The 60,948-nt window shown below is 37.3% G+C and overlaps 5 protein-coding genes across 8 annotated transcripts; 2 read left to right on the top strand and 3 right to left on the bottom strand.

The window, feature by feature from the left end:
- Nucleotides 1-574: 574 nt before the first annotated feature.
- On the bottom strand, nucleotides 575-5,249 carry LOC136261362 (uncharacterized). Its single transcript, XM_066055353.1, has 2 exons — nucleotides 5,147-5,249; nucleotides 575-2,242 (listed from the first exon to the last, which is right to left on the bottom strand). Coding segments are annotated over exons 1-2 (1,524 nt in total). The 5' UTR covers nucleotides 5,148-5,249; the 3' UTR covers nucleotides 575-719.
- A 520-nt stretch (nucleotides 5,250-5,769) lies between these two features.
- On the bottom strand, nucleotides 5,770-12,409 carry LOC136262163 (uncharacterized). 3 transcript variants are annotated; one of them, XM_066056322.1, is made up of 3 exons: nucleotides 12,291-12,396; nucleotides 8,117-8,151; nucleotides 5,770-7,393 (listed from the first exon to the last, which is right to left on the bottom strand). In XM_066056322.1, the coding sequence occupies exon 3, from the start codon at nucleotides 7,275-7,277 to the stop codon at nucleotides 5,871-5,873; it is 1,407 nt and encodes a 468-aa protein (XP_065912394.1). In that variant the 5' UTR covers nucleotides 7,278-7,393; nucleotides 8,117-8,151; nucleotides 12,291-12,396; the 3' UTR covers nucleotides 5,770-5,870. The 3 variants fall into 3 exon arrangements, with proteins under 3 accessions (XP_065912394.1, XP_065912393.1, XP_065912396.1); XM_066056321.1 differs by lacking the exon at nucleotides 8,117-8,151 and having other exon boundaries at nucleotides 12,291-12,409; XM_066056324.1 differs by lacking the exon at nucleotides 12,291-12,396 and having other exon boundaries at nucleotides 8,117-11,632.
- Nucleotides 12,410-12,510: 101 nt separating this feature from the next.
- Nucleotides 12,511-33,801, top strand: LOC136262158 (serine/threonine-protein phosphatase 2B catalytic subunit 2-like). Its single transcript, XM_066056319.1, has 12 exons — nucleotides 12,511-12,785; nucleotides 17,783-18,111; nucleotides 19,983-20,094; nucleotides 23,501-23,646; nucleotides 24,189-24,331; nucleotides 24,547-24,624; nucleotides 24,813-24,907; nucleotides 31,092-31,217; nucleotides 32,664-32,726; nucleotides 32,976-33,066; nucleotides 33,274-33,371; nucleotides 33,422-33,801. Exons 1-12 carry the CDS (start codon nucleotides 12,725-12,727, stop codon nucleotides 33,580-33,582), a joined length of 1,503 nt encoding a protein of 500 aa, XP_065912391.1. The 5' UTR covers nucleotides 12,511-12,724; the 3' UTR covers nucleotides 33,583-33,801.
- Nucleotides 20,101-23,483, top strand: LOC136262159 (uncharacterized). Its single transcript, XM_066056320.1, has one exon. The coding sequence runs from the start codon at nucleotides 20,291-20,293 to the stop codon at nucleotides 21,092-21,094; it is 804 nt and encodes a 267-aa protein (XP_065912392.1). The 5' UTR covers nucleotides 20,101-20,290; the 3' UTR covers nucleotides 21,095-23,483.
- A 14,123-nt stretch (nucleotides 33,802-47,924) lies between the features above and the next one.
- Nucleotides 47,925-52,467, bottom strand: LOC136260956 (carbohydrate sulfotransferase 11-like). Of its 2 annotated transcripts, XM_066054879.1 has the most exons (4): nucleotides 52,252-52,467; nucleotides 51,040-51,181; nucleotides 49,095-49,588; nucleotides 47,925-48,849 (listed from the first exon to the last, which is right to left on the bottom strand). In XM_066054879.1, the coding sequence occupies exons 1-4, from the start codon at nucleotides 52,258-52,260 to the stop codon at nucleotides 47,992-47,994; spliced, it is 1,503 nt and encodes a 500-aa protein (XP_065910951.1). In that variant the 5' UTR covers nucleotides 52,261-52,467; the 3' UTR covers nucleotides 47,925-47,991. The 2 variants fall into 2 exon arrangements, with proteins under 2 accessions (XP_065910951.1, XP_065910953.1); XM_066054881.1 differs by lacking the exons at nucleotides 51,040-51,181; nucleotides 52,252-52,467 and adding an exon at nucleotides 50,174-50,272.
- Nucleotides 52,468-60,948: the final 8,481 nt, after the last annotated feature.

Below are 60,948 nucleotides of genomic sequence, written 5' to 3'. Positions count from 1 at the left end.
GTGGGGACACCCGGGGGTGGGGCATGAAATTGACAAGTGCATTAGTATTACAGGTAAAGAAGGCTCAAGGAGCCTGATCTGTACAAAAAGAATTTAACAAATTTGCAACTACATAGCAAAAACTTATGAGGCCCATATGTAACTGAGATAATTTGTTTTTGTTTATTATGTACTGTTTTATCTTATGTCATTAATTTGTACCTTTTAAAAAAAAAACTTATATACAATAATATAGTTAGCTAACTAATTAATAATCATACAATAAACTGTTATAATTGTTTATTGATAAACGCTACACTGCGCTATATATCGCCAGGAGAACTGTTGTTTTCCTTAGCAAATTGCTGCAGTGCCAGTTGCAATCGTGCTCTATCGACTTCATCAAAGCAGGCTTTCAGTTGAGTGTCGAAAACCGAGTTGGCGATCACGAAAAGTAGAATTAGCTGGTGAAGGAAATGTTTGTAGTAAGAAAGAAAGACAATTTGGACAAGGTCTGTACATCAGTGTGTTAATATTATAAAATAATGGCATAATGGTAATACCCTCCCGCCCGCACCATAATAATTAGAAAGGCTGGATGAGAAACTAATAATCACCAAATATAGGGGCCTAACTATGACTATGCACTGTAATGCACACTGTGATCAATGACATTTATACAATACATAAAAAAAAGTGAGTATAAAAATATTACCAGTGTGTGACATAGCCACTGGATATTATACAAAACAGTCCACATCAAGATCACTAAACTCATTCAAAATATTACCACTTTCAGTACAGACGTGATAAAGATGATTCCTGGAGTGAGAGTAAAGGAAATGGGTAATGATTTGGTTCTTGAAACTTCCATTCCCCATCACAATCAACCGATCACCCATTGCTAACATATACATCTCTGCTAGTGAAGCAAATGCAGGATTCTCACTGCTCCCAACCACCTTCGGGTCAAAACTATACTGTACCAACTGTCTCTGTTTTAGCATCTTCTTAACTTTCTTTGCATGTGGTGCACAAACTTTATCATAACAAGCGTCACTGCCATATTCACTAATATCGGTAATCATCAAGGTCTGGTTGAAATATTTCTCTTTTAACGATTCCAGTAAACCATCCAGCAGTCTAAAACAGCAATCGGTATGCCCACTGATTTTTTCATTGATGCGGGATAACTTTTCAATTCTTATATGCAAGGAAATATACGGAAAAAATATCTTGATTTTTCGAAGAAACTTTGTGGCAGTGGATTTGATGGTATCATTGAATGGTAATGGCATATGGCTGATTGATTGTGGAGGAAGTGATTGTACTGGTTTATGATGTAGGATTCTATTTCTAACAGGGTTACCAATGGTCCGTGGTGCATTCATCTCACAACTATGATAAGCACAGCTCCTCCATTGTGTAAATATAATAGTTTGTGACTTTGGACCAATGAGTTGCTTGATTTCATCAGTGGTAACATCAGCATCTAATGAAATACAAATATAATTTTTAATTACAAATTCTTTGGCACCAAAAAATCTTGCAGATATTCTCAGCATTAGTTCGATGCCATGAAATAACGGTTGATTCCATGTTGACACTAAGTGGTTACAATTAAATGCAGTTTTATTAACTTCCAATATCCTTTTCAAATCTTTATATATCAATCCAAACTCTCTGGGAGCTAAAGTCTTGTGGATGACGTCTATCAATACAATATCTCTAGGAGCATGAAGGATAAAATCTTTGAAATGCACAAGATATGCTTTACTTAGTGAATAAAACGTTTCATTTAGTTTTTTAATATCATAAACAGTGTTAAGAGGATAAAATAGTCCAGGAATTTCCCTACCTGGAAGCAAATCAGGAATGCTGTAAAGTCGGGAATGTACCAAATAAGGAATTACAACTTTAGCTCCTAAATTTTGTGCTACATATCCGAATGATAAAAAGTTGCGTGTAGCACAAGTTAGCTGCTCAAAATAATTCAATGCCAAAAGAAAACTTTCTTTGGAGTCATTAACTTTGGCAGAAATGTTAGATTGCGGATAGTTGGATATATTGTTAATGTGAAAGTTTAACTGTGACTTCTTATTGTGAATAGTGAAGTGAGAGTTGAGAAATAGGATGTTCAACAAGGACAACAGTAAAAGTGCAGCTACTATTGCAACTACTTTCTTGAAGTGTCGTCGAATGTTGTTGTTTAATACCTTAATAAGAAGGCATTCATTTTGTGGCTTCAACTTGACTTTTATCACTATAGAAAAAAAAGAAACACCACAAACAAATGTTGGTCTTAAGTCCACAGCACCATGCAATATTTTTAAGCACAGCCATAGATTATAGGCTACTTCTACAGCATTGGAAACAGGGTTGAAACCAAGTCTTTGTCCAGGTTAATTGGGTCTGACCCAGATTATATTAAGGTCTGACCTGGACCATGCATGCATGGGGTCATGTGTGTGATTATAGCATCTTGCTTGACAAATCCTCAGAAACATGTTATTGCTGGTGAGTATATTCTGAAAAAGAAAGGAGGCAGAGCAAGAGAGTAATTTCAAATGTAGCTACATGACTGTTCTATTAGAGTATTTTGATTGTTCGGTGCTCGGATAACACACACCCTCAAAACATATTACAGATCAAGACACATGGTAGTGTTTCATGCGCCAAAGAAATTGAGCAACATTGCCTAATGGATTTGTCAAATAAAAGTCCTCATAGTTTGTCATTGTGTTTCTGGGATTGAGACACTCTAACAGAACAGTCACCAAGGGTTAAAAACGCAGGAAAGAAAAGCTATCCATGGTTCAAACCAAGAATCTATACCTAACACCCAAACCCTTAATCACTGAGCCACAACTGTCATGACTGTTCAGGTCACTATCTTATGAACAAAAGGTTGGGGGTAAATCCAAGTTTAGAGATCTACCGATGGAAATTCAACTTATACTATATTGAGATTGACGTAAAACTCTCAACAAAAAAACAAATTTTGCGCAATTTATTTTAGCGGCGCTTATAAAGCGTGTCCAACTTCCTCTGGTACACAACAAGCTGACTTTGTGTCCACAGCCCTAGGCTATCATGTGTGAAACTACCACCTTATCACGTGACATGATTGTGTTGTTGGACAATGTGCAAATCTTGGTTATAAATAAGAAGTTGGTGAATAAGCTTCATTCAGTAGGCTTCATTACTTCGTTGTGGCTAAGCGTTACTCAGTGGATTACTAACAAGATTAGTAACTTCGTTACTTATAGTAATAACATTACATAATATTAGATTCATTACAGTAACTATATTACTTAGGTAATGCGTTCCATTTGTAAGTAAAGTAACTTGAGTTATATTACCTGTTTTTATAATGTATTTCGTTATGTTACTTAGTTACCACCAAAGTAATAATATTACATAACGTGTTACCCCCAACACTGGTGACAAGCATGCATGAATCAGTTTGGTTTCATTTTGGTATTCAACTTTAATGCATTTTTATTTAGCTAAAATGTGTTTTTTTTTTATCCTGTCAAATCGCCAAATTTATTTGTTCACTAAAATTGTACTTGTATGGCATCTCTAAGTTCATTAGCACTTGCCGATAATTGGTACAGGCCAATTAGTTACAAATATAATATTATTATAGTATATTGGTAATATGTAACTATAACTAAATAGTTCAGTTGCAAGTAATATGTAACTAATTACTTTTAAAAAGTAACTGTCCCAACACTGCTTGTCACGCAAAGTTTCACCACAATAAGTTGAACAACAGTATCACATCTAACTTGAATAGCGCTAAACTCATGACCAGTCACCCTTGTGAAGCTTAAACAAATGGCATCATCATAGATTCTCTACCCACCTATACATGTCCAACTATATGCCAAAGGGGTCTCACGATAATTTGTACAAGCTGGTTATTGTTTATTTAAAATGTAGCTGGCTCGCTTTGTAATTCACTTATATGATGTTCTTTTGTGAAACTACAATTTGGTACCTGAAAAATTACTCTATAAAATGTTCATACTCTGAAATCTTGTAGTCTACGTAGCCAGACCACCTTCTTCTTTTGTATTGGGTGTCCTATTACACATTCAAATTCATGAAAACTTCTGTAATCACTTGCAGAAACTACTCAAGTAGTGGATGTGCTCACAGTTCATAGTAGACATTGCTTCCTCAGTCATACAAATTTTTCTAGTCACTTTATCTATTTAAGATTAGATACTGGGCAGTCAGCCCAGCTGGTTTGCCCAGGGGGTGAAAATCCCCAAAAGGTACAATCACATACATACATACTATTAAACTAATCATATTGAAATTAGCCATTGGGATTGCGGACCTAATAAAATTTACTGATTTTAGCAGAATTCCGCACATTAAGTGGCAAATTGTTCCAATCTTTAATTGTTCTAGGATAGAAACTGTACTTATAAGTGTTAAGGGTGGCTTGTGGCTAGTCTCGCGTGGCCAGACCGCTTTTTTCCGTATATTGGGTGGGGAAAAAAGGGTCTGGTGCAACTCCAATAGCTGTTTACTTCTGAGCCGTCCCCACATTCCGGGGACGCTAATTGAATAACATTGGTCACAAAGGAGGTGCCATGACGTCAGTAAAACTATGAAGTATTCCTACACTCCTGCTCCGGTTGTGAGTCTTGTTACACGATGAGGATTAACTGTCAAGACGCTATAAAAGAGACATCGGAGCAAATTAAGATTCGTTTAAAGGATAAACAGATCTCTAGTTAACTTACTGACGTCATGGCACCTCCTTTGTGACCAATGTTATTCAATTAGCATCCCTGGAATGTGGGGACGGCTCAGAAGTAAACAGCTATTGGAGTTGCACCAGACCCTTTTCCCCCCACCCAATATACGGAAAAAAGCGGTCTGGCCACGCGAGACTAGCTTGTGGCAGGATAAAGTGATTATTCCTAAGTAGCTAATTAAGAATGAATGCTGAGCATGTCACCTACAAATTCACCAGCAATGATGGAATAGATGTAGCGTAACTATCAGCCAAACCTTTAATTATAGAGCTAGCTACGTATATATACTGCACTACCCGACGCGACTGAAGACCAAGCTCTTCTCCAAACATATAACATCTGTATAACCTAATGGATTCAGTACAACATTACTAATACACTTTTCTTACTTGTTTACCACATCTACTCCAGCTCAAGAAAGTACTGATTCGAGACAAACCATTGGCACCGAAACAAAGCAACCGCGCAGCAATACCACAATCGATTTTTTTTGTTACAGGGTTTGCGGGGGTGGTAACTTTGGGTTGCGTAATCACTTTAACCTTTAGCAGAGATGTCATGTAATTGCAATGCTGAAAGTGCCATGCTATTAATTTCGGGATAGCTATATACATTAGTCTAAAAAGACCATTTATGATCTGTGCATTAAAGGCTGGCCTGACACTGTACAGCATGTACTTAACTTCTATGACAGCCGGTTTGAAGTCCTTACAGATACCAACACAATTTCACTTCTGAAAATGGGCAACCGATGTTATGATGCTGCCATGCAGTGTTGGGGCAATTACTTTTGTTGCATTTTTGGGCATTTTTATCCATAATGAATAATGACCACCCGCCCTCATCAGTTAGAAAATGCTTGAAACGGGAAACTAGCAATCAACCTTACCCATAAAATAAAGTAACTATAATAATATTACATACTATATTAATTTGTGTCCACAGCCTTAAGCTGTCATGTGTGCAACTACTACCCTATCATGTGACATGATTAGACAATATGGCTAGCGGCTATCTATATAAATTTTATTGTAGTTAACTCAGTATTTATATTACAGAACTATTTAGATACGGCTACATACATGTATGTGAAAAGGAGATAATAACGATGATCTATGAACAGTCTTTTCCCAAGTGACTAAACTCATTTAAAATATTCCCTTGATCCGTACAAATATGGTATACTTTGTTTGAAGGATTGGAAATTGAGAATTGTGTAATAACCTGATATTTGAAACTGCCTGCTCCCATGACAACCAGACGATCACCCATCGCTAACATGTGCATTTCTACAAGTGAAGCAAATGCTGAACTTTTGCTGCTGTTGGTGAGTTCCGGGTTAAAACTGTATGGCTCAAGTTCCATAGTAGTCAAGCGTTGTCGAAACTTTCTGACATATTTTATGCAGTACAAATCACTGCATGAATCACTGCCATATTCACCCATATCAGTTATCATCATAATACGGTCAACATACTGCTTTCTTAACACTTCTATTAAACTTTGTAACAACTGTAAACAGCATTCAGTTTGCTTGTTAAAAACACGATTAACCCGTTGCAATTTTTCAATTCTTATGTGCAGAGAAATAAAAGGATCATCAATTTGAATTATCTGGAGGTACTGTAGTGCAGTTTGTTTAATTGCACTCTTATATAGAGAGTTTATAATCTGATTAGGTGGTGCAGGCTTAAAGTTGTTTGAATGATATAAAATTCTGTTCCTAGTAGGCTGGTTGATGGTATGAGGTGACCGCTCATTGCAGCTTCGGTAGGCACATCCTCGGTACTGTGTGAAAACTATTGTTCTTGGCTCTGGGCCGATGAGGTACTTTATCTCTGTGGTAGTAACATCTACTGTAGTTGAAATACAAATATATTCGCTAATCTTGAATTCTTGAACATCAAATAGTCTAGCATATTTTCTCAGCATGAGATGTGTTCTCTGAATAAACCAATGATCCCATGGTATATGGCTAGTGCAATCATATGCCTTGGTTTTAGTTTGATTCATCATATTATAAATTGCTCTTAAATGTTTGTTGTCTAAGGTCAAATCTCTTCCTACAGCATGCCCTCGTACTTGGTCTACTATAGTAATTTCTCTTGGAGCATAACGAATAAAATTTTCAAAATTAACTAGACAACTACCACTGTTGAAATTTAATGTCTCGTTTAGTTTGTCTACATCAAAGACAGTCTCCAAAGGTAAAAATTCACCTGGAATTTCAGCCTTACCAATCAAATCTGGAATACCATAAAGTCTGGAATGTAAAAGATATGGACTCACCAACTTTGCACCCAAATTTTGCGCCACATAGCCAAACACCAGCAAATTGCGTATCGCACAAGTTAGCTGTTCATAATAGTTTAACACTACTAAAAAGTTTCCTGAAGCTCTGTAATCAGTGTTTGCTTTTGATGCTTGAAATCTTTCAGTTGAAAGTGGAAATAAATCAGAAATATCATCATCTTCAAATGTTATTTTAGGTGGAGTACCAACAATTGAAAAGCTCACCATAAATACTAACACTATTAGTAGAATTAATGCAGTCCGTCTTCTGTGCCATAAGAACTGATTGTAGATTAAGCATCCTAATAGAGAGCTGTACCCATATTTCAACTTCACTTTTATCACTGAAAATAAATCGTGTTAATTGTAATTATCTATGAATGTATTGCAATGCAGATAGCAAAACACCCTAACACAACACACAACATTATTGGTTGACTGAGCCGTCATATCAGATGAAACTGGTCAAAGATCAAACATCAACTAAGTTGACCTTCTAGAAGACTGGGAAATGACTTGTAATATTGGAATTGTAAATTCTTAAGTAGCTAGGGTTCATAAGAAACAAAAAGTAATGACACGTGCTGCATTTCATTCCTACAAGCTACAATTCAGTCATATAGCTTGTCATGGAATTAAATGCACATAGAGTAGGCAACCTCCTTTAATATTACTACTTTTTTATTTCCAAATATTTCCTTGTCCTAGTTTCTTTTTTATGACTAATGAATGAATGCTTACTGCATCAAAAATATACATTTGAGATATTGATATTTCATATGATCTTGACCAATCACTTCTGTTAGAACAATGACATCAACATTTCAACGGACTGGAACCTTTAATTTACACTTATAATATTAATTTACTTACACACATTTCTTAAGGATACCACTTAAATCCAAATTTGTGCCCTTGGCTACATCAGTGATAGTATATTGCTGAAGGCATTATTATATTACAAAAATTTTTGAGGATGATAATTAACACAAAATTAAATACCACACAAATTTGGAGTTACAAGGTATACGTAGCTACTTTAAGGAAAATAGTATTAAACACCTTACCTGTAACGCGTAGGTTATAACATGCACAGGTGTACCTTTAAAACAATACCACACTGTAAGACACTGTAACACAACACTATAGTGCACATGCAGCTTTGACCTAGTGCTGAGCAATATGACAGATCAAACTGTGGTATCTGTTTTTGATACCGTCCAATACTTTCACTACTGCAAATATCATGGATTGTAAAACACAAGTCTTATAAGCCTGTATGAAGAAGTGTACTTGTAGTACATATGAATGGATGTGTATATACTGTAATCGGCTTTCAACCATTATTGAAAATAGAACTACAGATAATCAACTAATGCATGCCAATAACTTAGTCATACCGCAATATCAAGTTGATATTATGAAATATCAAAAACGCTCAGCACTACTTTGACCCAATGCAAGTTGCCTGAACTATTGCCATGCTACTAGTAAGCTAAAAATACAAGGTATAAACACATACACATTATTTTATGTAGGTTTATAGTACATAAAGAATTTCAGCTACAGGGCATAATACTTACTACGCTGTGGTGCAGGGGTGAAATAAATATAAAAATTTTGGAAACAGTATTCTTCAAATCAACGAACAAACTCCAATGAATTATTCTTTAAGAGATTTCTGTTTATACTAGTTATTACAATATAAACGCTATAGTCCATCACATGTATTTTTCTTTTAAAATGACAGTGAATGAAAGCTCAAAAAATGAAAGCTTTCAGCTTTTAAAAGTAAAACTTAATCTGATTAACATTTAACAAATATGAATATTTCTTGACAAACAAATAACGATATTCATACTATTTATTTCAGTCTTAACTTAATATAGTAGTTTACATGCATGCGTGTGCACACATACACATGCATTCTTTTACATTTTTCTGATATTTAATTTGTAAAAATATTTTAATTTCCTCATGAAATGTAAATGTCTAGCTAACTTGCCAACTCTTCAGTATAGCAACTCATAATATTTACTCCAAATAGTTACCTTCTGTATACTTTGGTAGTATGCTGGTGGGCACTTGCACTGATCTATGACATAGCTTATAATACCATACACAAAGTAAAAGCCTCCATCAGCCTTGCAAAATGCAGCTACTGCCTCTATAGCACTGAGCTGGGATACCTGTGTATTACTCCGTAGCAATTCTGGAATTCTGCAAATTTTCTTTTTGACTTTTTTATTAAGGCTTTTACAGCACATAGGACACCTGGTCCTACAGTCTGTATAAAGTTGTTACATAAAGTGTTTTTGAAAAGGTGGATTTTCTCCTTGAACCTATTAAGTTGACACAATTTATTTGCTGCTGTACAAGTATTTGATCAAGCAATTGGATCACCTATAGGGATCTGGGGGTGAGGAACACAATGGCAATTTTCATATGTTTAATGCTAATTACAAAATTATTTTGCAATACATTTAACATGAGAAACAATCCAGCACATGCTGTTTATACTAGGGTGAACATTTTGGTCCATGTAGTTTTCATTATTAGTATAGATTCATAGTCTACTAGTAGCAGTGTACCATTGATCACTTCTCACCCAGACCCCTATTGATTTTAGAGTATACAAGCACATCAGAAGCTTATATAAGTACCCATGAGAGGAAATCTGCAACCAAGGTCAAAGTCTTGACCCGCCAAAATTTCGCTGTGACCTATTGACTAAGAGCCTTTTTCAACCTTTGACCTGTCACTTAATGACCAGCACTTTTTGATTGTTGGTTGGAGATTTTTGTCCTTGACGATTGACTTGGAACGAATTTGGTGTCCTTGACCCTTGAAATAGAGTATGACTGTGGAGTGAGTGCCTGTGTGTCACCCCCTTGGTAAGAGTCTGCTGGGTGATGAAACCTACAAATCCAGGTTTAACCTGCAATTGGAGTGCAAATCTCTCTAGGAGTGTCGCGAGACTATCTACTGCTACCACATGACTACTCCAAGGTCTAACAACAAGTTCAATGAGCCAACATAATATTGGTGCAAAGCCAGAAATAAGGAGTGCAGTTTGCAAAACTTATTCCAACTGTACATTAAGCCGGGCTTTCCTTTTACTAAAACGATTTCAACACTCGTGTACTTTTAGGCCACTCCAAAAAAATTCTGTATTTCCTGCCCACCGCCTGCATCTGGTTACTATCAGATCTAAATATTCCATTATTCCGTATTCTTCAAAAGCTACCTTAACAGTGTCGTGAACTCACATGTCAGCAGTGCTATTAAGTTGGCACATATTCACGTTTGTTAATTTTGTAAACTTAAAATGATGCAAGCTTTATGCGGTTGTGCCAGGCAAACAGTGGCTTGAAAAGCTGCAATGGAATGGACCACCCGCCCGCATGCAAATAATACGGGAAACAGAAATTTATTTGCAGTGGCTTTACAGAAGCTACCAGGGACCGCTGTCACAGTGATATATGTTTCCCCGGGTAACGTGTTTCCCGCACACATATCCCTAGGGATCCGTGTTTCCCCGCACACATATCACTAGGGATCCGTGTTTCCCACCAAAAGCCGTCAGTGATATGTGTTTCCCGTAGCGATTTTTAAAATATTTCACCGCACACACATATCCCTAGGGATTCGTGTTTCCCCGCACATATATCACCAGGGATCCGTGTTTCCCACTAAGATATAGCCATCGTGCAGTAACTCCAAGGTCCTATATGGCTAGTTGCAAACAGTACGCGATCCATCCATTCAGTAGATATATTTCTATCTAGTTAATAGACACCTATGCATATTGCATGTATACAGCTATAGTTAGCTAACTAGCTATATAGCTACTATATAAGCTAATACAATAATTATACTAGCTAGCTATACTAATAATCAGAACTATAGTCATTTAAAATAAACTTTGTTGCTCTTCTCTGGACCTGCTCAATAAGTGTGACGTCCTTGATATGGTTAGGTTTCCAAATCGCTGAACAGTATATAACTTGCAATCTCACTAAGGAAATATACAAAGTTCTCTTGGCTGTCACTGTTTGATGCTTGCTAAAGCTGCGATGGAGCAGTCCTAGCATTCTGTATAGGTCTTAGGGATTATGTGTTTGTAGTGTTGATCCCAAGATAGGTCTGATGATATTATAATCTAATCCAAGACAGCCAAGCTGTAAAAAAAGAGTGCGGCCCTCAAAAAGGCTATGGAGAAAAAGATGTGAAATCCAAGGTGGCGGCCAAGAAATGGCTGTGATGGTAGGTTAATGGTAAAAATTTTAATAATGACAATTCAGGTGAATTTTGTGCCGCTTCATAAAATTCACCTGAATTGTCATTATTAAATTTTTTGTTGAATGGCTTGATTTCCTCCATCAACATGTATAATTAGTTGTATAGGTATGGCTAGCTATGATTATTAAAAGTGCATGCGCGCCTATGCTAACCCTACGTATACGTTGCACATGGCTTTATAAAGGGGAAACATATTACCCGGGGAAACACATATCACTGTGACTTGTAGGTCGCTAGCGAGTTAGTGATATGTGTGCGGGGAAACACGGATCCCTAGGGATATGTGTGCGGGAAACACGTTACCCGGGGAAACATATATCACTGTAGTCTCGCGGCGCCCGACCCTAAAAAGAGGGTCTGGTGAAACTGTGTACAAAAGTTTGGCGCTGCCGGAATGTTGGAAGCTCCAATCAGATCGCTCCATTTCAAATTGATTATGTAATGTGTACATTTCAAAAGATTCGCGGCTTACGGTTAATTACATCCGGTGACTCTGCTGCTTAAACTCATTGAGAAAACAGCCATACAATTCTGTTGGGTTCGTTTTAATGTTGAATAAATAAAGTAGCGCTATTGGTTTGGTGATGCTGTAAGCGGGGATCTGGTTGAATGGATGTTGTGACGTAAACAGTGCACTTACGTAACACGTAAAACGTCATCCAATAAACATTCCAGAGCTCAAACTTTTTGTACACAGTTTCAACAGACCCTCTTTTTAGGGTCGGGCGCCGCGAGACTAATATCACTGTGACACCGCCACACTCGTAGCCACAAAGCCAATGTAAAAATTTTCCAGCTATCCCCCAAGCACACAGGAAAATTTTATATAATGTGCAAACAAAGGGGCTTCCTGCCTCGCCCCTGACAAAACAAAGGGAGCCGAGAATGACGGGGAAAGATCACTTTTCTTGCTCATTTTACATTAAAAAGTATCCTTACTGTCCTCTCTCAAGTGCGATCAAGAAATGTATAACAGTCGGCTTCACCAACGGGCTTCACATGGCAGCTATCACAATATGTTCTTATTTCAGGAGTTCATTCTGTTGTTGAAATAATAGTTAATTTCGTGGTATTTATAAATCCTAATTTGGATCTATGGAGTGGAAGGCCAGGCACGTATCATGCACACTTGAGCTATAGACCTTCCAGTACAGATATTTATTAGAGGCCACCTGAGGTGTGTGGCAAAGAGGCGAGCTTATCCCGAGGCTTTTCCTGTCGCCCGAGCTATCAACCCTAATAAAAAATCGGAGATTTCCGATATTCGGTGTAACATTTAGTAAATCTGGGTGGGGGATATTAAACAGGTAGATAGGAGTATTTGTCGCTGGTTTGTAGAGCGGTAAGGTAAACAGTTTCTGATAAGGAGAACCATGTCTGTTTCTGATGCGAAAGACGATGCAAAGCTGCCCACAGCAGAGAGGTGCATGCAAGGTGAGGTCATTTGCGCTTTTGTGTGTGCAGTTATGTCTTTGCGTTTAAATAATGTTGTCGCTGTGTTAGTGCGTAAGGTAATTTCTGCTCTAACCATTTCCTTGTTTGGTATAATGCTTTAAGTCAAGTTTATTGTTATGTTTATGAAGATAATTTATTTGCTATATAGTAAGCCGACCTTTTATTACATGCCCACACACTGTTTAAAAGGTATTGGCTGATGTTTAGCGCTGGAAAATGTAACATTCTTATTAATGCGCACTCAAACGGATATCCTTGTTGCACGTTCAAAATTTCTATATGGAATGTAATTGGTTGCTTCCTATTAGTCACGCGTATTTATGTGTTAAGATAAGTATCTTGTGTGTGTAGTCTCTGTTAGGTATTTCCTGCCATACAGGAAAACTATCTGATTCAGTGGGTGTAAATTGCCTTTAAAGGACACTCAGCTAAGGAAATCTAATGGACTTTTATTACGATTATCCTGCTAGAGTTTTCTGTCCTCTTTGGCCTCAAACTAAAAGGCAAGAATGGATTTAATTACATTTATCATTGGAAGTAATCACATCATCAATAGAGGATATGCACTAACTTTACGACCAAAAACATTCTAATAAAATGCGATGTTTTCTTTCGTAATGACAGTGAACAAATGTATTGTAGGTATGTATAGAAAGTGTGAATCACAAAGAGTAGACCAGTTACGAGAGTTTGTCCAGAGCGATAGATTCCTTTACATGTATATAGCAGAGGAGAGGAGCCCCATCTGTAGTTCATTTAGCGAGTTATAGTTTACTAATCATACTTCTGTATGTGATTCACAATAATCGTTCACCATCAAAATTCTTGGGCACGCCACTAATCTTATTATATTGATCATTTTTTGTTATAATTCGCATATCCTCTATTGAATGTCAGTAAGAAGTTCTTTTGACTATTGAAAATCTTTTCTTTATATACATGGGGATATAACAATAGAATTTGTTGATTCACAAGTCTTGTTTAATCACATTGTGGAGATCAGTATAGATTGTCTATTGCTGCAAATGTTTTCTCCAACAATTTTGTATTCCCGTTGGATAGTGGAACAAGCGTGTATTCTTTTATGTCACAAAGTTTTAGCAGTCAAAGCAGCAACTGATTGCTATTTCTGGTTGCTGTATACTTTTAAGTGCAACACAGTATCAAATTATTGGTTGGATAGAAAGATGGATTATTAATCCTGAAATGCTTGCTTTGACTAATTTAATTTAAGCACCCAATTTGAGGCTGTCAGTCAAGGGTCACAAGTACAAGAACTAACGCAACATGATAAATTGAAATAGGAGAACTTTTGTGGGTTTCGTTCTGTATATGGAGTAAGATGTAGCTACAGGGAACCCATGGATGTTACTTGTATTCAATAGTAGTTAGGTGTTGATACCCCCTATCATATTACATGTATTGTATTCATGTACTGTTCTTTGCGCAGTGTGGTTACTAGGTGTACTGCATTGTAATTTACTTGTTATGATAGAACCAATTGGAAATGGCTACCATTAGTTTGTGTTCAGAATTACCATGGTAATGTTTTCGTATACTCAGTCTCTGATTTTCCCTTCTTCAAATGATACCCAGAATGGTAGGTGGTGCTTTATTGCTGACCTCCCACCTTCCATGATAAAGTGCCTCAATCAGCACTTGTAATATTGAAGGCCAGTAATCATAAATGTAGCTTGTGTGCACAGTGTTCTTGAATATAGCGACGATTACTTATAAGGATGCCATATAGTATTTTTAAAGCTGACTTGTCAATCTTTTACAGTATATTTCAAGGGACGGTATTTTCGTTAATTTTTGCGAGTGATGAAAATTTGTTGTTAGACAGGTGGAGTTAGATATAGCACCTATAATCGTTTCATGAATATAAAAAATGCTTTTTACAATGTTTTGCAAAAACATGGTTAAAGTTCATGATAGGAACAATGATAGGGTATTAGTACACACTCACAACAGGTGTGTTCAATCCAATATAGTTATGATCTATTTTGTCACTTTTGTCCATTAGGAGCAATCACAGTATTGATATTTAATAGGTAGAGAAATAAAGTGTACCCCTCTGCTGGCACGTTTTGGTCTCCATACTGCTCTTAATTGTTCTCCGAGTTTTGCATCTTATTGTCTGAGTCAGTTCGGTGTAAACCTTTCACTGGTGTTTGTCATGTTGTTCCACCAGCATCAAGTATGGAGACTCGAGTATCTGTTGATTTTTCAATGGTAACTTAAGATGACAAAACTCAATAAACTGTTGCAATTAAACTTGGAGTAAAAGATTCATGGGAAATATATACCCACAGAATATTTTACTTGAAAATTTTTGGAACAATCTTTTCTGCAAATGTTTCCCAACCTACGAAAAAAGTTATGGTATAGAAAATATTATTGCAATAATGATATTCACCATCATGGTTAATGATACTCGTGGTATGATATTGCACACTATTGTACACAACAACCCCATTTGCTCCCAATAATAGCTCATTCAAGATCTCAGTACAGTAAGCTAGTGAAAGGAGGAAATCATATAGAAAAACAAATTGTACTTGCCATTTTATATAAGCAGTTTACCCTCTAGCCATCTGGTTTACTGGTGGAGCATACCATGGACCAAAAATGGGGCTGTATTAGCTTACCTATATGGATATTTCTATCACAGTGTTTCCTATGGACTAAGGAAGTCAATTGAGGTGTTTAGTTTACACAGCATTAACTTATTAAAAACAATAAATTCAGTTGTAAACGCGATCCTATCTTTACCAAACTAGACTACTATAATGTTTACTCATGAAGCGATTCACACCAAGTCTAGCTTCTTCAAATTTTCCATTGTCACCCCTGACACATATGTGTAAAGAAAGACATGGGCTTCAAGATCAGACAATTTCAGTGATTATGTAATTGTTGTACAATAATGTGTGAGGGATCTGTTTACCTGGTGACCAGCCATGAAGCATGACTAACTAAATATTCTCCCACAGACAATAATGTTTTCCATCAATGTCTGTTTAAACTGCATGGCTGATTTATCGAGTTATTAATTTGTACCCACTAACACAAGTATTTGCCAGCTATAGAGGAATTTTTTTTAATCTCAACTCTAATTAGAGATGGAGTAAGGAAAGCAAGCCATCAGCTAAGTGGAATGGTGATGCACTGATTAATCGGTAAATAATTGGTTTATTGGCCAAATTTCAGCAATATTGGTATTGGTAATTATTTGCAGATTGATTTTACTGACCTTGATGCTAAGAGTTTTTATAAAAATAAGACAAAAATATAGTTTTAAAATGGCAATTTTACAAAATACATGTGAAATTTTGGTTGAAATAAACATCGGATCGGTTATTAGTATTGGCCATTATATGAATTTCAATATTGGGTAATTGGGAAAATCTCTTATCCGGCGCATCACTGAAATGAAATGCTTGGATGCTAAGTGTCTTTTATATATACAGTGGGTTTGTGGATGAACCATGAAACAATACACACACACACGCCCACATGCCCACATACACACACATGCCCACACACACACATATGCCCACACACATACAGAGACAAACTGTAGCCCACCACTTCATCATATCCAGCAATTTTTTCAGACACATGTAGTGACTACCATATTATCTTATAAAATATTTTAATTGTTGTTCATTAACTAGAAATAGTTCACATTTTTTGCTTGGCCATTGTGACAAGCATGATTATGTTTGTTGTGTTCTTGGAATTGTGGTGAACAGCAGTAGGCTGTAATGTGTCATAGTCTTGTTGTATTGACTCCTTAGTGGACTGGCCACATGTGTGGTACTAATTTCTGGTCCTATGAATTGTTCCCAGCCAGGCCCTCGCTAATAACATAAGCACTGTCCTCGGACAGCACTCATATTTTTTGACTCAGAAGTGTGAATTAGAATTGTGGTTGGCCTACCAATATTTTGGCTGACTTACACTTCATACCAAGAAACCCAATGATGTCACCAGATTGTGTTAGCACTATTAGTGCAGCCTGACTGTGCACCTGACTATAACCAAGTTGTACTTGTTTAAAAGTGTGACTCACTTGACATGGTATCTTTTCAATATCATGATTTACATCATATCATTTGTATCATGAGATCTTGGTTTTTTTTGCATGATGATTCACACCCCTACCATACAGGGTATTTATTACTAGTGCTCTGCGATATATCGGTAATACCGTTTATCGTGCTAAATTATCATAACCGATTATCATACCGTGACAGCCTTTGATAACCGATATATCAAAATACCGGTATATTGATGAATACTGCTATAGGATTGTTTTTAACCCAGCCTTTTGTGTTTAATTATCCAATTTGTTGATGGTTTAGCAGACACGCCTTGAACAAAAACTTGAGGTTGTCACATTACAATACATGTCTACTTGTACTGAACTATATTTTTGGGGGGTTTTTGGCTTGATACTAGCCTAAGAAATGATGCAATAGTTACAATAGCAAGCTAACTATATACCAATATACCGCCATATTTTCCTGTTACTAATACCGTGTATTCAAATTTCAATACCGCCGAGCTCTATTTATTACCTCTTGAAATCTTAAACTAGCTACAAGCATGCATTGTTCACTCCCATGTTGTTTACTACTACTACTACTGCTACCATTCCTAGTATGAACACTCAACAGGGTTCTTTGGTAAGTAAAGAAGCCATGGGACACTTTTTGGTTTGCTTTCTGTGTTGCAAGAAGCATAACAACTTCTGTATATAGAAGTGACACAAATAGACTGCCAAGTATTGTAGTGTAATAAACATCACCTGTGTAGTGATAATTATTAGTGACAGTGATCTCTAAGCTAAGTCTAGTGTCACACTTCAAGGAAAACAACAGGAAATAATAGTACCCTTGTTACCACTCCTTCACAAATGTGTAGTTATGTAAGTGAGTATTCCTAATTATCACTATATTTACTTACAGATGTGCCAGCTCCCAAAACCAACAGATTAACACATGCCGAGGTGTACAATCCCGTGACAGGGAAGCCACAATATGAAGTCCTCAAGCAGCACTTTCTGAGTGAAGGACGAGTAGAGGAGGGAGTTGCTCTGAAAATTATCCGAGATGGAGCAGAGTTGTTAAGGTCTGAGCCAACCATGTTGGAAATTGATGCACCGGTAACTGTGTGTGGTGATGTACACGGACAATTTTTCGATCTAATGAAGTTGTTTGAAGTTGGTGGCAAGCCGGAGTCGACACGTTACCTGTTCCTAGGTGACTATGTTGATAGAGGATACTTTTCTATCGAGGTTAGTGTATCTTGTAATGTGTGCGTGTGTGTGTGTGTGTGTGTGTGTGTGTGTGTGTGTGTGTGTGTGTGTGTGTGTGTGTGTGTGTGTGTGTGTGTGTGTGTGTGTGTGTGTGTGTGTGTGTGTGTGTGTGTGTTTGGAAGTTTGCATAGTTGCTTTTTTTTCCCTGCCATAATGATTACATTGTAGATTTTAAACATGCTTTATTCATGTGCACATGGACACACACACACACGGACACAGATGTGGACACGCACGCACTCACTCACACACGCACACACACAAACCAACTGGCTGGTATATACATGATCATGAGAAACATTAGGACTCATGTGCTTATACATACATACAGTTGGTATATACACAGGTACACATGATATACACAACTTATGTACATGCACTAGCACATACAAGTTAAGCATGGCTTCTCATGTTTTCTTATAATCTGTATGAGATCAAATTCTGCACAGAAGCCTCAGAACTGTTTCACCAGAATAGATTGTGATCACACATTATATATTGGCACCTAAGATTGTACGTGTCCACAATGCTTTTACTTAGTATATAACAACACTCAAGGCAATGTTTACTAAACAGAGCAAATCACTCTAGTAGTATAGTCCTCAAACTTTTAAGTGCTGCATTCACACATCAAATATTCCCTTGAGCCCACTTGTACATAATGGCTTCTGGGTGTGGGCACTGGCTTATGATATAACCTGTTTGTGGAGGATATTGCCATCCCATAGTCTGCATTAATTGTAATGTGGTGATATAATTGTTGATATCTCTTTCTCTGGCTTCACCATAATGTCATGAAAACTAAAGTGTGAGTGGGTCTGTATTCTATAGCCTGTTCATGAACATGCTGCGTCAATGATCTCACCTCTGATCAATAATTATTACTCTTAGTCGTACCACAACAAGTGTTTGTGTTTTTCTGCCAAATATATATGGACCAGAAACCAGATGGCTATTATGCTTAGGCTGTGCGATAATAACAATCAAGTGATTATCGTGATACCTATGTCATTATTATGATAAAGATACTGAATTTTCTATTAAACAATTATCAATACACAGAGCTGTGCTTGTAAAAGTACTCTATAACAATACTTCATTATCGAGATAATATCGTTTATCATGATAAAATGGTTTTTTGTTATTGAGATATAGGTTTTTTTTCATTATCTAGTTTTAACACACAATTGCTTTACTGGTCTTTGTGACTTGTACAATCATCCTATACTCTAGGACAAGAATTTTTGTTCCCAACCACATTGTGCTATGCAGCTGCACATTAATTTTATGGCAATCCACCATGTGGCATGAATGGGATAATTAACTTAATCCCTACTGACCCCAATGGTAACAAGAATAAGAATAGCCACAAGTTTGTGTGAAGTTTCTGTGCTTAAAATTGGACTAACTCTCTATAAAGTTAGACCCTACTGTTTTTGTATATGTGATTGGCTGAACTAAAACTGTCGTGCTTCATACATTAATTAATCATAACTCACGGCTGAAACAAGGGACTTGGATCACTCTGTTCACGCTCAATGGGAAATCTATTAAGGCATAGTGCCTTCCCTATATTTCTCCATGTGCATTAAGAAGAAGGCCAAATAAATGATCATCTTAAGCTTTATTTCTACCACACTGTACCCATAATTCAAGTGCTTTTTTACTGTACGAACATAAAACATAGATTCTCCATGGAGAAATGGTTTTATTGATATGAGCTTTGTTTTACTGCATACTGAACTGACACGTGTAAAATTTTTATGTTTCATGTGTCTCAATTTTGTAAGAACAATGAGTTTTCAGTCATACGTAAGAAAATAGTATCAACATTTGATGTTGTTTTGTAGTGTGTTTTGTACTTGTGGGCACTGAAGTTGTGCTACCCTAAGACTTTGTTCCTCTTGAGAGGGAATCATGAGTGTAGACACTTAACGGATTATTTCACCTTCAAACTGGAGTGTAAGTTGCTTGTACATTTGTGTTTTGTGTAATGTGTTAATTGTGTGTGTTTTATTATACTACATAATCATATACCGTACGCGCGGAAATTTTCGCGGTATGAAATTTTCGCTTCATCATAACTAAACAAGATTTTCACGATTTTATTTTCACGGTTAAAGGAGTTTAGGTTTTCGCGATTTTTTGCGGTTGCGAGATGTCTATGAAAGATATAACTTATTATTTTAAGCAAGTTAAACCGAATGGTTTACCAAGCAACGTGTCACAGTCTACTATTGAATACGTTAAGAGAGAGTTAAAATCAATCTCGAGTCATAGTGCGAGTTGCAGCCATGGCAATGGACAACAAAAAACTTGTGGTGAATACATCAAGCTGAGTGACGAAGAACGAGCTACCATTGGTGAATATGCGGCGAAACATGGCCCTGCTGCTGCTATTCGTCATTTAGGAAGTTTCCCGAATTTAAAAGAAGCCAGTGTTCGGGGATGGAGAGATGCTTATCGTCGGGAAGTGTTTAATCAGTCCAATGATCGAAAACGAGACAGACCAGTGGAAGTAACAGAACTTCCACAAAAGCGGCGTGGAAGGCCACTCTTAATAGGGGAGGAGTTGGAGGAAGAGGTGAAATTGTTTATAAAGGCCTCGCGTGCAGAGGGAACTGTTGTGAATACTGAGACTGTCATGGGCACTGCAAGAGGTGTTGTCATCAGCCATGATGCCAACTTGCTTGCTGAAAATGGAGGATACATCAACATAACAAAAGAGTGGGCGCAGCGAGTGCTTCAACAAATGGGTTTGGTGAAGCGGAAAGGAACGACAAAAGCAAAGGTACTGCCATCTGATTTTGAAAAAGTGAAAAGGCAGTTTCTGTTTGATGTGCGCACGATTGTTGCAATGGAAAGCATTCCTAAAGAACTAATAATCAACTGGGACCAAACGGGCATGAAATACGTGCCAGTGTCGGATTGGACTTTGAAGAGAAGGGAGCCGAGAGAGTAGAAATTGCTGGGCTGGATGACAAACGGCAAATCACCGTTTTAATGTCATGTGCTATGGATGGAAAGTTGCTGCCCACTCAAGTGATATATGCTGGCAAGACTCCTGCTTGCTTGCCCAAGGTCGAATGTCCAAAAGATTGGTATTTGACCTACTCTGAAAACCACTGGTCAAATGAACACACCATGATGGGTTATCTTCATAACATATTACTTCCATATGTCACAGTGACACGCTGTAATCTGAAGCTGAGCCCAAATCATCCATGCCTCGTGATATTTGACTCTTTCAAAGGCCAAACTACTCCAGCATTTTTGGACTTTTTAGAACAGAGCGACATCTTAGTTGTAGAGGTTCCCCCAAACTGCACTGATCGATTGCAGCCATTAGATCTAGCAGTCAACAAACCCTTAAAGGATCAAATGAAAAAGCAATTCCATCTTTGGTATGCTGGAGAGGTCAAGAAGAAGATGGAAGATGGGCAAGGCAAGAAGGTTGTTGACCTGAAACTCACTAGGTTGAAGCCACTTGGGCTACAATGGTTGGTAAATGCATGCAGTTATGTGGAACGTAACAGTTCCATTCAGAATGGTTTTTCAGAAGCTGGGATCACTTCAACTTTGTCTCCATATATTTAACCCAAGCTAAATACTGTTACAGTATAAATACTATTACCACATTATCATGATTCATTATTTGACTGTATTTTCACTGAATAGGAATACAATTATGTTCATGGTTAAATTTTACAATTGACTAATCATATAGTGTTACACTACTATGGAAACAACTCCAAAGTACCATTGGAAAAACACCTGGTAAGGTGCTCACGCATCAGTGATTCTGTATAGTTCATCTTAAGGGGATCTTTCCCATGTGCAACACTTGTAGCATTAGCAATGGCATACAGGCCACATTCTTTTCCTCCCTGTTGCTTCTGCACATTTTTCAAAATAGTAATATTGCTGGGTGAACAGTGAAATTGCTTTTTAAGTAAACACAATGTTGGTTCATCCCATTTAGTATATGCTGAATCATATACTGACACCCTTTTGCCAGCTGTACCAATGGTAGTTGCACATATCCAGTGATCTCCACCAGTATGGAAAACCTGTAGAGCGTTGTGTGTCGGATCTTTGTGGGCTTTGTCGTGCAAGAGTGTGAGACGTAAACCATTAATCTTTGGGAATTTAGCTTTCAAAAGTCTTTGTGCAAAGTTAATGTGCTTGTCAGAGAGTTTCTCACCACTTTTAAGTATTTCTTTGTCAATATTGGTCAAACTTATATCTCTAACTTTTACCCATATTTGTGTTTCCCCACTGACACTGTCATGTGACTCATCCTCATCAATTGGCTCGGTCTTCACTTTTACACCACGAATTGATGCACTGGGCTGTGCACTAACATCTGTATTACTGGGTTTGCTCCGAGGCTCTGTTTTTACCTCCAAAGATGTGCTACCCTGCGGCTGTGGTGTCGCCAGACTGGCTTGGTCTACAGTGCCAACAGAAATTCCAGCAGCTGTAAGACACAAATGTACTATACTGAAATAATGATATCCTTTACATACCTTGTAGCTCACCAACCCCATCACTTTCTTCACTTAGCAGTTTATGTGACATCTTCGTTACACTATCCTTTCCAGTAAATTTATACGTACATGGCAACTCCATCCCCCCTTGTGGCAAATGATCTGAATACCTTCTTGGCCCAGTCACTGTGCTTGTGATGGTTCCACCATGCGATAAGAATCTTGTACACATACACGAGATGGTACGTGGTACATGGCCAACAATGACACCATCCTTTCGCAGCGCAACAGCGAATCGGTCTTCTGAATTTCCGCATTCCCTTCCGCAATTTACAGTCTCTCCAACTGAAGGATCCCATATATCCTTATAGATGTGGTAGCCATGAATACAACTGGTGAGGGTAAAAGTGCTGGTCATCGAGTTTGCTGATCTACAGTACTAACTGCTGCCACGTGTAGATAACTAACTCCTATAATTTCCAGCAATCTGTGAAATATTCACGGATTAAATTTTCACGGATTACATTTTCACGGTTACAGTTTCAACTGCGAAATCCGTGAAATATACATACCGCAGAAATTTCCGTGCGTACGGTAGTATGGTAATATTTTATATTAGGGATCATGGGCTTTTCCAGCCAAAAATATCACCCCTAAAACCAGTGTCAATTTCCCTTCATGACAGCTTGGCAGCATTGGTTAGGTACAGCCAAGCCAAACATGTCTTCAGAACCAAGTGTATTGAAATATATAAACGTGCACATCATAGATAAGGTGGTATTGTATGCTCTGCAACTGAGCCTATGTATCAAACATCTTATCAACTTGTACATGGTGCATTGAGTAGCCAGACAAGTATAAACCTGGTCTCTGTACAGGCAAGATCAAATATTCTGAAGACATTTATGATGCTTGTATGGATGCGTTTGATTGCCTACCCCTGGCAGCTCTGATGAACAAGCAGTTTCTATGTGTACATGGTGGCCTCTCACCTGAAATACTTTCACTTGATGATATCAGGAAGGTATGCTTGTTTGTAGTGGACCCCCCACCCCTGTGTTGATCTGAAACCAACTGTTTGATTAGGATATATTGATTCTGTGTTGCTAAGAAATTTTGAATAATGCTCTCATATGCTAAAAGATATAGTCTTAATAATATACTGAATGCTTCGTGATTTAAAATGGAATTTGAAAACATTCTTCTAAGGTACTGTAGATGAGGTTATGTTCTATTAGAGTGGTTGGGTAAGAACAAATGGGCTTGAAAGTAGTTTGCTTATCAAAACACTTTTGTCATTGCTGGAGGTGAAGGTATACACTACCAAGTTGTTTGAAATTACTTATGCCAAGTATTAATGCCCATAGCGTGGCTGTTGTAAGTCAAACTCTCTTGTGTAGTTTGATCAATTTATAGAATTTTTGTTTTTACCAGGTAAGTTTTTGTGTACAAAGATTTTGGTAACGTAAAATCTGGCTTTCTGCAATGTCTAATGTTATTATACAGTGTGGTGATTTTGATCCTAAGTGGTGGTATAATTATTGTGGTATATGCTACAACGTACAGCTGGATCGTTTCCGAGAGCCCCCACCGTTTGGTGCCATGTGTGATCTCTTGTGGTCTGATCCTCCGGAGGATTTTGGTAATGAGAGACAAACTACTGAAATGTACTCCCACAACACTGTCCGTGGGTGTTCTTACTATTACAGGTGTGTGCAGTGCGTGTGTGCATGTGCGTGCGTGCGTGTGTGTGTATGCGCGCGCGTGTCTGTGCGTGTGTGTGTTGTAGTGTGTGTTGTATGCTGACATTACTAAAGTGGCATTAAATAGAGTGCATGTTTGGTATGTGTAGTGTACTATACTGTATAGTGTAGCATGTTACTGTGTGTGTTGTATTCATGCATTGTATATCTACACTTTACAGTTACATGGCTTGTTGTGAGTTTTTGCGAAGGAACAATCTCCTCTCAATTATCAGAGCACACGAAGCGCAGGATGCAGGGTGAGTACTACATGCATTGAACCACACTATATGATTGTTGTGGTATGCTTTGATTAAAGTTTTATAGTGCTTGAAATTTTATTTTTATATGCATGAACATAATCCTTGTTGTTTATGCAGCATATGTACAGTACTGTGTGTGCTAAACATTGTTTGTTATCGTCAGTGTGTTCTATTCAATATATTAGCTATAAGATGTACAAGAAAAACCAAGCTACCGGGTTCCCATCGTTGATCACGATTTTCTCAGCACCAAATTACTTGGATGTGTACAGTAACAAAGGTAAGCAGTTGTATTGCAATCTGTCATCTTACAGGTTTTTGCAATTGAATTTGGTGACTTTGCAATTGAATTTGTCCCATTTGCAATTGAGTTCGTCGCTTTTGCAATTGAATTAGTCCCGTTTGCAATTGAATTTGTCCCATTTACAATACAATTCGTCACTTGCAGTTCACTTGCAGTTAAATTCGTCCATAACAAGAATGGCAGCTGGAGAAAACACGAAAACATGGTGTAGCAGCTGCTACAAGAACTTGTTCAAGTACAACAGTAGTAAACAACTTTTTATAAGGCAATAATTCTTCCTCTACAGCCTATCCAGCAACATTCCAAACTACTACGCCATTCGTGATGGGTGTGGTCACTGGGGTGTGGTCACTCACGTGGAGCAAGCTAATTAACTTGTCAGACAGCCATCAGCTTCGCATACTACCAGCTCCAATTACCTCCATGGTGTAAATAATTCATCTCTTAATGAACAGTTGGTTTCTTGGAGCTGTTTTGTTTATGACGAATTGTAATGCAAACGCGACGAATTCAATTGCAAACGCGACGAATTCAATTGCAAACGCGACGAATTCAATTGCAAAACTGACGAACTCAATTGCAAACGGGACGAATTATATTGCAAAACCAACGAATTCAATCGCAAAGGTGATGAATTCAATTGCAAAAACCTGTAATATACACCTATGGGGTTTTTTGCACAGTTGCATGATTAGCTTGTCAAATAATTCATTAGTTGATCATTAAAAACATGTTTAGTGACTAGATTGTGGTGAGTGTTCTATTAGAGTAATAGACTAGCTACACTTAAGAGACGATATCAAGACAGACAATATTTAGTGGCCATGGAAAGCCAGTTCTAGCATGCAACAGTTAAGTATGTATTTTAGAAGGATTGGGATAGTACCTTCCATGTCAGATATCAGTTAAATGGATCCAGATTTCTCTCAGATACATTCTTTCAAAATTTGTGGTAACCCTTAAACTTGCATGTAATTTTAAGGAATACGTGATTACACAAAACCACTTTAAATGGTCTGTCTAGCCAGACTAGCGTAACTCTATTAGCCTAAGCCATATACCAACAGAAAGTTTATTCATTTGGCTACTTGATGTAGTGTTGAAAAACGTCGGCAACTCAGTTTTTTGTTGTTGTTTTCTCAATACTCATGACGGCAGCCATATTAACATTTAATAAAATCACATGCGCTAGATATGGCATGACTTGCTATTGAATTAGGAATCGCGCCGTGTTTATTTCACTTGAATCTGATGAAATAGGAAGGAGATATTAACCATTTTTGAAAGGTATGTAAGGGGTTTGCGTGCTTATTTTGCATAACGATAGTTTCAGGGTGAGTTTTGCCCCATGTTTTCATGCTAGGGTAAACCCCTAGGTACCATTTTAATCCTTGTTTAATTACAAATAAAATGGTGTTAATTATGTAGCCATAGGAAGAATGATTCGTAAGTTACAGTGCTTTGTTTACAGCCATGTGTATATGCCGATTTATCGGCATATGTGGGTTATGGATTAAAATTTTGTTATTCTTAATGTTATTTCTAGGAGTGCGTCACATATAGCCAAATACGTGTACCAACGTGACAACCTACACCAGGGAAAGGCATATACAGTGTGTAGCTACCATATACTTTTCAAGACAATAAAACGTACGTGACATATTAAGGTAAGTGACTGCTCTATTAGAGTATATTGATCTGTGCAAGTTTGCAAGCTGAACACACAGAGCTTAGCTTCTGTAAACATGATAGGACCAATTATTTTTAGGATGGAGAGCTAGACTGTTTACTAGTAATTAAATGTGTGCTCTATTACACAGTTAAGTGACTGACTGCTCTATTAGAGTATCTCAGTACCATACAATGCAACAGGCTTACTTCACCCTTCTTACAACATTATCTTGCAAGCGACCTCTCTCCAACTTTGCAAAACACTGGCAGTGTTAAGCCACCTCAGTCAGTTGCAAAAGGGCAAATTACTTTGAAGCACACATCAGTAGAACTAATGAACACTAACATTTCTACGTCTACTTTCATTGATGACGGCCCGTTGCTTCGACTCTCTAGATTAACAAAATGCACTGGAACTAATTGGAATGTAAATCACGTGCTCATCTGTTTTGGTAGGCGTTAAATAGAATTGTCATGCGTTTCGATCACTGGCATGAAAATTTCCTACATTTGTGCCTTTCACGCTAAAGTGGTATGTATGTATATATATATATATATTTATATACAAAATGAGACACTCTAATACAGGCCTTAAATTAATGGTTTTTCAACAGACAAAATCCGCACAATGTCCACCCATAATGAGTTTTGGGCAGACACAATGTCCTTGCAAACCAATAGTGGTACCTGTGTGCATGTTTGTTTGTAGTGCTAACAATAACTGTCACTTGGTTGCTAGGAGATACTACATTTTCCCAACCAAAGGATTTACCAATGCTACCTGCAGTTAACCTCAAAACTTACAATCGCAATAATGAAAGTGGTACAATGGAAACTCCCTATACCAATTTCAGCAGTATAAAGTATTTCTTATAGCTCATGTCGGTACAATTGTGAATATATGAGGACATTTGTCCTTGGCACCTTAAGAATTAAATTAAGCTCTATAATAGAACAGTTACACAAAATATATACGTGGGGGCCTCTACATATATAAAACAGAGAATCGAGATATTAATGTCAGCTGTCCATCTCCCTCCCATGGTAATACAAAATTTATGGCCGAATTTGACAAAACAAAGCTTCCATATACATCCAGTTTTCTGACTGTAACTTGACTACTTAGTGAGCTATTGACCTAAAATTTTCACACAATTCATCCATAGCATTGTAAAATACCATTTGAAACTAATGGCATACTCGGGACTCCAGAAAACATGGAATACGGAATAATGGAACAGCGGAATAATGGAATTGGCGAAAATTACATTCTCACATTTTACTACTATATATACAGTCTAGCATTTATACAATACTCACCTCGTAACAATTCCACAGAGAATCCACTAAGGCAATCCTCAGGGTGATCTTTAAATAGAACATGCATGAAACTAACCACTCTAGAATAATCTAACTAAGCTAAAATACTTTCTAATACACTTTACTACAAAATTGCTACAACACTATAAGTTCTTTCTGCTACAGCTGCTTATACCAGCCATCACACATGTGTAACTGTCCGAATTTATTAGAATCAAGCTGTACAAAGTGATGTCAGCTAAATACAGCACTTAACCCTTTGAATTTACAGTAAGCTTGTTTGGCGATGGATAACTACTAGGTTAGCCAAAGTAGATTATTTCAGAGAAGATTTCTTAGGATGGAGTGCTGTCACTAATAAATTCAGGCAGTTACTCGTGTGTGATGGCTGGTATAAGTAGCTGTAGTAGAAAGAACTTATAGTGTTGTAGCGATTAGTGTATTAGAAAGTATTTTAGCTTAGTTAGATTATTCTAGAGTGGTTAGTTTCGTGCTAGTTCTATTTAAAGATCGCCCTGAGGATCGCCTTAGTGATTCTCTGTGGAATTGCTACGAGGTGAGTATTGTATAAATGCTATAGACTGTATATATAGTAAAATGTTAAGAATGTAATTTTCGCTTATTCCGTTATTCTGCTGTTCCATTATACCGTGTTTTCTGGAGTCCCGGCATACTCCTATGTTGAGCTATGGTGCTTCAAAGTCATAAAAGTGGATGTGTGTGGAAGCCTTGTTTTGTCAAATTCGGTCACATATACTGACTGTTGTATTAGAGTGCAATAAATTAAAGCTAAATCCTAAATGTACTAATACAAAAACAAATGAAATCTAAAGTCAAAGTAGTTGAGAGTGTAGCCTTCAAAAAACAATTTGTGTATATGAAAACATTGCATATTTATAATTACTGCGGGGTCCATGTAGCTGCACGCATGCACATGGGTAGGAAATGTTTACACAAGTATGTGTGTCAATTATACAGGAAAGGTGATATATTTTTACACTATTTATTATTACTGCCCACTCATGGTAATGTATATTATACTCATGGTAATGTATATTATACCCCTTGGTACTCTCCCCAACATGCAGCTCATGTGATCGTGTTGGTGGAGCATCATGTGATCAGGGGTTACATCACACTCCAGGGCTTTTCACTCATCTTGTGTCCTACCACACAACGATGAGTTGTAAACACCTGGGACATCATTTATTAGATTGCAGAGCTTATGATAAGAAATTTCTGTTGGCCTGCCACAATGTCCTGACAGATCAGAATTGGCCGGATTGGCTGGACAAATCAGAATTGGCCAGACAATTGCCTAAACTGAGTGGACATGTGGAAGATTATTAGTATAGGCCTATCTGTGTCCACTATAGCATAGCAGAAGGACCTTATATTGTTACATGGTTGATATGTCACAAGCCTGATGCGCTGTTACAGTATGTGTTTACAGCACACCAGAGGGTTGGTAATGGTACATTAGTGGTCACTCCCTTGGTTTGTAAGAATGTATACTATCTACTAGCAACCAAGTGACTGTTATTACTAATAGAATCAACAGACATGCCAGCTCAGCCTTTAGGCTCCCTCCTTACACTTTGATGGGACATAGTGTCTGGGGACAAATTGCATTATGGTCAGACACCTATGCAATTTGACTGGATTTTGTCTGGTGTCTGGGCGTTACTAAGATTTATACCACACAGGCTCATGGAATCTGGAACACCTCCTGCAAGCAGGACTATTAATTCAGAACAGGCAGTACAAAGTCTCAGATGACTATGAGGAAAAGTCAAAGAACCTGAACTCACATAATTTATTTGCATCTCTATTAAGTAACTATGTACCCAATACTACAGCTGGGTATGACTGTAGATCAACACCATGTTCCCATACATGCATACACACATGTATACACTGCACACACATTCCTATGTATATGTGCCCCTATAAGTGAAGAGAAGCCCAAAGTAAAAACTATGACCTCTTACATGTGGCATCATGCTACCATAGTGAATAGAGGGAATTTTAAAGTGGAAACCATGCTTCTTTCTTAGTAAGGCTTTACTTTTTCTGTGGCTTTGTTTCAGCATGTGTCCAGTGGATGCTATGTGGAATGCTGAAGTTCTCTGCAGCCTTATTGTTAGTGTAGGTAGTTCTCTGCAGCCTTATTGTTAGTGTCAGTCTGTTATAATCTTGAGTAGACACTTCTATGTAGCCATGGATGGATTGGATATTGAATTTAAATACTTGCTGTGTTTGATTTGTTAATTGTCTTTTGCTTTATGAGCAGCTTGCGTACATGACCACATTAGAACTTTGCATGCATGTTGAGTCAATGCTAGTTTGCTAGGCAAGTGTTACAACATCCTAGAAGTGATGTTGTAGTAGGATCCCATGTGTCTATGACATTCTTAATAAGTTTTCAGTGATGCTACTCTTAGTGGTGCAGGCAACAAGCTGATGACTTTGTGGACATCCTGTAACATATATGACATGCCTTACACTGCATGGACTCTTGAATGGATCAAAGGCAATTACAAGACCTGTGTCTATAGACCTGGTCCGTGTAGTACCTCTCTCATGTAGAAGAGGTGTGATGTATTTGTACGAATTGTGTCCTCACATTAGCTTACATAGCTAATATGGCAACCTTAGAACAAAGAAGGTATTGTTAGCCATACCTGGTCTTGTCCCAGCCGCCCACGTGCTTGATCACGCGAAGGTCATCTGGCGACATTAGTCCAACTTCTTGGCCCAGGAGGTGCGCGTTAATAAAACATGCACCCAAAAAACTAGCTTTGTAGTTGTTGTCTTAAGGTCTTCTTCGCCATTGATTGTTGTCCTAAGTTGAATGCTAAGAAGGTTTTCGTACATAAAGTTTTAAACGGTGTTTATTAATCACTCCAGCGATTTTATAAAGTAGCACTCCTTTAAGTGAATGAAAAGTTTATTCATTTGAATGTAAGCATAAATGAGCACAAGAAACATGTCCGTAGCAATATTCCACTAGGGCCAAGAAAGTGGACCAAAGTCACCAGACAACCTTCGCGTGATCGAGTGCGTGGGCGGCTGGGGACGAGACTAAGCCATACCACTATGTCCATTGTAATGCACTCACTCATGCATGTATAATTATTATTTTCCTGCTATTTCTTTACCACTTTAGCTGCTGTGTTGAAATATGAGAACAATGTTATGAACATTCGTCAGTTCAATGCTGTAGATCATCCTTACTGGCTACCCAACTTCATGGATGTGTTCACGTGGTCTCTGCCTTTTGTGGGAGAGAAAGGTTTGTACTTGTATGGATGTGTGCTTGTACATGTGTGTGTAGTAGTGTGCTTGTACATGTGTGTGTAGTAGTGTGCTTGTACATGTGTGTGTAGTAGTGTGCTTGTACATGTGTGTGTAGTAGTGTGCGTAGCAGTGTTGCTACAATATGTATATAGACTGTTTGCCTTTCTGCCATAATTGTATAATAAAATTTTGTATGAAAAAACGTGCAAAAATGTTACTGTTATAGTAAGTATCCATGCATGCATGTCTGTTTCTTTAGGTTCATGTGTGACTTACTGCTGCCATTAATACTGTAGCTGTTAACTTACAACTAAGCCAGTTCACTGGAGCATCGAAAATGTTATTTTCCTACCTGTTACCATGCAGTGCTACTAAAGTTCTAGCCTACGGATACTCTAGATACTCTAATAGAACAGTCACACAGTAGCTAGTTGACTATGATAACTAGTTGGCTGTTTACTGTTTAGGCTATCCTCCACATAGTTTTAAAGCTTGTAGACACCTACTGTCATCGAGATACAATAGTCAACAGCTTTTTGTATTAATATTTTGTTCAGTGCAAATGTTTTTAAACCAGGCGCGCACCCACAGCCGGCTGGGAGGGTGGGCGCCTGGCCCACTGAAATTGTTTTCGTAAATGTGCGTGCGTGCATGCCTGCCCACCCACCCATCCATCCATCTATGTTTGTCCGTACACACCCACGTGAGTAAAATTGTTAAATGGTAAAAAGCAGCCAGGATGTAAGAATTGAAAGCTAAATTAAACTTCCACACACATAAACTTTGCTCTGTGGTGGTTTCTTCTGGATACCGGGTATGGCGACTCTTCATGAACGGTCTTCGTTTTTGGTTCTATGGACGTTTAACAACTTCAAAACAATGTTGAAGGCCTCTTAGGCTACCAGAGATAGCGTATCCTTTGAGTTGAAAGGGGGGTGTTACCCGTACTTACTTACACGAACGGAAATGAAGGGCAGCTTTAAGACTTTCTCTAAATAATTTGTGTGAGAAAACATGATAGACACACTATAAAACAGTTGAGAAGATACTTCTGTGCTTAATTTGTGGTTAAAGGGGTTTGTTATAGTTACGCTTCATTAGCAGCGCATGGCAACGTAATTACAGAATTACATAATAATTCACGAATTACAAAATACACTAAATTACAGTATTTACCAATTATCTCATAATAGCAATAGCATGGATAAAATATACAGGGTTGATTAATTGCCTATTCAGTTAGAATGGGAAAGTATTAACTGCATGGCCGCCTGGTTTTTAGAAGTACCATAACATCAACTTGTTAAATAAGAATTTTTAATCATGATTTGTGAAAATAAATCAAATTACAGTGTGTATAGTACACATGTGGTGCATGTTGTTAGGTTGTATTCTTACTTGTTATAAATCTGTTGTTTTGTTGTCTCCCACAAATGTACAGTTACAGAGATGTTGGTGAATGTGTTGAACATCAAGGAAGATGCTGAGATGGAAGAGGATGGAGGTACGTGTGTTATTATCTTATCCCTGTAAAGAGTTCATATTAACTCTTGGTAAAAGATATGCCACAAGAAAATTATATGTGGTAATCACATTGTTACTTCTGTGTCAACATTGCTATTTAGTGACGATTCTGAAAGAGGCTTTCAATATTGTTAAGTACTGACCTATGCCTTATTTTTGACTTTCTACAAATACAGGTGTAGCTGTTGTTTGTCATATGCAATCAATTTACTGCATTATGTCATTGTAGGAGCATCTGTTATGACTCAAGAGAGGAAGGAGGTAATACGTAACAAGATCAGAGCTATTGGCAAGATGGCACGTGTATTCTCTGTGCTACGGTAAGCAGGCATCATTGCTACTTTTATCAGTGGTGATTAAATAAGAAAGAAAGCTTTACCTGGCTTGCCACCGTGGTATAATTACTATGCCAGGTGATTTATGCACACTGTGTCTGGTGACATGCTTTTACAACCTTATTTACAACCTTAATTAGCAGTAGAGGGTTTACGTAAACAAATGTCTTTATGGTTGTTTATTGTCTACAGCAAAGAGAGTGAGAGTGTCCTGCAACTAAAGGGGCTTACTCCAACTGGTCTTCTTCCATTTAACACACTTTCGGAGGGAACAGAAGGCATCAACAAGGGTAAGAATTATTACTGTACTATTTCTGTTTTATGTATTCTTGTTATTTAGCTCTTCTGAAGTATGGCTTGGAGCCTGAGGCTAATAGGATCACAAGTTTTGAAGAAGCACGCACGTTGGATCGTGGTAATGAGCATGTTCCACCTCGACGAGAAGACTCCAAAGCCAGTCTTGGTGGTGCAATCCCTACACCCCCAATGACCCCATCGTAATAAAAAACACATTGATTCATCGATATATTTGTAGTTGGATTAGATATTTAGAAATACCATATATATTATACTGATGTCGCAGAAATGACACATTGGAAATTTAATTTTCTATACAAACATTGCTGTTGTTTCCGTAAGAGTTGTTGTTTTAAAGCCACACATTATTACTTTATTTTTGTGTTTGTACAAATTTGGAAAATAAATATGCTTTTTTGAGAATTGTTTTGCAAGGGGTATATATACCTAACTAGAAGTATATTTTTTAATTGAACTGATTAATTGTCACTGAGTGGTACAGAGCAGGTCACTGCCTGTTACTGAACTTGTAATCCATAGTGTGTTGTGACTACTATACAAGTTTGTCAGTGGGTGTCATGCTAAGTGCCAGATATATTTTTCTTGGTTTGGTGTGATGTTTTTGCAATGGATCACATGGAGTTGGACACTAGTTCAGCATGTGGTTAACACAGGTCATCAAACAGCGATTAAGCAACCTCCTCACAGGTTACTGTTTTCATTGCGTCCGAAGGTAGAAGCTCTGGTACAGGAGATGTTGACATGTGAGTTGTGAAGGAGTCCAGCAGCCATGGGCGAATCCCATTGTGTTAGTGTCAAAACCAGATAATACCACAAGATTTTGTGTGGATTATCGACGACTAAAATTAATTCTGTGACAAAAGTTGATGAATGCTAGGGTGGATGACGGGTGACACTTATTTTAGTGCATTGGATCTTGTTTGTGGATACTGGCAGGTGGCCATGGCAGAAGAATCTCAAGAGAAGACTGTTTGTCACACATAATGGACTACATGAATTTGTTGTGAATTCCCAGCTATTTTTCAGAGATTGAGGACTGATCAATGAGAAGTGTATGGCATACCTTCAATGATAATCTAGTGATAGGATGGAGTTTTGCCAAGCATGTATCGAATCTCCAAAAAGTGTTTGACTCTGAAACCCAAGAAGTGTCATTTTTGCCAAGAGAGAATTATAAGTACTGTATCTTGGTTATGTTGTATCAGAGAGTCAGGGATCTCAGCTGACAAGAGTAAAGTTGAAGCTGTCGAGAAGTTTCCTGTTCCTACTAGGTACGATTAGTTTGGCATCCTATTATGGATTTGATCCCTGGATTTTCTAAGGTTGTGGGCCCATTGCTTGCACTTACTTGAGTGGTCCCTGAGTTATCAGCAAGCATTTGAGAGACTTAAGCAATTGTTGACAATTACCCCAATCTCAGATTTTACAAAGAGATTTATTCTTAAAGCTAATGCCTCAAGAGTGGGCCTGGGTGCTGTGCTTTCTCAGAAGCAGTTGAATGGACAGATTGCTCTAATTGCTTATGCCAGATGAACATTGCAGCAGCATGAGACCAAGTATGGAGTTGGATGCTTTAACAGTGGTCTGGGCTACCAAGCATTTCAAAGCTTATATGGATACCCTTGTGATGTGTATACTGACCACGTGTGTGTAGCTCTACTGAACACCCCACACCCTTCTGGTAAACTGGAATGGCACTCCAAGAAATGGGTTTTCACTTGCACTATCGACCTGGCAAAACCAATCAGAATGCTGACACCCTGTCTTGTAACCTCACGATTGCCATCTGCAACCATATGATATAGAACATTATCTAGTAAAGCACACTGTTTCTTATTCAACGCCAATTCTCTGGCAGCATTCTCATCTGTAGGTAAACTTCCATTCTTCAAAATTTCCATGGCTGGTCTCAATTCATCATCACTCATCTGACTCTTTGCCAAACCAATCCTCTCTCCGTCCTTATCTGAACCTCAGGGACTGAGAGTGGTGGAAAGTTTAGTGGACATAAAATTTTGTGAAATGCAAAAAAATTTTTGGTCAGATAAGCAGAACTTACTGGTTGGGGATGCATGAAGAGGTAACACTATATCGTAGATCTTGTGAGAAATGTGTTTCACGTCATGTAGGAAAGGCTATTTATTAAGCCACCACTAACACCCATTCCTGTCAATGGACCATTTGATTGAGTTGGTGTAGATGTGATCAAGGTTCAAAGGGAAATGTTTACATTGTTGTTTTTATGGATTAACCTCACTAAGTGGCCAGGGGTCTTTGTCACCCCAGATCTGATGATTGCAGAACTGCTAGTGAAGTGAAGAATGTTATTCGTCATCACGGGGTACCAGCTGAACTCCTGTCAGACCGTGGAACAGCATAAGATAATGATTGATGTGTAAAAGCTGTTAGGCATAAAGAAGGCCAACACAACTGCCTACCACCCCAAACTGATGGGCTGGTGGAGAGGTTCCACAGAATACTGTTAGCCAAATTCAGGGGAGGATTGGGATGAGCAGCTCCCAAATGTACTATTTGCTTACAGGAGCAGTGTACAGATGTCTACACAAGAGAATCCTTTTTATTTGTTATACTGGAGAGACCCCCGTCTCCCTGCAGCTGATGAGCCAGCTTCCAAGCTTCAGTAAAACAATGACAGAATTCTGTCTTGTGGTCATGCAGGTCTAAAGTATGTCGATCATCTGGGGCAGAGAGTACTTCAAAGTAAAATACAGGAATCACAGAAGTCCCAGAAAGTGTACTATGACTGGAAAACTACACTTGTAAAGGTACATGTTGGTGATCAAGTGTTTGTGTATATACCTGGTGAGAAAATAGGGAAGGCTTACAAATTTGCTTGTCCTTACAAAGGCCCCTACAGAGTACTTAAGCTGTATGGCAATGGTGCTCAAGTGGAGCTTGTTATTAGTAAGCCTAATACGCAGTCAATTAGAGCCTTACACTGAACTGGGTATATTGCAGATATGGAAAGTGACAAATCAAATGATACAGAAGCAGAACATGTAGATCAGCCAGAGAGAAATTTTGAGACCGAAAATCCTGTGTCACCTCATGACAGTCCAGAAAGAAAGGATCCATGGTCCACAAGACTGAGACAAAACTGATCACCATGGTTGTAAAGGATTGGGAATTGTGTTAAACTGTATTTGTTACCGGGCCTGCAAAAATAGGGCATGTGGGCACAAACTGCACCCCGTCACACAACAGTACAGGATTAGAATATTAATTTTGCACTCTGCAACTTTTACTATAAAGCACTTTGATTGTTTGATTGATACATGCTGAAAATTTAAAGTCGTAGCATGATGGTACCAAAAGTTGTGGGTGATGGTTGTTGAAAATTTTATGCCCTATTAATTTTTTACTAGCCTGGTCACATTTAACAATAAATGTGTGTGTGTGTATTTGGTGTTGTACATGTTATATAATAAGATTTGGGTGGGCATTTAGTCTTGCATACAGTTGGAATTCTGGTGTAGTGTATAATATGGGAAATAGAAACCACTGAAGAAGCAAAAGAAACAAGAGTCAAAAGAGCCAGCATGTCAAACACACAGAGATCTCTATTAATTTTGAACTCAAGAAGCATTCTCAGTACTTATCTGTTCCTGATTTATGGAAACTATAACTTTTTCCTTAGTCTCTACTATATCCATTTAGTCCAAATGTTAATAGGTGTAAAGTGCCGCTGATAGGTACTAAATATGGTAAACCTTTGTTCTACCAGGTATGGATGCCCTCTAAGATACTCAGTGATTTTGCCTGAAAGTGTCCTAGTTAGATACTCTCCCTCACTATTTTTTATTATGAACTCTTGATAATATGCAAGAAGGTAAACTAATCCTACAGGTGCTAATGTGCTGGATATACAATGTGACAATTATCTATCACTGAACATTACTACTTCCACATCCTTTACTGATAATGTCAACTTTATACAAGGAACTCATTGAGGAACTTATTTATTATTACAATTTCCTGGCCTGGATAATATCAAACTATATACCTGATTGTGTGTATATAATGAACATGTTGGGACCTAAACAGATACACTATAGCTAAATGTTTAATTTGGATATATATATAGAGTCACAGATGGGCATAAGACACTGCAGTTGTTGGCAAATATATATGTGTATAATAATATATGTATGAGGAACTACTTAGGTCCTGGGGGCCTTGCTATTGCTTTTAGGTCTTTTGTACGACCCGTGTGTGAGTATGGTGGTGTTGCTTTTATGGGTGCTTCGGCTACCCACTTGTCAAAGTTTGATAAGGTGCAGAAGTTGGCAGAAAGATTGAGTGGTTGTGTCAGTAGTGTTTCCTGTACTTCAGTCTCGTCATGCCGCTAGTGCTATCGGACTCCTCTGTAAATTATTAGATTCTCATGGTCATGGGCAGCTGCAACTTTTTTGTCCAGCTTTTGTCAATCCTGCTACCCATACATACAGTCTGAGAAGTTTGACTAATGACTCGTTGCTACTTTCCTCATCAATAAGATTTAACTCTTTGGATTTATTCAGGAGACGTTTTGTTGGTGCGATTCCTGATATTTGCACTGCTACTCCCGTGGAGCTTAGACTGAGGGGAGCTGATCAAGGGTGGTCAATTGTAATGAAACTTTTACAGAAGTATGTGTGTGAAATGTCATTGTAAAAAAAATGTATAGGCTCCAACATATTGGCTAATCCCTTTACGAACTCAGTGAATGATAGCTGCTATAATAAGGTCAGTTATGGCCATCATTAGTATATTCCTTGTTTCCTGTCACCGCCTGCATCAAGTTTTAGGTAGCTGCACCAAATTTTAATTATTTGATAATAGATCATGCACGTGAATGCATGATTTCATAATAGAAGGAGGTACAGATTGACCAAGTTTCAAGGTAAATGCATTGGCTGTGCATATAAACAGAGCAGAGGGTAGAAGTCCCTCCACTCTTGTTCAACAGGGTGCATGGGTGTACGTCCTGGCAGCCTTCAAGACCGAGATACTCTAATAAAGCAGTCAGAAACTGAGTACATAGTCAAGTGTATAATTATAATCAATAATCACCTCCCCTGCCCACATCACTTTTTGTTCCAGTCCATTAGGTGACAGAAAGCAAGCAATATAATAATGATGGCCTATTGTGTCAAAAATCATTCACAAATTTGCATAATTTCAGTTACGCTGTACTTTTCTTGTTTAATCCGTGATTGTAACAATCTGTTTATCAGAATCATTGAATCAAATTCTCTCTACATGTAATCATTTGTAACAAACTTGAACTGATATGTGTAACTCTGGTTATCACAAATTTGTGCATGTAAGTATGTGCATAAATTTTGTTCATGCTGGTTCCATGAATGAAATACTGCAGCTGCCTGCCCATGGCCAGCAAGTAATTCAAATTTAAAAAGTTTGTACATGATTTGTAATGATGAATATGATATTTGCAGATTGAAGTTGAGCTAATGTTATGCACAAAAAAGCAGGGGCATACGCAGGAATTTTGAAAAGGGGTTTCCACTACAGCTACAGCAAGTGACTGTTATATTAGTATTACCAGACTGCTTTATTAGATTATCTCAATCTTTTCACTAAAATCATAATTCAGACAATTAATGCTCTAAAACTGTTGCTATCATTTTAGAAACTGTTATTCAGATTCTGGAAACCGGCAGTTTCAATTTCTTAATATTTCAAGTAGTGTATAAAATCCAAAGGGGTTTCCTGAAACCCCCTCGGTACGCCCCTAAGAAAGTATGCTGGAAGAGAAGATTGCAATTTACAGTGTGATTTGTCCCATGCTTTAGATTGCCAGCTATCTACAATGCAGATATACATGAATATTTATAGTGGCTATTTGTTGCTGTTTTGTAGCTGCAGCTATGTACTTAAATGCTTGCAGTGCTTTGTGTTGTTGAAAAATTTTCTATTTAGCTATAACAGTAAAATTTGACCATGTTAACCTGCATTTAAATGGCATAATGGCCAAATTTTCCCATCCTCATCCAACTTTTACCACAGAATTTTGCTGCAACATTATCAGCTATCAGAAAACTCAATCAGATCTCATCCTCTATATATCATCCTACAGATCAAGAAGTCAACTCTGTTCTGCCCGGCCTTATGCCGTTACCTTTTCTGATATTAGTATAACCAGCTATAGTATGTTCACGTTGAGCTGAATCCTGAAAAACAGCTAAAAATTAAAAGTGGACTTTTTCGCAACAGAGTTAACATTTCAGCCAACCAGATGAGTATTGGTAACAGCAAAGGTGTCAACAACAGACACGTACGGTTTGGCTCCATTACATGTTTGGGAAAGGGCTGTAATGGACACTGTACTTACATGGCTTCCCCATAGGAAATGTATTGTGTTACATTGACTGAATGTCTTGTTTCCAAGGTGCTGTGAATGTCTACAAAGTTGATGAAGATCAGATAGTAGCAAACGCAATCATAAACAATTTTGTTGTGGTACATTCCAGAGAAGTTAGACAAATGGATATGAGTAGTGACATTGGAAGTGCTGGTGGTTTTGGAACAGTCAATAACCCACCTCCTCTAGGTAAAAGAGCAGCTGATAGGACTTCTGGAACAATTAATTTGGTGGGTATTACTACTAATGGCAATGAAGGAATCACTTGGGATAGTAAAATAATCAGTGGTAGTGCTATCATTGACTACAATTCTGGAACGGATTATGTTGGAGCAGTAGATGTGACATTAACCAATGAACAATGTACTGTTCTTTTAAACTGTTCATCCATTAGGGGACAAGATTATTCATGTATCACTTTAACAACAAGTAAGAGAATCAGTAGTACAGTAATTTGACTGCAATGCTAATTTGCTTAACGCAGAAAAAATTGTTAATAGAAACGTTTAGTGTCTTTAATGAGTATTATTATATAATTATATAGGTACTGTAGTTGCAGTTGCTCATGTAATAACATTTTCCCAATTTTAGAAAAACCATATATAAAATCTCTTAATGGTTCTTTTGTGAGTGTCAGAGAGGGAAGTACTCCAAAGATTGAGTTCATGGTGGCTGTTGAATCTGATGGTATTGTGGAGCAGCACCCGGCTGTACAAAGATATCTTCTCCTTCACCGACACCAAGCTGGTTACAACCTATTTGCCACTTCCTCATGCTGATCCTGATAATTTTCAGCATTACAGTTACACCTTACCACCCATGGACTCTGGCTGGATGGGAATGTACACCCTTGCTTTAATGGTTAGCAAAACCAACTGCATGGAATATGTCACAAATTTCATCTCCACCTTACTAAGTATTACTAGACAAGTGTTATCCAAACACAAAGACATTTTTAACTACAAAATTAAAATGTACAGATTCACCTGTGTTCTATGTATACATCTGTTTTTATGATAATATAATGGCTATGTTTCTTCTTTGTCACAAACCACAACTGCATGTATAACTAAAAGATTCATGGTTACATGACATCATGCGGTTAAACCTGGCTGTGAGAACGCTTACCTTTGGCTATGTAAAATTTTTCTACATAACACTGGTACTTAGCTATAGCTATAGTAGTCGAATTATTTTTGGCTCCACCAGCCAAAATTGTGTATAAAATTCAAATTTTCACCTATTATTGAATTCCTAACTAAATTTGTTAATAGTCATTTTCAAAACAGACTTTGAATGCTTATATTATTGTATGCTGAGTTTCTAATAAACTTTGAGGCATGCTGCATGTAGCTGAATTCAAGTTAGTATCATCATCATATCTGCTGCCAGTATTTGTTGCCTATAGAATTTTATCAGGCTGATCAGGCGAACAGGTACATTGTAATTTTGCTATATTAGAATATCATGTGAAAACTTCTACAAACAAATCAAACCCTACTCTTCAAATAGCTATTACCAATTATGCATACACAAATCTCTGCATATAGTGAAGCCTGTATAATCGGTCACCTTCATGTTACAAGTATCAAGTGGATGGCTACTTTAAGCAGATCAAAAATGACACATTATAATAATTACTAAGTTTTCCTGGTATAGTCAGGTGACCTCCTTATATAATGATCAGGCTTCACTGCATGCACTATACTAAAGGAAATTTCAAACCAATTTCATAGCAGTCATAAAGGAAATTGACTGCTAATCAATTAATTTTCACTAACCTGCATGCAATAAGCTCCAGGTTAGATGCTAGTGTGTAATGTTTGCATCCCTGTTGAGTATACTACAAAGTCATGTGTGTACTATATATGTTTTATTTTCTAGATCGTCTGTATGGTCAGGCTGTGGCAACTGTAATGTTAGAAGTAGAGAACTGACTGAATAGGGATGCACATAGAGACACAACATAACTATGTACATAGCATGCTGGAAGTACACTGGACAAATCATAGATTTACTGTATTGTAATGTGTGGTATTATAAACTTTGCTTTTTATAGAACCACTAATAAATTAATAAATATAGATAGTTATGTAGCAAATAATCTGTATAAACAATCATTGTATTTTAGCTTTGTACTGATATGCATGCAACTTGTCAAGTTAAAAAAACATTCATAAATATGAATCACGTGGTCTGTTGGCTCTGGGAATACTAGCCCATGACAGCAGACTTGATTTTTCATCATATAAATAAAGCTACATGAATACACTATTAAGATTTAAAATGGAACAGACCTGGTTGCTTTTTCCAGGATCAGTGACAAGCCAAATATATCTACCACCTGCATTAATCTCAAAAAGAGCATACAAAACTTTGAGATGGTATATACAACAACGTGCTGCTTGTTGGACCAAGTCTGACTATACAGATATAACAGCAGTGTTTATATATACAACAGCCAACACTGGCATCGACAATATAGCTAGGTAGCTATATTTGACAAGATCAAAACTGCTTACAACATTGTTACTCTGACTTCATTAATTTTAACAATTCCTGCAACACCACTTACCTCATTTACCACTACCACCACCACTCTTTCCATTCCATCAACTAGTTTTAATTCAGCTACTGTACCCCAAGTCTATCCATGATTGGAACAATCTACCCACAGACACTGTTGAAGCCCAATCTTTGCAAGTGGTTTTAGATGAATTATAATACTGTATGACTGACAATTTGAAGCAACAAATGAAATGTGTTGTGTATGTCAATGTGTCAATGAATATTCACAAATGAAATTCACAAATGAAACTAGACTACACAGTTTAGAGCTTTCAGATAATAGGCCTTACTACATGGTATAATGTTGACTAGTCAGTTTTATTATTCGTAGAGCCTTTAAAGTAGGTGTGAGTTTCTTTATGCAGTTTGTACTTCTAGTATGGTATCGTGTGTCTAATGACTGTTAATGTGGGGTTTCACAATTCATTATAGTGTGATTTTAGTACCAGTTGCAAGCTAGTCACATGTATGGTCTTTCAAGCCAAATGTACATCTATATTATGCAATATGGTTGTGTATTGGTTTGCCATTATGCAAGTAGCTAGATGGCAAATCATACATCAGTGGAAGCGTATATTTAACCTCTCTACAAAGGACATTTTATGAGATCCTTATAGACCTCTATCAATACAATTTCAATCCTGAAAAAAGTTACGTATAAGTAAAATTTCACCACAATCAGTCGGTCCCAAAGTGTCCATTATTTAGAGGTTCCATTGTATTCACGTAAATACATACAAGTCACTGGATGCACAATATCTCCCAAGATGTCAAGGGTGACTGATTTACATTCAGTTTTTATATACAGTGGCTTCATTGTGAGGAGTTTGAGAAGGTAGGCAAGAACCCTTCAGTGTTGTTATGAAGAGTTTCCATTGGCTGGCTATATTGTCATTGTTATCACTAGTGGTTGTAGTTCTATTGTCAGAATTTTTCATGAATAAGTCAGGTAGTAATTCAAGTGGAGAGGATGTGAATCACAAACTAAATGATGACTGTGAAGAAGTACATTTTCCCAGCGAAATCAAGTACTGTGTTAATACTGTGGTACCGAAGCAGTTACAACTATTGTCAGAAATAATATATAGTATTTCAACAGCTACATATGTATATACTTTGTACTGATGCATGTATAGGAATTAACCCTGTTGGCATTCATAAATAATTATACATGTGTATGTCTTGTACATTTTCACTGTCACACTATGTATAGCATGAGACTATTGTGCTTATACAATGAAGCATTGTGGTTTTGAGCAATGCTCTATTATGTTTTATAGAATTCCCAAAATTTTCCACTATTTTACAATATACAATAGTAGAGTATATATATCAATCCAAAACACACAATCAGCAGATTTTTTTACTCTTTGTTTTAAGATGTTACTACAGTGGCAAATTATTCCAGCATAATTGCCCACATTCATAATGTTGCTGGGAAAGAAATGCTCGAAGCATTTATTCATAGTGGCAGTTGAGTCAACTCAGATGGAGTCACTGAGCTCCACACTTCAATCAAGAACATCTACCTGTGGACACAGCCAGCACTTCACTATTCCGTTTGCCAGAACTGACACATAGTTAATTTTTTTCCTCCCTTCTATCATCAAATTGTGGAATTCTCTACCTGATTCTTTAGTCATAATGGATGATATAATTAATATCCTTGCTCCTCTTCCCTTTACTGATTTATGAATAATTATCTGTGTGTTTTTATACTCTTTTTGAGTTTCTACACAGAAAATAACAATAACAATATAAGATACACCCTTTACCAACAATGATCTGACCACAATATATTTATACCTTCCTCTAGTGGATTCCAACATTACAGCATTGCTTCAATTTAATAATTAATTCCTGAGGGGTGCACTATATGAGTGTGAGCAAGAGTAGAGTATAATATACTCTTGGTGCGAGTAACAGATTTATTGCGCCATGCAGTGAATTAAGTTTTTGCTCCTAGGGACTTACGAGAAGACTAAACCCTATAATATTTGAGGGGTGAGCATTTATGTTGATGCAGACTTGAAAATATGCTCAAAATTTTACCCATAATGCTTTCAAAAAATTTTCCTAAATTTTCACCTATGATGCCATTATTATGATTCCTATACCTAGGTCACACATTGTTTTGGTCAGTGAATGCATATTACAGTATTTCACAACAAAGTGACTGTTCTATTAGAGTTGATCTATTGCAGTTTGCATTTTCCACTGACTGCTCTATTAGGAAGAAAGTAATTGATCTATTTTCTAAACATAGTTTGTAATATACTGGAATAGCACTTTAGCTATGGTTTTTATTTATATTATGTTGACATAATTGATGCTATATCCTTGAGCAACACACATGCTCTAAAGGAACCACAACAGCTTGGATCTGGAACCTTTTCTATATTCAACTTAAAATTAACTCTTCACCCGCTAAAGGTTTATGGTAATAATTGCTAAGGGGCTACAGTTTGTAATTGCAGGGAATCAGATAAATCTTCCTAGAAATCATGAAATTAATTTTGCGGTTAATATAATCACTATGAACATTACAATAAAACATTATGTTCAATTGGGAAACAGTTAATATGTACATTACAGTATGTCTTATGCTTATGGTTATGGCACACCATCTCCACGTGGTACAAACTTAATATTATTGACTGTCACTGCTTGAAGTTTCTTAGTTTACTAGAGTAGTATATCCCCAGTATATGGAACAGTTAACTGTTTGTTATTTTAGTAATTTTCAGTAAACCCGCATTCACTGATGTTTTACTGAGAGTTAAAAAACTTAGTAAAACAATTATGTTTCATTATACTTTAAGTTACTGACATTTTACTATCAGGTACCAATGGCGGATCCAGGATGGGGAATTTGGGGCAAATGTCCCCCCCCCTCCCCCTCCCTTCAAGAAATTGCATACAAGATCGAGATACTCTAATAGAGTAGTCAATTACTCTAATAAAGCAGTCACAATGTTCATGAGGCAGTGCAGCTTACTTATGAAGCTATAAATAGGATTTTATTTTACATAACATACGTGATATAATATATTTGGTAAAGGATAACTAGCTATTATTGTTGTGACCTTTTTTTTTTTTTGCTCTTCAACTTTTTTCAGCAAGGTGCCCCCCCTCTTTCCAGACTCTGGATCCGCCCCTGTAGGTGTAGATAGTTTATGTGAGGCCTCTGATTGGGTAGATATAATCAACAAAGAAGTCTTTGGACCTCCAATACCTGGAGTTGTATGTAAGTTTACTATAATCAATTATAGTAATAGAACAGTTTATTAAAACATTTGGATTATTCTACTGCAAGTATAGCAATGATGTACCTATTTAAAACCTTAATACCGAAAATAGTTAGGCAATCACAAAGTGATTGATTTGATCACTAATTCCAAATTTTTACATCACTTTCTCATAGCCATTTAAGTTAACACCATATATATCTTATATGTTGTGTGTATAATGTTTACAGACGAGTACAGAGTTGCAATATGTGTTAACAAGAAAAGAGGATCATGCTACAACAGCTACATTTTGAAGCTGTATGATGATAAAGTAAAACTCTTCACAGCTAATGGAAGAATTGCACTAAATTATTCATTTGTTATAAAAGACATCTGCAAGGTTGACTTTCAACCCACAAAAAAGCAGAGTGATGGAAGTAAGAAAGGAGTTCTAGAGGTGCTCCCCCCCTCTTTCCAGACTCTGGATCCGCCCCTGGGTACAACTACAGTAAAGCAGCTTAACAAGTTAGTAAACTAAGAACCTTCAAGCAGTGTGTACATTTGGATGAATCACATAATAATAGTTTTTATACTGTGTACAAGACATTGGCACAGAGTCTAACTTGTTGCGTCGAATTTTGCTAACTATTTGTGGAGTTAAAATTTCAGCCATTAGACTAACCATGTAAATTGGATGCATGAAATATAGAACACTATCACATCCATTATTATAACACATGTGTATTTTTGCCATGGTTGACTATACATTGAGTGATGTAATCGCCATTTAAGTCATTGTGGATGTAACTATCTTGTGATATTTTGCTGTACATTCATATTGCCTCAATATAATGCACACTTGCAATCTACACATATCACACATATGGCTGTTAACAAGACTGATGAAATGCCATAATAAAGCATTCATTAAGCTAACAAAGTTGATTCAAAATTTTATACACTGAATTGGCACGAATGTTGCATATTATAAAGAAGTTTGCTTGGTCAAAAAGAGACTCCACTGAAGTTGTTCACTTGGCACAATATCCCTTAATCTCCCAGCATCTATTTTCCCATATATACATTTTTTGCATCCAATTTTGTAGCTGGATGGAAAGTGCTTTGTCTAAATCACCCATATTTATTGCTAGAAATATAACTTTCCATATAAGGATCTTTTATACAGGACGACAATACATTACCATTTATATTCCTATTCTTCCATGTGTCAATGAATAATCTTATTCCAGTCATAAAATCACCTTTTTCTGCTTGTATGTATACTATGCTTTGATCATTGTATTAGATAATCTAGTGAGCAATTAGCAATTCTTGTGAATGCTCTCATGTACATGATTATGTACAGTAGCTACCGCTAAGTAAAACTATCTTTGTGTGCTGCAGTATTCATATAGTTATAGGTAAACATAATATAACTAAAGAGTAGGGACCCGCCGATTATGCTCATTATTTTACCTATTATGCTATGCTGCACTGCTCAAAAATTTACCTATTATGCTTAAATTAATGCTCAATATTTACCTATTATGCTCAATATTTTTACCTCAGTTCCCATGTATTTCTAATAACTTTGCATTTTATGGAAAAGCAGTAAGTGTTTGAAGCACAGACTTTAAATCCTTGCTTGTCAAAATGCATGTCACAGAAAAGATCGATATACTCTAATAGAACAGTCAGCTACCTGATAATTTTATTAGAGTTACTGACTGTTCTATTAGAGTATATCGATCTTTTTGTTGGTTATGTATTTTGATAAGCAAGAATTTATAGCATTGCACAAGTTTTCTGCCTATTATGCTAGCATTATGCTCAATGCTTTCAGGCACCTATTATGCTCATTATTATGCCAGCATAATCGGCGGGTTCCTACTAAAGAGCCCAAACTATTGTGAACATAGCCAGTGTACTGTTGTGGTGGAGCCATCATAACTAATTATGTACGGTACGTCATTGTCTGGAACAACTTGTGATCTGGAAGCTTCATAATAACAGGGGACAACTTCAACTTCACGGAGAGGAAGGCACAGCCTTCTGTGGGGTGCTAGACAGGATGATTTTTTAGCTCCCGAATGCTGCATAGGTGCCCTCAGCTATATAGTGTAATACTACTCAGGTGCACTGGGCATGAGTGACCGTATAATAACAATGTCAGTGATTCATGTGTACATTGTTTGGCTTGTATACTTACTATATATCTTGTGAAAGAACATTTTGAAGGGGGCCAATACCAAGCTTTCTATATACAAAGAAAACTTACTGACTGCAATGGGGTGAGCGTTGTGACCCTGTGTTGTCCCTTGGTCATATCATTTCCTGTTTGTACAACGATTATTATCATAATGTAAAAATACTATAAAAAGTAATATAACATCTAGTTATATACAAAAATTATGTCAATCTTAAAATTTCAATATCTCTTCTATGCTCAGTAGGAAATAACTGATAATACATGATAAGTTCATGAGAAAACTTATGCATTAATTTCAACTTCAAAGATCCAGGTAGCTCATTGTAATATTTTAGTACTAGAGAAGAAGTATTATAAGTTGTATGACCAGGACGATTCAAATAATAGTCATGTGGTATTCTCAGGAAATCTAAGATGTAGTATGCATCTTGTGGAAGGTGGTAAAAGTTTCCGATAAAGTTATAATTCACTGCACATGGATGGCATAGATTTAAAAATGGCTGAAAGTGTTCATTTAATAAATCTAGGTTAACATCAACTAAATATTGAGCAAAGTTTTGAAAACTTGGAAAATAGAATATAGAAGAGAAATTTGTCTGTGCCCATTTGTTGTATTTCTCTTGGTTATATGTTCTGAGGATGTGATAAAGTATGTCATCAGGCCAGTGCTCTCTGTTTGTGTAATGAATTGGCACAGCTATTTTGTTGCGATATGCTGACACAATTCTCTCAAAGGGATTTCGTACAAATGCAAACTTAAAGTAGGTCTTCAGGCGCTTATCTCTTTCCTCCTTGGATAGATGTTCTAACTTGTTGACATTCTTGAGAATATGTGGCTTTGAACGGTTAAGATTGCTTGCCTGTTCTGTGCCATTCAATACAGCAAACATTCTCTTCCAGTTTGAGCATCCTGCCTTTGGAACATAGCAAAAGATTATTCTTTTAGAATCATCATAAAGTAAATGATGAAACAAATCATTTTGAGTAACAGTATCTTGTGGCAATTCTGAAGAATAATTGTAGTAATTACAAAACTGTGACCGTTTATGGTACTGGTGCTATGGAAAGAAAATTGAAACAGTAATGAAACTACACATCACATTAGGAAACAAGGAAATACCTTAAAATTACAAAATGAGTGTTATGAAACCCACAAGTTTAATTAGATTGGGACCTCAGAATTCTGACAATATGTTTAAATTTAATTGTTTATGCTCATATTAGTAGTATAAATTTCATTAAAAAAAATATATATATATGTATAATCTATCCCTATAATATTCAATATTGTTTAGCTTCTTACCTGAAATCGTTCCAAGATTTCTGGTGTTGTACTTCTTGAAGTGTACATCCTTGCAACAGTTTGAATTAGTTTCTGAGCTGCTGATGGAGAAGCACTTATGGGGTGTTGATGGGTTACTTTGTGATGTTTCTTGCTTCTAAACTTCTCATTTTCTTTACTAAGTCTTTGTGGTATTGTTGGCTTCCTTGTTTCAGTCAACAAAGACAAGTTTTTTGATATAGAAATTTGTGCACTAGCGTATTTTGTATGTATAGCTAACTTATCAGTGGCGACTTGATTACTTATTATTAGTTCAGTTACTGAGTCTGTTTTCTGTGTCGCTGCACCATCTGTCACTGTTCTATGTGGCAGTGCATGTGAGCTTGTTGTTAATAATGATTCACTGTCAGCAACCTCTGCCAGTGATGGTGTTAAATTCATTGTTCCTGTTTTAATAACTACTTTGCTTGCATTTGTCTTTGGTGGTAAAATCATTGGATTCATGGTTACGCTGCCTAGAATATAGTAATAGAGAATAACAGTGACTAAAGAACACCTTATTGTGTAGAAACTAGATCAAGTCAAGGAAGGTAAATAATAAAATTTACCTTTATACAATTTGTAGGCACATACGTATAATCAAATTTGTTACAATGGCTGTGTGTACTAGATACCTTTTAGCAACACTGGTCACGTTTGTGATGAATAAAATTCAAGATACTGTACTGATTAATGATTTAAGTTACTGTAAAACTTGAAATGTCTTATTTTGGTCATTGTGATATCAAGATTGCTTTTCCAAAATCTGGTAAAATAATGATAAGTAATATATTTCTGAATCACAACCCAGTAGCTCACATGGGACAGTGAAACCTCATTAACAGGGTTACCTCTGGGACCAAAACATTTGGTCTCAATAGTAAGGTGGCCTAATTCATGTTGTTATGAAGTACATCTTGACATAGGCGTAGGAAGCAGGGGGGAGGAGGGTTGGGGGGCCATGGCTTCCCCTTAATAATTTGGCTAGCTATTTCAAGTGATCTCTTTAAGTTCTCAACTGTCTACTTACCATCAACATTCCAAATTACTCTATAATTCACCTTTCTATTCAATCAGCAATCCATATAGAATTTATGAAACTATCAACTTGCATAGTGACTCCTCAGCAACACTTTAGATCAACCATTGTGGCAAGTGCCTCTAAAATTAATTTTTGTAGTGTTTGTGACTGACATAGAAGTAAATTCAGTACACAAGAATACATGCTGGAATGTTTCAAGCATGTTTTTACCGCTAAAACTAGGCTGAAATTCAATCTCGGAGTGTTGGTTTTCAAAAATTTCCTGAGGGGGCATGCCCCCAGACCCCCTTAGTTTAGTATGCTCCACATGCCCAGCTTTTATTTTATTCTGGCCCCTCCCAACCATGAGGTGCTTGCTACACCTATACTTGAGGCCTACTTGAGGTGGCCTCTGCTCTTATTAAATAGATGGCTGCTAAGCGAAGTTTCACTATAGCTAATCATGTACATACAGACATGATCATGAGTTCTGTTGTTTGTGTAGGAATGTTAGTTCACTTTCACTAGTACCTTGAACATGAAATAATTCAACAGGTGTATAGCTGCCTTCTTTGTGAAGGCTATAAACTTTTTGAATAACTCATGATTAGGAGTTCGTTGGTATCTTTATTATACTCATAGAAGCCAATTGTTTGTACACATACAGGAATTCAGTCTAGACTGTACGTTTAAAATTAATGTACACTATGCACAGATGTCTAAAAGTAAACATATGTACATTATAGTGTAGACTAGTCTTAAACAGTAAAATAGTGAATCTCTGTATAGCTACTGTAACTCCATATAGCTACCACTGAAAGTTCATAGGATAGAAAGTAATAAGCCTATAGCCACACAGATATGCACAGGTACAGCATTCTTGTGACATGATAAATATTTACGTACCGCTTGGTATGGTTGCTTCGCTCTGTGACAGACACCTCCAATATTTGTATGACAATGGGCACACAATCAGACATCCAATAATTAAATGAACATATGATCGTTTAAGTAGTGCTGCTTGTATGTGAACTGTATCCATGTGTCTCTATATGATATGGAGTATACACATTAAATTAAGCACTTATAACACAGCATAAATTCAATCTCATTGTCATCAACTTTTGTTTAAATTATAATAGTACACCATTGGACTTGATTGAATTGCTGTGTGTACATTTCACTATGTGAAGGGTATTTACACATGACATTCTTGCATGTGAACTGTAAGGGGAGTTGTTTATTTCTAGTGTATCTAATGACAAATGCATCACTTGGGGATGGGTTCTGTGTATACTGTTACGCACAAAATGGATTCTATAATGTATGTGTAGTAGGGTATCTTACTATATAAAGCTTCTTAGGTTAGCAGCAATCATCTGTATTAATGGTGCATGTGTTTACTGTGCTTCTCCCTCTCTCTCTTGGTTGTGTGTGAGTGCATTGATCCACTACCACACCTCCTATACATGTTTACACGTGACAAAGAAGAAAAATGATAGCTAGCTATAAAAGCATGGTTTTTCTTTGAACAATAAATAAGAATGGTTTAGATGATATGATGTATATACGGCTCACACACTTACTGCAAAAGTGTTCACAAAAAATCTGCAAAGCATTTCTTTGTGTTAGCTACATTTCAAATGCTGAAATGCAAGAAAAATAGTACAGCGTAGGGCAGTTAGATGGGTCCTGAATGATTTCAATCGATATAGCTCAGTATACAGTATCTCTCTTGGCCAAGTCTCCAGTTACAAAGGATAATAGCTAGAATATAAACTCTCTTTAAGATAATGTATCGAAATTAAATTCCTCCTGGCCTATTCAAGTTCAATGGAAAGATCGACCAGCTGCAGGTTATATCATCCAAAGCATTTCATTTTGTCAAACTCATCCTATACTTTAACGCCAGTAAAGCTTCTACTCCAGAGCAATTGCAATTAACCATCAAATGTGACAACATTAACTCTTTCTCAATAGAACTTCAAACAGTGTATGGAACGATGACTTATTTTTGTAACTATAGCTACGTAACCACCCCGCATAGCTCTAGCACAGATAATTAAAGTTACTTATCTATGAACATGCACACCGGTAGTTACTAGCATTGCAACATACCTTTCCCATTTCTTTGCCGATGGTTGATACTGAGGAAAATTTTTGAGAGGCCTGTCCGCGGCCGGGAACTGTTTAGCCACTGTAGTTACCCAACTGTAAGTCACTTGCTTGGCGTACCTCGGTTAAGCAATTGATCAGAGATTGTAGCTTAGCTATTAAACAGGGCCGGGGTCACTGATTCTCAGGAATCACTACTTTCTTCATATACGCGTAGGCCTGAGGGTAGTCTCACGTGGCAAGACCGCTTTTTTCCGTGTATTGGGTGGGGGAGGGTCTGGTACAATTCCAATAGCTGTTTACTTCTAAGCCGTCCCCAGACATGCCAACTTCTCAACAATTTTAGGAGTGAGACCTCAAACACTACTAGCAATGTGGACTAGACCATAGATAAATTAGATAATGTAAGGTATATATTATCTATGACTAGACTCAAGTGCAGCTCCAGGATTTTTGGTAGTGAAGACCAAAAAAAAAAGGTCGCTGCATGCTCAAAGTACATAAATAAGCACAGGGCTGTCCAATTTAAGCACAGGGCTAATTATGAAGCAGATCAGGTGTGAGAAATGCGTGAGAACTAAGCTGAAAGAGTGAGAAACAGAGGGTTAGGCTTGAGATTACTAGCCAAAGAGTGAGATTCACGCCTAATTCGTGAGAGTTGGCATGTCTGAGACACTGGGGACGCTAGCTAATGACCTTGCTAATGACATCACTGAGTAAGCAGGTAAGTAACTCGAGATGGCTTTGATCTGTTTATCCTTTAAATGAATCAGCTTAATTTGCTCCGATGTCTCTTTTATAGCGTCTTGAAAGTTCATGACTCATCGTGTAACCGCAAGACGAGCCGAACCGGACCAGGAGTGTACGAATATTTCCACGTCATCATTGGTTTACTGACCTTCTTTGCGGTCAATGTTATTCAATTAGCGTCCCCAGGGTCTGGGAATGGCTCAGAAGTAAACAGCTATTAGAATTGCTCCAGACCCCCTATCCCCCGAATACACGGGAAAGCGGTCTGGCCACGCTAGACTAGCCTGAGGGTAGGCGCGTCTGGATTCAGTGGAATGGAATGGTGGCCGGACTGGAATGGAATGGTGGAATCGGGTGGAATGGAATGGTGGAATCGGGTGGAATGGGACGGTTAGTGCTCACCTCTTTATAAAGACCACCTTCTAACAAAGACCACCGTTTTGCTTTGACATAAATTGCTGTTAGTGTGTATCCCTATAGGATGGTCTTATTAACCAGTTGTGTGCCACATGCCTAGAAAATCCAGAATGATATCTGATTTGTACCACCCAGTGGCGATTCTAGACCTACAGGTTGGGGTGGGGGAAGTATAGGGTACAGCATGACTATTGTATGGCTGTAATACTATAGTAAAGTAGAATTTCAGAGGGGTCTCAGTGAAGGTGCAACCCCCAGAAGCTGCAGCAATTTGATGGCTTGAAATCAGCCTAAAATGTATGCTTAAAACATGAAAAATGCTTAAAAAATAACAATGCCAATCTATACTGCAACTCCCCCAAGATTTAAAAAAAGCTATTTTTCAGTAGGGGTGGCCATCCCCCCCCTTAGAATTGCCTATGGTGACACCCATGCAAAAACAGCTTGGCTGTACAAAAATGACATATCCATGAAACTGAAAGTAATTGATGACTATAGGAGTAATATATCTGGTGAGGCCAAGTGATGAATGTTAATACTGGCAAATAACTATAATTTATAAAAAAATTTGGTTCTTTATCATTGACTTGTGCAGTCTTGATACATTCCCAATTAATTCCCTGTAACTCTAATTAGATAGTAATTAGGCTACATTTTTCCTCCTCTACAATGGCTATTGAAAAAGGTACCAATTCAGGGACGGATCTAGGATTTATAAAAGAAGGTACTAATCTCTTGGGTGGAGGTGTGCAAATTCGCATGCTGGAACTAGAGGGGTCTGGATGCATGCCCCCCCAGGAAAATTTGAAAAAATAGATGCTAAAAATACTGCAATTTGGAGACATTTCCACATAAAATGTATATTTCTTCCTGTAGATATTTTAGCAATCCAAAACAGCCAAGCTGTAAAAAGTGTGCGGCCCTCAAAAAGGCTATGGTGAAAGGTCAAGCGGCACCAAATTCACCTGAATTGTCATTATTAAAATTTTTACCATTAACCTACCATCACAGCCATATCTTGGCCGCCACCTTGGATTTCACATCTTTTTTCACCATAGCCTTTCTGAGGGCCGCACTCTTTTTTTATAGCTTGGCTGTTTTGGATTAGATATTTATTACAGAACTCTCTGCATGGTGGTTTCTTTGTACCTTAACACTCTACAAGGTGACTTTTTCTAGCTGATCTCTCTACAGGGTGAATTGTTTGTAGCTGAACTATCTACAAGGTGACTTCTTCTTGCTGATCTCTCTACAGGGTGAATTGTTTGCAGCTGAACTATCTACAAGGTAACTGGTAACTATTCTTCTAGCTGATCTCTCTACAGGGTGATTTGTTTGTAGCTGAATTCTGTACAGGTGATTTGTTTGCAGCTGAGCTCTTTACAGAATGGTTTCTTTGTAGCTGAACTCTCTACAAGGTAACTTCTTCTAGCTAATCTTTCTACTGGGTGATTTGTTTGTAGCTGAATTTTTTACAGGGTGACTTGTTTGCAGCTGAACTCTCTACATGGTGGTTTCTTTGTAGCTGAAATCTCTACAAGGTGAATTAATCTAGCTGATCTTTCTACAGGGTTATTTGTTTGTAGCTGAATTCTCTACAAGGAAACTGCTTCTAACTGATCTCTGAACAGGGTGAATTGGTTGTAGCTGAACTGTCTACAACCTAACTTCTTCTAGCTGATCTTTCTACTGGGCGATTAGTTTGTAACTGAATTTTCTACAGGGTGATTTGTTTGCAGCTGAACTCTCTACAAGGAAACTGCTTCTAACTGATCTCTGTACAGGGTGAATTGTTTGTAGCTGAACTGTCTACAACGTAACTTCTTCTAGCTGATCTCTCTACAGGGTGATTTATTTGTAGCTGAATTCTGTACAGGTGATTTGTTTGCAGCTGAACTCATTACAAAATGGTTTCTTTGTAGCTGAACTCTCTACAAGGTAACTTCTTCTAGCTGATCTTTCTACTGGGCGATTTGTTTGTAAATGATTTTCTACAGGGTGATTTGTTTGCAGTTGAACTCTCTACATGGTGGTTTCTTTGTTGCTGAACTCTCTACAAGGTGAATTCTTCTACCAAATCTCTCTACAGGGTAATTTGTTTGTAACTGAGCTCTGTACAAGATGCTTTTTTGTAGGTGATCTCACTGCAGATTGATTTGTTTGTAGCTGAACTCACTAAAAGGTGATTTGCTTGTGGCTGAACTCCTTACATTGTGTCTAGTTTCTAGCTTATCTTTCTACAGGTTGATTTGTTTGTAGCTGATCTCTCTACAAGTTGATTTGTGTGTAGTTGATCTCTCTACAGGGTAATTTGTTTGTAGCTGAACTATCTATAAGGTGATGTGTTTATAGCTGATCTCTCTGCAGGTTGATTTGTTTCTAGCTGATCTCTCTAAAAGTTGATTTGTTTGTTGCTGATCGCTCTAAAGGTTGATTTGTAATGTTTGTAGCTGAACTCTCTGCAAAGTGTTTTGTTTGTAGTTGATCTCTCTACAAGGTGATTTTTTGTAGCTGACCTCTCTTCAGGGTGATTTGTTTCTAGCTGATCTCTTTACAGGGTGATTTTTTTTGTAGCTGACCTCTCTTCAGGGTGATTTGTTTCTAGCTGATCGCTCTACAGGTTGATTTGTTTGCAGCTGAACTCTCTACAGGGTGATTTGTTTGTAGCTGATCTCTCTGCAGGTTGATTTGTTTCTAGCTGATCTCTCTACAGGGTGATTTGTTTGTAGCTGATCTCTCTACAAATTGATTTGTGTGTAGCTGATCTCTCTGCAGGTTGATTTGTTTGTAGCCGATCTCTCTACAAGGTAATTTGTTTGTAGCTGAACTGTCTATAAGGTGATTTGTTTGTAGCTGATCTCTCTGCAGATTGATTTGTTTTAGCTGAACTCTCTACAGGGTGATTGCTTGTAGCTGAACTCCTTACATTGTGTCTAGTTTCTATCTGATGTCTCTACAGGGTGATTTTTTGTAGCTGAGCTCTCTACAGTGCATTCTCAAGATGTTAACTACTAGGAAAGTAACTTCTTGTATAAATACCGTAACTTCATTACTTAGGTAAAACATTACATTTGTAAGTAAAGTATACCTTTAGAATATTTGTTATATTACTTAGTTACCACAACAGGTTGTAATGCATTGCATAAGCAATGCATTACCTCCAACACTGGAAGTAATTTGCCAAAGTTAATCTGTGATGGCATGTTTTTCATGTAAAATAGAAACAACATGCCAAGTGTTTCAAGGCATAATGGCTGCATGGGAAAAAGCATGAAGTATATTGCCAGAATAATATAGGTACGGCTTTTGGTATTTAAATTATGCACTTAGGAGCTGCAGTGATACCTTAATTTCCTGCTCAGCTGGCTTCTTTATTGAGGGAACATTGGTCCCAGGTCACTGGCCATATTAATGAAAATTTTAACAGAATGGACTTACTGGACTTGGTCTCTATAACAAGGTAGCCTTATTACTGAGGTGGCCAGCTTAGCTAGATCCCAATTGTATGGTAAAGATGGCTATAGTGATTGCAGGGACATACAATTCAGAAGGTCTATACCATGCAGTGACCTGCACTCTAACATGGCTATAACTATACACACTATTTAGCTAGTAATGAAAAACAAAAAAGAACCCATTAATTTTAACTACAGATAATAGGCTAATTGTCATTTGTAATCATTGCATTTAGTAGCTAGTTCCTCATACACAAACAACTCTGAAATAGTTAGCTAGCCATTTTGATATAGCTAGTGGTGCTGGCTTTAGTTAATTTCCCCATATTCAGCATATGTGGTCATGTCATATCTAATCAGTAGCTCTCAGCTTCAGTCACATCATCTCCAGAACCAATCACATTGAATAATAGCATTATCTTATAATCCTATGCCATGCGCCTTGTAGAAAGCCTGTTAAACTTGATACAATGCCCACTTTAGTATCATTAAATTTTATAGCTAACATATTTCTGTGGACATTCATTAAGAGCCAAAGAAAGGATTATTGCAGTGTACCTCCTATCAAATATAATGGAAATACTTACAGCAACCAGTCTGATAGGAGGCTGAAGCTCTTAACAATTATTTCTGTTCTGTTTGATCACAGGACGGACATAATAAGTTCTCTTTCCATCTATATCACTACTGTTGGAGAATCTTACTATGCAAGGCCCAGATTATTTTCCTGCACATTTGCTGAAAGAATTAAGCATTCAATTTGCGCCTGCACTTACCCATGTATTTCAAGCATTAATGCAACAAGATTGCATACTAACTGAATGGAAAAAAGTGAATGTAGTTCCTGTTTTTAAGAAACACAATTGCAGTATGCCACTATACCAAAGAACTACTGTCCTGTATCACTATAACTAGTATATGCTGCAAACAATCAGAACACATCATTTCCTCTCATATATTTTCTCACCTAGATCATCATAACATATTTAATAGTTATACCATGGCCACAAGGGATTTGCCTGATATATATATATATATATATGCCCAAGCTTGAGGACTGCACAGGTGCAATCAGGTAAATCCTGAATGGCCATGGTATAAGTAAAATATATCACTCAGGTATGCTCCACCTAACAGGTGAAGGAAGACAAACCTGTATTCACCACATTACTTTTATACAGAGGTTTGTACAGAGCAATTGTGGGTTTAAATTATGGGCACAAAAAGAAATGATTGTAGGTTTTACTGGTTTGTAGTAAGTGATACAATTTCTAACCAAATAACCACTTTGTAGATGCATAAAGTGTACTTAGGAGTATAGATTGAGAATGTCTGAGCCATCTTGTGATGTGGTTGAAATGTGCTGTGTAGAAAACCATTTCCCACATGAAAACGATTATTTAGTGATGCCTAGTAACTGAACTATGCAATGCTGACACACTCAATTATTTTTCAAGAGAATGCCTATCCTTATCAAACCAACATATTAGAGTCTATGCTAAACTCAAACCCACAATGCAAAACTTTAAGCAGCTTTATATAAAGAATCAAAGGGAGCTGATGCTTTGTAACTGCCTTAGCATCTAAAAAGGCAGGGCTATCCCATGATATCGCCCTAACACAGGATGATATCATCATTACCCTGCAGTCAGATGAAATATAGCTTAGCCTTCTGGTTTCCTTTGATCTAATGTGTCAAAGTGGTATATTATGGGATGAAAAATGCGGTTTCCAAAAAAAAACCAGTTCATGTGAAACTCAATTACTCTTGGCTGTACATTATTTGGCAAAGAATATGAATGATGGCTTACAAACTGATGTTATGTTCCTGGAATAGGGAGGTGGCATAGTATAGCAACTGTGCATTTTGGGATAAAAGCTCCAATCTGGCACAAAAATAGAGAAATGCATAACAGAGAAATTTGGATATTGGGCCATTGTGGGACACACCCCTTCAATGGGTCCCTAATGTGACGTTAATGTATTTATGTACCTGAGGTGGTGTGCATAGTTGATGTTATTCCAATTTTGCTTTTATACCGAGGACAAGTAATGAGAGTAAAAGTCTGGCGATAAATGTTTAATATAAGCTGTGTACTCATTTGATGTACGTATTCATGCAATCATGTAGATGTGCCTATGCTTGTTTTGCATTCGTGTTGCAAAGTCAGGGTGAAAGTATGTTGAATGGCTAGATATCCAAAACCTGATGGGTTTGTGAAGCATGCATTTCATACTGCATGCACAGAAGTACAATCAGTGGTGGATTATTTCTCCTTATACTTATGTAGGTTTGTAAATGCTGATAAGCTGGAGAAATAAATATATAGTGCTGATGATGCATAGTACCAGAATCCTCCAGTAATGTGTACCTTTACTAAGGTATCACAAAGACTTTATTCTGGACTATATTAAATATTTTACCCTGGAAAAAAAGTTGTGGAATATTTTTATCCTCTATTCTAGATTCTCATTCTCATTTTCATTAGAAGCTTTGATCTCGTTTATGCTGCTGCAGACTGGGATACATATGTTGACTCAGCAATAGTAACCATATAGGCCAGCCACCCACAAGCACAGTGTTGGTATAATTAGGCATTTCTGACAACTGTCCCAGTAAATGAAAATATGCTTGATGTTCCTATCATTATTTGTTTGGTACTTGTAATACTGCCTCATATTACTATTGCTCTAACCTTACTGCACTATGGTCACCCACATATGTATCATCACTAGCTTTGCTGCTGAATAGCTACTACAGCTTAAACTTCAAAAAGTAGCGAGCCAAGTCAGTATCAGCCAACCAGCTAGTCAGCAAGCAACCAGTTAGTCAACAGCCAACCAGCTAGTCATCAGTTAATCAGCTATAGCTAGTCAAAAGCCAACCAGCTAGTCAGCAGCCAACCAGTTAGATATATAGCAGCCGATAACAGCCAACTAGTTATAGTCAACAGCCAACCAGCTAGTCATCAGCCAACAAGCCAACCAACTAGTCGCAGCCATAGCAGCCAACCATCTAGTCAGCAGCCAAGCAGTTAAATAGCAGTCAACCAGTTATGGTGTAAATAGAAGATCACTCTATTTGGCACTTGTCCATTTTCTAATGACTTATTGTTCACAATTGTGGAACCCGTACCTAATAAAAGACATTACAACACTTGAGAGGGTACAGAGGCGTGTCACCAAGTATATCCTGATTCCTGAATGATTACACATCAGATTGCAGACTATGGCTACTTAAACTAAAGCTACTTCCGCTGATGTATACTCTTGATTATTATGATCTACTTTTTTGTGAAATCTCTAACAGCTAAATGATCACTTTAACATTCTGAATTATGTAACTTTTTTTAATAGTAGGACAAGATCAGCTACAGCTCACAAGTTGTTTCACAATTATTCATCAAATAATAAAATTCATAATTTCTATTTCAATTGCCTCCCTAAACTTTGAAATGCTCTTCCCTCTATCCACAAAATATTACCCACATACATATACACATAAGTTACTATATATATATATAATACAGCATACAAAATTAGCTACACAGAGAACATGTACAAAAAGCAAGAAAACACTTACCAGGGACATTTGTCAACATGCATTTAGCCAACATGTGATTAACTCTTGGAATAGTCTTCATGTGGAAGTTGTTAGTGCTACCTCTGTAAATCATTTAAAACAATTATTGGACATGCACCATGCACATACAAAGCCAACTACTCAAATTTGCTGACGATACCAAGTGCTTTATCCATGTTAGAACACTCTTTGATCATAAGGCTCTTCAAGATGACATCACTGCTCTTTTAACTTGGTCAAGGGATGTGGATCTGGATTTCAGTTTAAAGAAATTTATTCATTTATCATTCAAATGTAAACTTGACACCACTTATTCTATGTCCAATTCAATTATACCTCATGCCGATTCTCATAAAGATATCGGATTAATATTATCTGAAGACCTAAGTTGGGATAAACATTACAAAGACATCACCGCTCGTGCATACAAAACGCTCGGACTAATTCGCCGTACTTTTGCTCCCACCCATTCACCTTCTACATTGGTTAGACTGT

Source organism: Dysidea avara, chromosome 7, assembly GCF_963678975.1.
Source record: "Dysidea avara chromosome 7, odDysAvar1.4, whole genome shotgun sequence".
Classification (NCBI taxonomy): Eukaryota; Metazoa; Porifera; class Demospongiae; order Dictyoceratida; family Dysideidae; genus Dysidea; species Dysidea avara.
Note: the sequence above shows the minus strand (reverse complement) of the source record. Positions and strands in the feature narration are given on the sequence as shown.

Coding starts and splice junctions, on each gene's coding strand:
- LOC136262158 (XM_066056319.1), top strand. CDS start 12,725: ATGTCTGTTTCTGATGCGAAAGACGATGCAAAGCTGCCCACAGCAGAG. Junction 24,908..31,091: donor GGATGTGTACAGTAACAAAG/GTAAGCAGTTGT, acceptor TTACCACTTTAG/CTGCTGTGTTGAAATATGAG. Junction 33,067..33,273: donor CGTGTATTCTCTGTGCTACG/GTAAGCAGGCAT, acceptor TATTGTCTACAG/CAAAGAGAGTGAGAGTGTCC.
- LOC136262159 (XM_066056320.1), top strand. CDS start 20,291: ATGTCTATGAAAGATATAACTTATTATTTTAAGCAAGTTAAACCGAAT.
- LOC136260956 (XM_066054879.1), bottom strand. Junction 49,589..51,039: donor CGAAGCAACCATACCAAGCG/GTACGTAAATAT, acceptor ACTATATTCTAG/GCAGCGTAACCATGAATCCA. Junction 48,850..49,094: donor AAATCTTGGAACGATTTCAG/GTAAGAAGCTAA, acceptor TTCTTTCCATAG/CACCAGTACCATAAACGGTC.